Raw genomic sequence first — 58,578 nt, forward strand, 5'->3', positions numbered from 1 at the left:
TTTTTATCCTCGTGTCAACAGAACACTGACAATATAACTTTATAAATACATCCTGATACTTGGTAGTTGTAAGCACTCCAGCTTTATTCTTCTTCAAAATTTCCTTGGCTATTCTCAGCCTTTGCATTTCCATATAGATTTTAGAAACTTCTTATCAATTTCCACTAAAAAAATTGGGACATTTTTATATTCATTTTTCACTGAATAGAAAGATCAATTTTGTGAGAAATGACATCTTAACAATCCATGAACATGGTATATTATCCTGAATTTATTAGAACTTATTTTAATTTCTGTCAGTAGTTTTTTGTAGTCAAAAATGTTTTGTATCACATCTTTTGATAGATTTCTTATAAGGTATTTGATGACTGTTGGTGCTACTATAATTAGTTATTTAAGTGTCACATTCTATTTATTTTCTGGAATAAAGGTATACAACTGAATTTTTTAGACATTGTGTTCAGTGACCTTATTAAATATACTTTTCAATTCTTTTAGATTTTCAATGTACATGATCATGTTATTTGTGAATAATGACTGTTATTTCTTCCCTTCCAATCCATATGCCTTTTCTTTTTCCCTTTTGCATTGCTTAGAACACCCAAAACAATGTTTAAAATAAGTGGTAAGAGCAAATATGTCCTTATTTCATTCCTGATGTCAGGGGGAAACATGAAATAATTTACCTTAAGTATAATGTAAGCAGCAGTTATTTGGTAGATGCCTTTTATCTGATCAAGAATGTTCCCTTCATTCCAATTTTGCTGAGAATAAATGAATGAATGTGGAATTTTATCAAATGATTTTACCGCAGCTACCAAGATGATCATTATTTTGCTCCCTTTTTCCTGTTATTCTGGTGAATTACATTTATTTTTTCCCCCCAGTTAACACCCACCCTTCTATTTCTGGAATGAGTCCCACTTAGTCATGATTATCCTTTTTATATACCACCTGATTCAATTCACTAATTTTGTGTATAGGATTTTTGCATCTATGTTCATAACAGAGCCTTTCATAAACCAGCCTTTTAAAGTGACATCTTTTTTCCTTCTCATTTCAGAATGCTTTTGAAAACCAAAAATTATGTGATCAGAAGTGTACTCTAGGGTGTTTACTTTGTAGTGTGTAGACTGTAGAATGGATTAGTGCAGGAGGTGGGTGGTGAAGGATTAGGAAGCTACTATAGCATTGAGAAGAGCTTGCACCAGCTCGGTACAAGTAGAAATGGAAAGGACGGATAAACACCCCAGTACTTAGCTACTGATTAGATGAAAGTGCAACATTATGAAACAGAGAAATTAGGAGAACTTTATTTGAGCTTGGAGAAGAGTAAAAATAATTGGAGTGAAATACTTATCTTCACCATAATTATCACAATCATTAGGATCCATACGAAGGAATGACCGCAATTTAAGCAATTGCAAATGCATGGAGGTATGTAACTGGTCACTACGTTAATATCTTTAATTAGAAAGTTTCCTTACGTTGCTTTGAAGCTGATTTTTAAAATCGTTTCCATTCACAATCAGAAAAAAATCGATAATCTTGTATTCGTTGAACACCTTAAAATGGGATCCTTTTAAGACAGCACATTTCAATACACATTGCGCTATTCCTTTCCTAACCACAGGGTGGCGACCAGGCACCAACGCCGCACTTCTGTCTATCCCTCCGCTTCTTAGGCAGGTGTGGCTTCCGGGAGCGCGCACGTCCCGGAGTCCGCGCCAATCGCTGGCGCTGCGGCCGCGCACGTCGGTCAGCCGCGGTTACGCTGCCGCACATCGGCCAGACCCTAGTGTTCCAGACCATGTGGAAGTTGCTGCCAGCTGCGGGCCCTGCCCGAGGTAAGGGCGATAGGGAGATGTCCGGGGACCGATTTCCCGGGAGCGGATGCGGTGGGCACAGGGTTTGCGGATCGTTACTTCCGGTCCCTTCTCGCCCTGGGAGGCTGCGAAAGCTGGTGCGGAAGCCGCGCATTTGTTGTGTGGGGACCGCGTGGTCTTTCTCGGCGGGTGCGCAGTGCTTGCGAACCAGGCTTTGGTCTGACGGGGGGAGGAGGCATGCGACACTGGGCCGTTCAGTGACCGCCGGGTCCTTTCCGCCCGGTCTACCGCCAGGTTCTCCGTGGTTGGGACCAACTCCTCTGGCGGGACTAGCTCCGACCCGGACTTAAATGGTCTTCCGGATTGAGTCTTGACCGGGTATATGTTACAACACCTAGCGTTTTAAGCTTTTGAGGAAACACCCAGAATAAGTTAACAGTCTGGAAGACTCGATGACTCTGTCTTGAGCGCATTGTTTATTATTGTGAGGAGCCACGGAGATGACTTGTGTAAATGGCAACTACAGGAAAGCATAATTTGGGTTTTGTTTCGGAGCCTTTTTCCGTTTTGTCATCACAACTGAAAAAGTTTTTTTCTGCATTTCTAGCAAAGGAAAATGGTAATTGCATGTAAATTGGTTGCCTAATATATGTAAGCACTTATTAGTTGATTAGATAAGCAGTTGTAGCCTATGATTGGCCTTGCCCTCCGGAAGTTTACGTTATGATTGAAAAAAAGATCTACGTAGAGGCTAAATGGATTGACAGTGTAAGGAAGTATGGAGAGGGCCAAACTAATGGTAAGGAAAATAAATACTGTAAAAATACTGTAGATACTAAAAAATATTATAGAGACTCAAAGATCAAGTTTCACTGTGGACTTGGAGGATTGCAAGGTGGAACACAGTAGGAACAGTTTCCAGAAACAGTTGTAGCCTGTGGCTGGCTCTTTGAGTTCCTTTAAGGAGGTAGCAGAAGAAAAATGCCCCTAGCGCCAGTGGGTGGCATTCTTAACTTTTGGGGGATCTTGAACTCTTTTCGGAATCTGATGGAAGCTATGGGGTGCCATCCTTCTAGGAAAAATGGAGGGAAACCAACACAAAAGTTTTTCGTTGAAAGAGTCCACTCTAGGTTAAGAATCTGATTAATAAAATATAATCCAGGTCTGGTCAAGGTTTACCTGGACTCCTTTCTATTTGTCTAGTTTATTTGCCCTAATCACTCTACCACTCCAGTGGTACCAGACTAAACTCTACAAGTCTTCAACGTACATGCTGTTCCTCCAACAATTTGTGATTTCCAAAATTTTTTTAAACTAATAACCTTTTCACGTTGTTCTAAAAGCTACCTTTAACATAAAAAAAAAAAAAAAATCCCCAAATTATGCACTTGAATCTGGTCTGGACTTTTCTTGCATTGATCTATATTTTTTACTCTTGATCCAATACCATACTTTTTAACTGCTTTCGCTTTGTGGCATATTTTACCACCTGGTAGAGGAAGTTCCCATAATATTCACATTTTTCTGGACAGTTTTTCACATTATATTTTCCTGATGGAATTTTGAATTCGTTTATCAAGCTCCAAACATAGTGTTGTGATTTTATTTGGTAATGCATTAAATTATAAGTTAATTTGGGCAAGCATTGACAAAATTGTTTTCCTGTTAGAAAAATGGTAGAGCTTTCTATCTGTTTAGTTTTGCCTCCTTCAGTGAGGCTTTACTGGAAAACACACGTTTGATTTACGTAAAGTTGATTATTAGCATTTAAATAGCAAAATAAAAATGTTTAAATATTTGCCATATCTATATCGTAAATACATGTTTATGTATGTGCGTACCTGTTAATTTACTTTTTAAAATAATTCTCCTAGAACCATACAGACTTTTGGCTGGTGTTGAGTACATTGTTGGAAGGAAAAACTGTGGCATTCTAATTGAAGATGATCAATCAATCAGCCGAAATCATGCTGTATTAACTGCTAACTTTTCTGTAACTAACCTGGTAAGTTACTAATTTTATTTCAGTAGCTGACAGTAAGAGGATTGAAATTACAAAAGTTTACCTTGGTGTATATGTAAGAGAGAATTTGGGAGACTTTTTATAAAGCTGTTAGTTTTCTTTAAATGTTAACAAAATTAAGGACGTTTGGGCAGTGGTACTGGTGATATTTGTTTATTTAAGATTTAAAGTTTCTGTTTTCAGTATTTTACTATTTGTTTTAGTGATTTAGAAACTCAGGGGAAGTAGAACATATTTATATTTATTTACTTGAACATTTATTGAGTGCTTACTGTGTGTCAATCACTGTGCCAAAGCCTGGGAATAGAGCAGTGAATGGACCATCATGACTCCTGCTTTAATGAGTTAATGCAGCCATATGAACACTGGTGTTTCCCGTATATCTTAGGTTTTCACAAGGGAAATCGATTTGCTTTACTAGGGAAAACAGCTGTTGTATATGCCCCACAGCTCGTTTGAATGGCTTTGAGTTTGTTTTGGTGTGTTGGTTGTTTTAATAATAAAGGTAGGTTGTAAAAGCACAAATAGCTGTGCTAATGGTAATGCTGGTGGTAATTAAGAAAGAAAAGCCATTATTTTGAGCAAAGACTGCATGTTGGCAAATGCTGGATCTGTTCAGTAATATTTAGGTTTTGTGTCTGTATTCTTTTAGGTATAGAAAAACATTGTTGAAAATCCTAAAGAAAAAAATAAAATTGTTAGTGCAAGTCAGACACTCTAGCCTTTTTGCATTAGACTGATTTTTACTATGTGATTTTGATAATTTAAAAAAAAAAGAAACCTTAGGAATGAAGCTGTCATTTTATACATGAACAGACTGTACAAAAGCAAACAGTTCTCAAATTTTTAGGGGTCAGGAAAATCTCCACTGACTTACAAAAATAAAGAAAATGTATGTTCTAAGAGGAGTGATTCTGGAATTGACATTTTTCTCTTAATTGCTAGTTGAGTGATCATTCTTTGCATGCAACCAAAACAATAACTGTATTGCCTACTGTGTTGGGAGGTTAGCCACGTATCACCTATTCCAGAAGTTATCAACCTTTTGTTTTGAAACCTTTCCCCTTAGGAATAGTATTTACTGAGTGGTAAGAGACTTTGAATTATTTATTGATTTTTTTTTTTTTTCAGAGTCAAACAGATGAAATCCCTGTATTGACAATAAAAGATAATTCTAAGTATGGTACCTTTGTTAATGAGGAAAAAATGCAGAATGGCCTTTCCCGAATTCTGAAGACAGGGGATAGAGTTACCTTTGGAGTGTTTGAAAGTAAATTCAAGTAAGAATTTTTAAATTGATGTTAAAATGGACAGCTTTATTTTGCACCAATCAGATTCTAAAGGAAAAGGATATTTATGGATAATGAATTGGAACCAGTCTATTTAGTTCCTACTTAGGACAGTAGTGAACTTTGCACCACACGTGGTTAGTGCCTTTTATTAATCATAGATAGTGAAAAGAGTGAATGAGAGTTTGAGTGGGCCCTAAGAACCTTGATGGGAACTACTTTTGTTTGATTCTGCATAGGTCAAAGTATAATGTTAAACTTTGATCATTGTTTTTTTCTTAATTGTGACTGAAGACTTAGGAAGTGATAATTTCATAAGTTAGAAAGTTTAGTAATACGTAAAAATCAAAATAACAGCATATGATGTGAGCTTAAAGTTTAAAGTACCATAAGTTGCCATCTCTATAACTATGATAACTTTATGTAACTTATTCTCATTTACAGAGTAGAGTATGAACCTTTGGTTGCGTGCTCTTCTTGTTTAGATGTCTCTGGGAAAACTGCTTTAAGTCAAGCTGTATTGCAACTTGGAGGACTTACTGTAAACAATTGGACAGAGGAATGTACTCACCTTGTCATGGTATCAGTTAAAGTTACCATTAAAGTAAGTTGAATGCCTTGTTATTATGTTAAAGTAAGTTCTCTGAATTTAAGTTTATTCCTTTACCCACTGTACACGGATGTTTTAAAAGTCACTTGCTTTAAAACTATCAGAACTGTTAGTTGTAGGTGTATATATGCCAACCAACCCCATATCTACCGTATAGGCTAGAATGGTTTTTCAGAAACACTGTTTATTATCTGGGGCAAGCAAAAGCACATGAAATTATATTTCAGATATTGATTTAGCATTTAAATGATTTATATTATCCTTTCACCAAGAAGTTATTACAGCGTGTAGTTTGTGTTTTCAGTCTAAAAGCAAAGCAATTACAGATCAACTGCCAATCTTCAAAGTTAGCAGCTCATGTCTTTCCTTCCTCCAGTCTCTGATACCATCTCATGGTTTCATGCTCTTTTATTTAGTTCTTATTTGGCTTTAGACCCTAATCACAAAGACTTTAGGTTCTTACAATATTACCTTAATGTATTGTCACAATCTAGAGATATGTAGATATATGTTATTTGTCAAAGCAGTGATATATTTTGGTATGTTTTCAGACTTTGCATCTTCTTCAGATTTGGTTAATCCAAAACTAATTGAAGAATGATATTGGGAGGTGATTCGTCTCCTTCAGCAAGTTGACTATAGATATGTGAGATTGTTTTAGGTTAATATCTATAGTGAAAAGCAACAGATATTTAGATTCCTTTATTCGATGATACAAAAATCCTTTAATATATAATTAATTAAATTAGAATATGTGTCTTATACCTAAATAGGTGTCATAGAGAAAGGCTTGCTGTTCAGGTTGAACCTCATGTTAAACTTGGATCAAAGATTGTTTCATCTTTGTTAGTTTATGAAATTGATTTATAAATTCAACAGAGTGATTAGCCTCCTGAATAGTAATTTATGCTAATAAACCCAGATAATAGATTCATAATTCAAAATGTCCATTTATCAGTTTATAGTAGGGATGTATCTTTATAGTGACCAGAATATTTACATGTAGACTCCAACATGGTCCCCTTGAAGATACCAAGGTACCTGAGAAATGGAATAGGTAATCATGCCATTGCTTGGTGGGTTTGAAATAAGAGCAAAGGCAGTTAGATGGTCTTGAAAGATATTTTACTGAGTCTGTGACAGACCTGGAAACTAGCATCCATTTACCATAGTACACTGTATTCCAGTGACTAGGATGCTAATGGCCACCCAGTCCCTGGATATTAGAGAGTACTGTATATATACCAACAAAGGCTTGCAGAGCAATACTCCTTTTTCAATATTTCTGATCAATCGTGTGCAAAAAATATTTTGTCATTATATTATTTTTTTAGTAAATTTTCCAAAAATACAGGTTAGTTTATGTTTTTGAAATCGTTGAATGTTAGAACCAAAAGGTAACCTAAAGAGCATTCAGTTCAGTTTTTATTTTCTGAAGAGGAAACTGAGGCATGGAGCAATTGAATCCTTTGCCCAGGATCACATGTATTGGAGTTTACTCAGTCCAGTGTTGAATTGCACATTACTGCTTCATGCAAGGAGTCAATTATTTCATTCATATTTGAGGTTCATAACTTTCAGATTCCACTCTTGAGAGATACCCTAAATTGCTTGCTCACATTTAGGTAATTTCCCTTGTTTATTAGAAGCATTCTTACCAATTCTTTAGTTGGATTATTTCCTAGAATTATGCTGAATCTTATTTTCATTGTCAGTGATGGTATTTTTTAACCTGTCTCAAATTTTATGGATACATTGTATTTGAGGCTTATAGTTTAATTCACTTGCTAGTTGAAGTTTCTTCCCCCACTCCATCTGTATATACTTATTTTCAGCTTTTGTCCAACACTAAAGAGTTATTCCTTTATTTACTTTCTTAAAAACACTTTATTCCATAATTAAAATCAGTTTGAAAGGCAATTAAGCTGAAAGAACTCTCTCATGTTTATCTCTTGTTATTGTCTTCTCTAGGGCAGATGTTACATTTCCTTAATTCTAAGATGTACATTTTAATGTTTTTAAAATGGTATACATTTTTAAATTGACTTGTGTTTTATGTTATGTTGTTCTGCCCTCCCCAAGCAGTTTTTAAATTAATATTGTAATTGGTAGCTTCTTTTTTTTTCACCTTTAATAATGATTGTTTATTGTTTATTGATACTTGCCTGTATGTTACATTTATTTGTTATTTCAACAATCTTATTGCTATTTTAGCATATAGGCCTTTGCTTTGCAAGGTCTGACTTACATGAATTGTAGTTACCACAGTTTGTTTATTTTTAATTTTTATTTTATATTGGAGTATAGTTGATTAGCAACCTTGTTAGTTTCAGGTGTACAGCAAAGTGATTGATTCAGTTATACAGACACATGTATCTATTCTTTTTCAAATTCTTTTCCCATTTAGGTTATTACAGAATGTCAAGCAGAGTCCCCTGTGCTATACAGTAGGTCCTCGTTGGTTATCTACTTTAAATATAGCATTGTGTATATGTCAATCCCAAACTCCCAATCTGTCCCCCACCCCGTATTGTAATTGGTAGCTTCTAATAATCAAGTGATAATACAGGGATTTTTATACTAAAACTAGGCAGTGACCAATACTGACTTCTATTTTATAGATTGTGTCTCCTTTATAAATATATAGAGAGAGGAGGAAAAACAGAATAGAACAGCCTCTTTGTAGTCTATAACTTACATCTTTAAAACAGCTAGGGTATGAGTATATGTATTCACATGTTTTCTTCTTTTTAGACAATATGTGCACTCATTTGTGGGCGTCCGATTGTAAAACCAGAATATTTTACTGAATTTCTTAAAACAGTTCAGTCCAAGAAACAGCCTCCAGAAATTGAAAGGTATATTGCGTATTTTAAATATAATAAAATATGACATACAAAATATGATAGCACTGGTTTTATTTAGGTTAATTCCCTCTTTATTGACTGTTTCAGGATGTAATGTTACAGTTCAGTATTATTAATGAAGTTGTCTTGTCAGTATGTGAAGAAAGTTTCCCAGTTCTTTGTGATTGTTCCTTATCTCCGTGAAACAAATGTTACATATGTGCCAATATTTAAAGGAAAATGTTGAAGGACAGTAATAACATAGAGGTGAAATCAGTAGAGCACACATGACAATGCTGGGCATCATGCATGCAGGACACCAGGAATTGTGTGGTGCAGCATCCCTGTTGTGGAGCCTCAGAGTCCTGGGCCAGAATATTAACAGCACTGTGGCCTTGGGAATTGAGCTGATTTCTTCTAAGTGTCAGTTACCTCCTTTGAAAAATGAGACTAATACCTGTCCTGCTGAGTGTTTAAGTATTTAGTATTATTAGTATTAGTATAATTATTATTCATCTTAACTAGTGGTATACATAAAGTCTGAGCATATTGCCTGGCATCATAATAGGTGCTTATTAAAAGAAATGTAGCTAATTGCAATATCTGGGAAGATTCATAGTAGCTTGATTATTTATTTAATTTTTTGGATGCTCTGCTAAATTTGTGAACCACCAGACTAAAGGATCTATCCACTGTATGTATTGTATTAGTAATGTTTGCAGTAATATATAAGCTGTGGTTGAGGAGGAAGATATTTGTGATTTTTCTTTTCAGATTGCATGGTTAAAGTACTGGTGACTATAAAACGGTGGGTGTTTTTAGTCAGCATAAGAACATGCTTGCTTAAAATGTATGTCAGTAGCTTATAGTCTATATGGCATAATAGATTTGAGGAGGTTTTAAAAATCTAAAATTCTATGCAAATTAAGTATTTTATTACCCAATTTAGGTTAAGTATTACCTATTCAAGCTAAGTATTTTATTACCAATTTAAAAATATTACTAGCTATTATAAGCTAATTTGCCCAGTGCATATATTTTTAGGAACTATTTATACCTGATAATATGTATCTGCTTTTAAAAGTAACTGAATATCAGATTTTTCTCTTTGTTTTTAATTTTCATTTGGGAGGTTTCTTGTATTTTATAATCTGGTTAACAGAAAATATGCTTTCTTCTGGAAAGAGATCTTCAGATTTTATTTTATTTATTTTTTGGCCACACCAAGCGGCTTGAGGGATCTGAGTTCCCTGACCAGGGATTGAACCTGGGCCCTTGGCAGTGAAAACGCAGAGTCCTAACCATTGGACCACCAGGGAATTCCTGAGATTTTAAAATAGATGATTCTTAAACTTTTTTGAGTCCTAGACCCCTGTGAGAAAATGAAAGCACTGGTCTCTCCTCTAGAAACTTCACTTACTACCAACTTACACAGTATTTCAACAGAATTACATTTTTCCCTGAAGCCTATTTATGACCCTCCCTAGAAAAGTTGATAAATCCTATAAATAATGACTCTTGTTACAGATAATAAACCATTGTTAATTCTAGATTACTTAAGAGTGGAGGGGTCTGATTAAGTTTTTACTACTGGTGATATGTTTTATGGTCTTGGAGTTTTTAGAATTAGTCATTGATTCTTACTTATTTGTTCAGATTCTCAGGTGTATTTAACCTTGGTTTTTTGTTTTTTGTTTTTTTTACTTTAGGTTAGGCATAGTTTTTTTCTGGCTTCAATTTGTGACTGTATTAACTTAGATGGTTATAATAAAACATCCCTACTCTAAGATTGTTCAATAACTCCTAATTCAGTGTTAACCAGGAAAGACTATTACATTAGTTAATGTTTGATGATAGCAACTGATAATCAAGTTTTAATACTATTTTAAAATACGTAGTTTTTTGCCTTAATAGATTGCTATACCTATTGGGATCCATTTTGATATGTTTGTTGAAGACTAATTTGACTACATACTCAATTAAATAGAAAAATGATTAAATTTAAGATATTAAATAGTAGTAGGATGGGTTATAAAAGGGATATGAGATAAATTGTGGTGGCTCTTCTATTACATAACTACCTGTTCTTTTAGTTCTGTAAAAGCATTATCACTAGTCCTGAATTTAAATTAGGAGGCATACTATAATATTTTTACCTAACAAAATGTGTAGTACTTTTTGGTACAGTTATGTCTGCATCTTTGCACTGTTACCACAAAACAGAGTAAGTGAAGGGTTAAGATAGAGTACCTGATATGGTTTGTGATACTAATTTTCCTATACTGTTATCAAAGTACCAATGTAGGTGAAGTCATTTTTAGATTACATTTAAAAGAAGTATTTAATTTTGATACTCTATGCTCTAATAAAGGAAGTTCATTAAAATATTATATATGTCTGAATGTAAAAAAAATGATCCTCAAGAGAAAAAAGGAGTTTCCCTTTCTCAATTTATTTCAGACAACAAGCAGCATTGTTTTCAGAAAACACTGTTGGGAGAGAGTCCTTACATCATACAAAACTTGCTGGATATGCCAAGAATGAAAGGCCCTGACTGCCCTATACCCAGGCCATTTCTCAGGGTTATGTTTGCAGTGAGAAACCTGCAGGGATGAGGTAGTATCTCCTTCCCAGGACAGAGAGCAGGCCTGCTTATAGCTTGTTATAAAATGGGTGGATTCCCAAGTTCAGTGTAACACTACCCATGGTATATACCTCTCCTGTAACATAACCCACAGTATGTACCTTCTGTGTCATCCTCAGGGGACTTGGCATGGAAGGAGACCTGCTGCAAACACACTGAGGCTTGCTGCTTGCTTTGTCTCTGACCCAGGAGTCTTGTGTCTTCTGCCAGCATCCATGAAAGAGGAATAGGTTAACTTATTAGCTTGTAATAAAATCTCAGACCCAAGAGACACATTAGCATGAAACAATCTTGGTAAATGAAAGTTTAGGAAGCTTGTAGAGTTGACCTTAAATAATCAATTAAAATTTAAAGCAAAGAAATTTAACACACACTAGAAATTTTCTTCCTGGAGATACAAGCTCAGATTTACAAGTTGTGGATGCCAATGTAATTCAAACCTTTTAGAGATCACCAAAAAAAAAAGCAGTATAGTAAGTATGTGGTTCTAGAAATCATGAACATGTACCTTTGGTACTAATGAAATAAACAGCTATCCAGATGTTGGGCAAAGAAATATTGTGGCTTAGAATAGTTTCCACAGCCAGAATTATACATGAATTCAGAAAAATTCTGTATTTGGAAAATCTTGGGACAGAAGTGAAGATGATGTGCTCTGAGTTAGATAAAATTTATTGAACATCACGTGAAGAATTTATATAAAGTTATAAAATGTATATAGGAAAAAGTCAATATTTCTAGATTAATATTTTATAGAATTTGTGAATAATATGTACCAGTTACTACATAATAAAGCATAATTATTTTATTTGTAGCTCTTGAAGTTTCTGTGTAAGTATGCCAAAAAATGTTTTAATGTTTTCATTATAGAAGTTAGAGGTCACTTTATATTTGTGGTATCCTTGTATTCAGGCAGTGTGCCTCTAACCTAGGTCTCTGCCAAGTTAATTTACTGTTTTCCAATTTTATTACTAGCTGTCAAATCACTATAGCCTCAGTGATGCTTTAAAACTTCTAGAATGTAATTTTTCGGAAATACTGATTTTTTAATGATGTTTTCTTCACATTTATGACTAGTCTCTCCTTTCTTGTTTTCATCCTTAATACTACTAAAGAGAGAAAGATTTTTCTATGTATATGAAGTTCCAGAACATGGTCTATTATTTATCACTGTATTATATATATGATATATATACATATCATATATATGTATATGTATGTATGACTCCAACATTTGATTCGATTCTTGATAATACGGTGTTTTTTTTCCTTTCAAGATCAGTCTTATTGAGTATTGGGGCTCAAATTTATCAATGTTTTTAAAAGAAAACCAAAATACATTTTTCTAGTCCCAGAATTTTAATACTCACATTTGTATTGAGGGATGTTTTTACTTTCTGTCTACTTCTAATTTATTAGGTAAAATTTTTATTTCTGTTTTATACTATCAGTTTATTTATTATCAAATATTTATTGAACCAGGCAAGATAGACCTGAGGATATAATGATGAGCCAAAAAGCATTACAGTTTCTACCATCTTGGCACTTAGTAGAGGAACCAAACATCAAAGAATCACACAAATAAAAGAACTCTGGAAAGCTAATTGCATATCATTCTCATGGAATGTGACTTGGTATAACAAATGTTCACTCTTCATTGAACTAAACTGTAGTTAACTGTTAGCTATTATCTGTGGCAAAATTAAGAATGACAGTGTGAAAAACACAAAGCTGTAGATAATTTTAAAATGCTATTTTTCTCATTAGAAAGCAGTAGTTGTTCCGTGGCATGTGAGATCTTCCCGGACCAGGGCTCGAACCCATGTCCCCTGCATTGGCAGGTGGATTCTTTTTTTTTTAATCTTTTCTTTTTTTAAAATTTATTTATTTTAATTTATTTATTTTTGGCTGCATTGGATCTTCGTTGCTGTGCGCGGGCTTTCTCTAGTTGCAGCGAGCAGGGGCTACTCTTCGTTGCCGTGCGCGGGCTTCTCATCGTGGTGGCTTCTCTTGTTGCGGAACACGGGCTCTAGGCGCGCGGGCCTCAGTAGTTGTGGCACATGGGCTTAGTTGCTCTGTGGCTTGTGGGATCTTCCCGGACCAGGGCTCGAACCCGTGTCCCCTGCAATGGCAGGGAGATTCTTAACCACTGCACCACCAGGGAAGTCCCACACTCTCTTGATTACTGCCGCTTTACATTAAGTCTTGAATTCTGTAGTGTTAGTACTCCAACCTTGTTCTTCTTCCCTAATATTGTGTTGGCTGTTCTGGGTCTTTTGCCTCTCCATGTAAACTTTAGAATCTGTTTGTTAACATTCACAAAATAACTTGCTGGGAGTTACTGGGATTGTGTTTATTCTATAGATCAAGTTGGGAAGAACTGACATGTTGACAATATCGAGTCTTTCTATCCATGAACATTAATAATTTTTACTAGACGATAGAGAAACTAAAAGTCTGGTCAGTTATGAATAGCTGTAACAAAAGATCTAGTTATATAGAAAGTTGAAACTATGGACTGAATTATCTGTTGATTTTACTTCTCTATTTTCTTCTTTTCCCTAATCTCTATGGATTATTAAGATGTGTTTATAGTGTTACATTAAAGAGCTAAAAGACTGTGTTTTTAAATCTGTGGGAATTTTATTTAAACTGACAAAATGTAGGTTTTAGAATTCCCTGAGCTTCTCCAAAGAGATTTGTAACAAAACACTTATAGCAGTAGTTCATAGAATTACAATATGAACATTATTACTAATACTTACTGGTTCCTAAGCAAGCACAACATGCTAATAGAATTTGATCTTTAATGGTTGATGTTTCAACCATTCGGATTTTTTTTTTTTTTTTGGTTTTGGTTTTGTTTTTACTTTTTTAAAAACTTTTTAATTACTTTTTCTCTCTCAACCATTTGTAATTTACATAAGTTGTTTGATTCATATATATTTAATTGTATCTTGTTATGATTGTCTACTTTTGCATTATATAGTTTTAGAAAATAAAGAAGAATTCTGCTGTTCTGTGTGGCATCTGTCACCATATTTCTAGAAAAAGTGTTTAGGCACTTTTGGTCCTTACGTCCCAGATAAAACTCTTAATTTTTTAATAATATAACGGTATTATAGAAATTAAGCCTTTCTAGTGTCTAGATTGCCATTCCATTTACAAATTTAATGTTACACATACAGTGTAGTGTATATTTAGAATGTACTTTATTTTATTTTTTATAGTTTTTACCCACCTATTGATGAACCAGTTATTGGAAGTAAAAATATTGATCTGTCAGGACGACAGGAAAGAAAACAGATCTTCAAAGGGAAAACATTTGTCTTTCTAAATGCCAAACAGGTAATGTTGTAAGCTAAATTTTTGTAAAGAAAATGTTATAAACTAGGATAAATTATTACTGTTGTCAATAGTTGTTAATGCACTTCCTTTTGAGATTTTGTGTAGAAGTGTGAAGTGAAATAAAAAACTACCCAGGCAGCAGAACTTGCCCAGCGTTCATGTATATGACTATGGCATTTCTTAATATCTCTTAATTGGCTTATTAATTAAGTTTATATAAATACATACAAGGAGGAGACCAAAAACTTTGGTTTAAGTGCTAACTTGTTCAGTTAGTAAGCAGCTGTTGAATGTCTTCTGTGTGCTGAAATGAGAGTTCCAGGAGTTAATGTTACAAGTGGAAAAATCATGCAAGTAAACCCACAGTTACAGTACTGTGTGAAGAGGAGCTGTAGATGATGTAAGGATTCCAGGGCTGCAGTGGTACCTGGTGAACTAGGGATTTTCTCAAGAGTGGAAGCTCAGATTGTCCTCTCAGGAAGTATTATAAAATCAATTCTTCTTCAATTCTGCTTATATTTTACTTCCCAAATCAAATTCTTATAATTTTAAGAATGTATTCAAGACATTAATTATGGCTATTTCATTACTTTTTTTCTTTTTCTTTCCATTTTTAGCATAAAAAATTAAGTGCAGCAGTTGTATTTGGAGGAGGAGACACTAGGTTGATAACGGAAGACAATGAAGAAGAAGATAGTTTCTTTTCAGCTCCTGGAACTTGTGTTGTTGATGTAGGAATAACAGATTCACAGACCTTAATTCCTGACTCTCAGAAAAAATGGATTCATTCCATTATGGATATACTGCAGAGGTACAGAATTATTCTTTATTAGTTAAAAAAAAACAGGGCAGGTAGGTGATTTTATATGTAACTTTTTTTGCACTCCACATAATAATGTAAAGGTATATACAAGAATTATTGTAAAGATTTTATTGTGTATGGTACTTGGAAATTTATTGTGACTTAGTATGCTAGAAATAGAATATATTTATCCATGACAGTTTTATCTCAATATTTATTTTCTGCCGCTTTTTTGTTACTTTAATAGAATTTGCAGAATATACCTCTCTTAATAAAGCAGTATTTGTTTTTCTCTAGAATATGTAGTTGAGTAAGTTAAAACTCAAATGTAAAATTGTTCTGAAATAGCCTCAAGCTGGAATGTATTTTTCCCTTGATTATTACCCATTGAAAATTTGTATAAAAATTAGGCTATTATGGCTATATAGGCTGTTATGGGAAAGCAGGAAAGAAAGTATCAAGTATCCTAGAATAGTGTTTGTAGTGTGGAGGGGCGGCAGTTTGAAAGCACTAAAGCAAGGATTTTTTTCCTGGACTCTTTACTGGTGTTAATAATCTTAGCATTTTTGAAGCACAAAGTAAAAAAGTCAGCATTGGCAGTCCGTTGACTGAATTTCTATTCACCTAGTGAAAAATAGTTAGGGCCGGGACTTCGCCGGTGGTCCAGTGGCTAAGACTCCGCACTCCCAGTTCAGGGGGCCTGGGTTCGATCCCTGTTGAGGGAACTAGATCCCACATGTCACAACTAAAAGACCCCGCATGCTGCAACTAAAGATCCTGCATGCTGCGACTAGAAGATCCTGCACGCCACAACTAAGACCCAGCGTGGCGAAATAAATAAATAAATATTTTAAAAAATAGTTAGGGCCTAGGGTATTTATATGTCTAAAAAGTCCATACAAATAAGCTCTCCACAGTATTCATTTTTCCTGACCCAGGAGTTCTTTCTGACCATGAAGATTGCTTTTTTTTTAAATGGGTTTGCCAAAGTAAAAAGTAAAATTTCAGTCATGTGTCCCATAAATATTTTGCTTAAAGGAGATGTGTTAACTACTGTGAAAAAGAAAATATTTGTTTAACAAAAATACCATCTTACTACTACAACCAAAATATACTGTGATTCTATTGTGTTTTAGGCACTGGGAATATAATGGTTAACAAGATAGCTATGGACCCTGCCACCACTGGAGCTTACTGTCTAGGGGAAAAGACAGATAAAGACAAGTAAACAGATAACTACAAATGTGTATAAGAAAACAGAATAACAGGGCAGAGGGGAGAAGTTTATTTTAAATAGAGAAGGCTTCTTTCAGGCAGTATTTTACTTATGACCAGTTTACCAGTCTTTAAAAGCCATGCTGAACAATAGCAATAATAGCTTACTTACATAATACTGTATACTGTAGCAGGTCCTGTTCTAAGAGTTCTACATATATTAAGACATTTAATCCTCATACAATCATGTGTATTTTTACTGTTATGGTCCCCATTGTGCAGAGAGGGCAAAAGGGGATTTGAGTAGAACACAGGGAGCGAGCAGAGGAGCCAGGATGTGAACGCATGCAGTCTGGTTCCAGAGTCCATGCTCTTTACCATTACATCTTGCTGCCTTGCTGGAGTGAGAGGTTGCTCAGAGGCTGGTAACTTGATCATGAGATGACATTTTGTTCTGTAGTCTCTGGCTCCTGTTTCAATTTGTTCTTGGAGAGAGGACAATTTTACAGTTTGAGAAAGACTATCACTTAAAATAACACCTGTCCATTTAGTCCAAGCCATTGATAGCAATTGAAGGTACAGTTATATCAAACCAGTAAAGTCAGCTATTGACTGAATTTCAGACAATAGGGCAACATTGGGATTGGTTAGTGCCATGGCGCTACTGATTAGTTGTCAGAAGTGGGTATAGGATATCAGTGATTAAAATTAAATATCTCTGAAAAAGATTAGATGTCTAGGGGAACAATATAACCCTGATTTTTGTTCTTGCTGAGATATTTTCCCAATGTCTTAGCCCATATTTGGGACCTCTTCCTGTTACTAATTTAATTATTTTCTCTTTATCCTCTCCTCCTGTGCCTTATCCTCTTCTCACCTGTTCCACAGTTTTGCATAAAATTGAATGAATCATAATCTTTGGATCATGATACACTGTCATCACTGAACTATAAATAATACACATTCATTTTGTTCACTAATTATTTAATTAGTTATTTTAAATAAATTTTTATTATTGTAAACTGCTACTGAGATTATCTTTGTATGTTTCCTATTGGTACTTGTGCAGGATTTTCTTTGGGATATATTACCGCATTACTAGGGTTAGAACACTCAACAGTATCAAACTGTTTTCCACTTTATACTCCCACCCACGGTATATAAGAGATTAAGTTAGATGCACATCATTTTCAACAGTCGGTATTTTCAGACTATCATTTTTGCCAATTTAATGGATATATAATCATATCTTGTGATTTTGATTTGTATTTCCCTGATCACCAGTGATGGTTAACATTTCTTCAAAAGTTTATTAGATGTTAATTTTTCCATCTTTGTGAAATACATGTCTCTTGCCCAGTTTTCTATTGGGATAATTGTATTCTTTTTTTGTTTTAAATACAGATTTCCCCTGTTTTATGTGTTCTTGTGTGTGTAGTGTACATGTGTGTATTTAGTTCTATATAATTTTATTACATGTGTAGGTTCGTGTATTCACCATAGTTAAGATACAGAACAGTTCCATCACCACAAGAATCCCTCATGTTGTTCTTTTATAACCACACACCCCTCCCTACCTCCCCCTCCCTGTCCCTAAACTTTGGCAACCACTAATTTCTTCTTCATTTCTAAAATTTATTATTAAAAAAGTGATATATAAATGAAATCATACAGCATGTAACCTTTTAGAATTTTTTTTTTCACTCACCATAATTCCTCAGAGATTCATCTAGGTTTTCTGTATGAGTAGTTCATCCTTTTTTATTACTGAGTAGTGTTTCATGGTATGGATAACCATGGTATGGATATTGTCTCTTTAATTACATTTTCTAGTTTACTGTTGATATATAGAAATTCAGCTGACATTGATATTAATCTCATATCCCACCACCTTGTTGGACTCCCCTTTTATTTCTAATACTTTATAGTCTTTTTTTGTATAAACCATATCATCTGTAAATAATATTTCTCTCCTCCTTTTTAATCCTTTATGCCTCTGGTACTGCTCTCTCTCTTTTATTCTCTCTCTTGGTTTTGGACCAACTGGGACATCCAAAGCTACTGGATAGAAGTGGTGATAGCAGCCACATTTATCTCACCATTGACTTTAAAAGTAATGCTTCCAGTATTTCCCCATTTAAGATGATGTATGTCTGTATAACATGATTATTAAATGTGTATTTTGTTTTATATAGCCAATCTTTGTAACTAATTTTCATGATATAATGTATGTATAGTTTCAAAAGTATTAGTAGGGTAGTAAAATATCAATTTTGAATTGCCTGAAATACAAGTAGGTGTGTGTGATCACTTGATGATAACACTTTTTAAAATCTTTTTTTGTGTGTTATTATAAATTCACTTAGAGTTCAAGACTAAGTTAAACTAATACATACAAAACAATGAATGTTAAGCATTTGAAAAATACCTTTTAAACTACTACAGCCACTTAAAATACATATACATATGTATATTTTACATATTCTGTAGTATGGATATACTATGGTTTGTTGAGTCATCCATCCATTGAAGGACGTCTGCATTTTTCCAGCTTTTGTTACAAATAAAGCTGATATGAACATTCATGTACAGGTTTCTTTGTGAACATAAGTGTTCATTTCTCTGGAATAAATGCCCAAGAGTGCAGTTTCTGGATTGTATGGTTATTGCATATTTGTGTGCCTTTTTTTTTAATTTGTAGGAGTTTTTTATATATTCTTGACATTAATCCTTTTTTCACTTTTATGTGATTACATAAAAGATTGCAGAATCTGTTACCACTTTGTAAATTATCTTTTTATTGTGTTGATGAATGAAAGCCCTTAATTTTAATATCCTAAAATTTAAAAATCTTTCATAGTCAGTGCTTTTTGTATTTTGTTTAAGAAATCTTTTTCTACTCATAGATCAAGAAGATATTCACCTATATTTTTTACTAATTTTTACTAGTATTTTGATATTTTGTTTTTGAAATTTATTTTTGATCTATCTGGAATTGATTCTGTTTTATACCAAGGGACCTTACATGCATGGGAATGTTTTTGGCCTTTTCCATTGAGCAATATGTCTCTTCTTATACTAATACCACGTTTACTACATTGTCTTAATTACTATAACAGTTTAAGTCCTCATATCTAGTAGGACAAATATTTTCTTTCTGCTCTTCTTCAGAAGCATCCTGGCTATTCTTGGCTTTTTATTTTTCCATATACATTTTAGAATCATCTTTTTAAAAACTTAACAGAAAAACAAATGTTAAGCATTTGAAAATGACCTGTTAAGGTACTACAACCACTTAAAATATCTCTACAATAAGTATTAAAAGGAGTTTTAAAGCTCTTAAAATTTGAGGTGTAGTTTCTATATAGCATTATTAAGTTATATTAAATTATGTTTGTTTGATAAAATCAGTCATTATTCACATTACAGAGTAACAGAAGATAGGTTCACCATAAGATTCCTTTAATAAGATTCATTAATACATGTAAATTTGGTAAAATGATTTGATTTACTAACATACGTATAGATGTAGCTTATTTCTAGTTCTTTGTACTTTTCTCCCTCCTTATCCTTCTCCCCTCTTTTTCTCTCTTTTAAGTTTTATCTTAGGATTCTAGTAATCATAGATTTGCTTTAAAAAATCTATTTTATTGCTTCATCTGGGTATTACTATTATTCTGAAAATTATAGAGTTTTAGAACTGGAAGGATCTGTATCCTTTACTCTAGACCTTTATTTTACAGATGAAATAACTGAATTACTAAAAGGTGGTGAACTTGCCCAATGTAACATTGCTCCAGTGAATAAGCTAGTACTATAGGTATTTGCAATTCTCTCTGTACCATAAAATTGTGATATCACTTTGGGGGGGCGGAAAAAGATAGATTCAGTTTGACATCATCTTAATAAAAGTTGTTAGTTTTAATATATCATCATACTTAAACTATTTTATTCTAACAGGCAGGGTCTTAGACCTATTCCTGAAGCAGAAATTGGATTGGCAGTTATTTTCATTACTACAGAGAATTACTGTGATCCTCAGGGCCAGCCCAGTACAGGTAATTAAAATACTATTTTATTGATTCTTTAGCAACTTTATTGTGTAAATTGATGATTGGCTGTATGTACATTATTTTTTAAAATATTTATTTATTTATTTGGCTGCATCGGGTCTTAGTTGTGGCATGCGGGATCTTTGTTGCAGCATGCGGGCTCCTCTCTAGTTGTAACATATGGGCTCTAGAGCGCACGGGCTTTGTTGCCCCGCAGCATGTGGGATCTTAGTTCCCCAACCAGGTATCGAACCCACGTCCCCTGCATTGGAAGGCAGATTCTTAACTACTGGACCACCAGGGAAGTTCCTGTATGTACATTATACTTGCCAGGGGTGACCATCTTCACCGTCTTTTAAAAGTCATATGTTTATCTGTTCATTTATTCATTTGATAAATATTTGTGGCTGCCAAGTACTAGGCACAGTTGTAAGTACTGAAGATACAGTGGTGAATAAAGTAAACAAGATACCTGTTATTGTGAACTTTATATTCTAAAAGTCAGGATTCAGACAGTTAACAAGCAAACAAACACATCTGATAAGTTCTGTTAAGGCCAAGTACAAAGAGAAAGCTAAAACAAGATGATGTGATAGTGACTGGGAGCAGGCTATTTTAGATTGGTAGTCAGGGACAGTCTCACTTAAGATGTCATATTTGAGCCTCACATGTCCTGAATGATGAGAAAAGGCAGCCATGGGAGGATATGGATAGCAGAATTCCAGGTAGAAGGAACAGATCAAAATCGTGTCTGTGTGGAGAATGGATTCCAGGGGTCCAAAATGGAAGTGGGGATATGAGTAGAAGCTGTTGTGGAGGTCCAGGTGAGAGAGAGCCTAGTGCCTTGGACCATGGTGGTAGTAGTAGAGATGCAGAAAAGCAAATAAATTCAGGCCAAATTTTGGAACTAGACCCAGCACATCTTGCCCGTGGAGGATTTAGAAACAACTCCTAATCTTTTGGCATGAGTAGCTGGTTGGGTGGTGATGCCATTTACAGAGATGAAGAATACCTATTATAATCATCTCAGTGTTGACTATCACAAAAGCCAGTTTACTCAGGGCAGCTATTACCCCTTGGTTTTTTAAAACTCATTCCCCTACTTTTCTTGATAAGCTGATGTTGCCATCAAGAAGATGGTTCATTTATTCTTTCCTTCTCGCTTCTTTACCTTAGATATTTTTACGTTTATTCTTCCTTGTAACTTTTCTTTGTCTAGCTATGTGTGCATCCATTTGGTATTTCTTTATACATTTATTTGCCTCCTAAGTTCTTTTTATAGCTATTTGTCAGCAGTTATTGGACTTTGGCTAAAAGACGAGTTAGGACAGCACTACCTAATTATACACTCCAGGGGGTATCATTTACATTGTAGCCCACTGAATGGCACCTATAGAATTGGACAGCGTACCTCCTGATTAGTAATTATAGCTGCTGTCTCTTGAGTTTGTGGAGACTGAAGTATGTGCTTTACACAAGGCATTACAATTTAATCTGCAAAACAATCCTTTTAAGATAGATGACATTGTTTGCATTTTACAGATGAGGGAACTGATGTACAGAGAGGTTAAGAAATTAGCCAGAGGTCACATAGCAAATAATTTGATTCAAACTGACTCTTTAAGTCAAAGCTTTTATGATATTATTATACTGCTATTATGATTGATGGTGTGGGGGTTACTGGGAGCAGATGTAAAAGGATAAACAGACTAGTACTTGGATTTTATGATCTGGTTAAGAATGTTTATTCACCTGATATCTGTACACTTTTCCATGAGTATACTACATATGTTTCTGTCTATACATGGGTAACCTTCAAATACAGTTTTAAGAGCTTGTGAAGTTTCCATAATAATTGTGATATGGTGAATGTTTCCTCAAAATTCATGACTAACATTCTCAGAATTTATCCTTAGAGTCAGAAGTTAAAGACCAACTCTTCAACCTCTCTTAGAGAGAAAACTACTTTGATGTGGATACCAAAAGTGAGCCATATTCTTATAGAAGCTGTCCATTAGAAAGCTCCACAACCCTTTAGAAATAGCATGTACTGTAGATACTATTTTGTTGATTGTGTATTTCTGTTCTGTTACAGAAAAAAATAAAACGCTATGTGTAATTTCAGACTTTAACAACACAACAAAAAATATGTAAAAATAAACAATCATTGGGTCTATGTGAGTATCTCCCCTTGTCCCAGGTCCCTGTTTGGAACAGCTGTCCTCTGTTCTCTTTTAGAAAACTAGTCTCAATTAGATATGTGCTTCAGAAACATTTTTTTAAAATTCAAATTCACATTCTCTGTATTCCAGGATATTCTGGGATGCAGCCAAGGCATCAGATTTTTTTGGTTTCTTTTGCTTGATTTTAACCTGTTTGTCATAGAAACTAGGGAAGGACTGAACTAGAGAGGAGCTTTCTTTTATATAAATGGGGGAGGCACTCAGACTATAAATTTAAGTCATTTTTTACTCATACAAGACTTGAAATTCTTCCTCTGCAGCTTCTGCTCAAGAGGTCTGCTACCATCCCTTCTCACAGCCACTGCCCTATTTAACCCTCCATGTCTTTATTTCCTGAGGGCTGTTCTAACTGCCCTCATTAAGGTCCTGCCTCCATATTCATCTCTACAGTTAATATTTCACTTTGCCACTAGAATCACCTTCCCTTCTCCTAAAAACTTTTACTAGTTCTCATTATCTATAGAATAAATCCCTAAGCCCTTTGTCTAGACTTTCGAGCCTTCAATAGTTTAGCTGTAGCCTATCTCTTCCCATCCTCATCTTTTTTTAATATACTTCCCTACAGAATACATATGCCATATTCTTTTATGTGCCATACTTCTTGACCTTGCTCATCATGGTCCTTGTTCCTAGAATGCTAGCACTGCTTTTCAAAATCTGACTCCTTCCACAAATGCTCACCTCTTTCGTGAAGTTTTTCTAGGTTTTTTCCTCTTCCATAACTCTTCTCCAAGTCAGGTTAATCTGTTTTTTTATACCCCAGTAACTTTTTTTTTTTGCCTTCCAGTTAGAATTTTTTCCTACTTTGAAACATAACCAGTTGTTTCCATGCCTCTTTCAGCCACTAGACTGATTATAAACTCTTACTAATTTTGGATTCTCTGACATCACCAAGCCCAATACTTGTTTGTAGTTGGTATGAATATTTGCTTAATTGAACTAAGTTATTGGTACACAAGATTATCTTTGCTAGGGTGGAGCAACAAAGTTTTATCATCCACTGTTAGAAATGTATTTATGGCCAGAAGGTCCTTAAAGATCATCTAATCTTTCTATTAAAAGGTGAGAGACCTCAAGGCTGAGAAAAGTTAAGGTCCCATACATAAAACAGCCAAGACAATCCTAAAATTGGGGTTTTGTGACGGCTAGACCAGCACCTTTTCTATTGTGTTATTTCATATGGAAACAAGGTCATAAGGAATTGATTAAAAATCTACATTATAATTAGTAGTATTATTTCTTGCACATATTCATAGGTAGGTCTGTGTGGGTTCCAAGTCATAGGCATCAGACTTAACAAATAGTTTTAGAACACGGCTAGTTTTGGGGGGAACAGTGAATGCATGTCTTCTTTCCTCCCTTTTTCTCCTTTGTTTCCTGCTTTCCTTCCATATTCATTCATTTATCTTTCAACAAGTATTTATTGAACATTGTTATATGCCTTTAATTACTCTAAACACTTGGAATAAAGAGGTGAGCAGAGTAGAGCAAATCCCTACCCTCCTGGTATTTTAGCAAGGAGAATATTATAAATAATCTTATTGACAGACATTAGTTATTCTGCATCATTAGATTCAGCTTATAAGTATTTCTTTTAATGGTTATATACACATTTGTAATTATTATTTTTTGCAAACTGTGCAAGCTAAGATGAATTTTAGGGATATGTATGTATAAGGAAATGCCAGTGAGCTAAGGTGGTCATATAAGGAGAGTGGCAGAAGTAAGTTAAATACCTGAATTTAGAATCAGTAATAAACATTTATTAAACACATCCTGTGTCATGAGGAGCTAACAGAGTGGTAATTTAGCTTTGATACTTAGTAAATGTCAACTTAAAATTTTTTTTCAGTTAATTTAATTCTGTTAACTTATTTATATCCATTATATACCAAACATTGCTCAGAGATTAGAGATACAGAAATGAGCAAGACTCAGTCCCTGTTCTCAAGGAGGTTCCAAGTCTAATAAGAGAAAGTAACAAGTAAACAAGTACGGTATAAAGTGATGATAACAGCTAACACTTGCGTAGTCCTTATTATGTTCCAAGCATTTTTCTAAGTGCTATCCATATATCAGTTCACTTTGCCCTTAAAACAATATGTGAGGAAGAAACAACATGTAATTATCCTCATTTCATAGATGAGGAAACTAAGGCATAGAGAGGTTAAGTAATACAGGTCACACAGGTAGTGTTAAAAAGTTAGTAAGAGTGTGTTAACAGTTAGTAGACTGATGTAAAGGGTGGTATGGGATCCAAAATGAGGGGCATCTAATTCAATGTGGGAGGTTCAAGAGAAGTATTCCAGAAGAGTGGCACTTGAATTAAATTGCTATTCTGGTATATAAAATGATGAAGTAATCATTATGGTTTTCTGGAGTAGCCAAAAAATTTATGTCTAAAACTGTTCATCTCTTCTTTTCAAATAGTGTATTCCTTCTAAAAATTAAATTCACATTGATTTTGATTTGTGTAGACAGTAGAGTAGATATACTTTCTGTGGGGGAGAAATTTTAATTTTTTGGTCTCCTGACTAAAGCATAATTTGAATTAGAATTTAAGTTGAGTTTATTTTTATTTAAGTTGATAATAGTTTAATATGAAGGATTTGATGTAGCTTTAAAATTATTTGGTTCAGATAAGCCCATCACAGATGCCAACAGGCTGCTGCTTATAGGCTGTTTTGTTAAGTATTTGACTGGAGACAACTGTATGCTATAGTTAATTCTCTCAACATGGCACAGTCCTAACAATTCTAAGTGACCAAATGTCCATCTTGTGTCTAGCAGTTGTGATTCTTTCTTTCACTTCTGTGATTTACAGGATTGAAGACAACAACTCCAGGTCCAGGCCTTTCCCAAGTCTTACCAGCCAATGAAAACTTAATGCCAGGTGCCCCAGTGAATACTACAACATATGTAGCTGACACACAATCAGAGCAAGGAGATACATGGTAAAGCTTCATTGTTAACGAACTATTGTTATTATTCTATCAATAAATTAATAGTATATTCAAGAAGTAGAGTCAATGCCTGTATCAAGTCATCTCTTGGGAGATAAAGAATTGGGAGTGTGGGATGCCAGGCAAAATAATATTTTGGACAGGGTTTAGCAGACTTTTTATAAAGCACTAGAGGGACTTCCCTGGTGGCGCAGTGGTTAAGAATCTGCCTGCCAATGCAGGGGACATGGGTTCGAGCCCTGGTCCGGGAAGATCCCACATGCCGCAGAGCAACTAAACCCGGGTGCCACAACTACTGGGCCTGCGCTCTAGAGCCCACAAGCCACAACTACTGAGCCCATGTGCTGCAACTACTGAAGCCTGCACACCTAGCGCCCATACTCCAAAACAAGAGAAGCCACCACAGTGAGAAGCCTGCACACCGCAAGAAGAGTAGCCCCTGCTCGCTGCAACTAAAGAAAGCCCATGCGCAGCAACAAAGACCCAACACAGCCAAAAATAAATAAATAAAAATGAAGCTCTACAGAGGAAATATTTTTGGGTCTGTGAGCCACTGATCTCTGTCACAGCTACTCAACTCTGCCATTGTAGGATTAAAGCAGCCATAGACAACCTGTAAATGAATGAGTGTGGCTGTGCTCCAATAAAACTTAATTTACAAAAACAAGTAACAGGCCAGATGTGTCCTGCAAGCTGTAGTTTGCCAAGTCCTGAATATGATAAAGTTTTTTTTTTTTATTCCTTGCACATGTACATGGTAGACTACAAAGAATTATACTGTTTTATTTGTGACTGGTGAAATAAGTTTGAGATAAATTTGTTTCTATTATATGATGTTGCCTGTATGTGAACATTACTTATAGTTTTGGAGATACTTTATATGTGTGTACCTGGCTATCTAAATAATCAATATTTGTTCATAAAGGTAGTTTTTTTAGTGGTTCTCTATTTGAAGAGGGTTTTTTGGATTTTTTTTTTTTTTTTTGGAGAGCAAGGGTAGCTCATATGTATCCTATGGCATTTTTTCACTTGAGACAGTGTATTTTAAATAATCCATAATGAATTATTCATATTGGAAGATACTTATGAAAGCACTATATTAGACCATATTTAAATTTTCACTATACCTATGTTTTGTATTGAGATAATAACTTTTAAAAGACAAACTACAAATTTTTTTAAAAGAGAACTTTTAATATAACTTTTAAAAGAGAAACTTAATTTTTTAAAAGTCAGTTGAATGACAACTTTGGGGTTTTTGGTGAAATAAGAAGAGCAAAAGTAGTATATATTCAACCATACATTGTAGAACTGTGTGTTTGTGTGTGTGTGTGTTTAAAATATTTTTCTGATGATCTAGAGTTCTACTCTAGAGTTCTATTCTAGAGACTGCCATCTGGTTGGAATATAACCGTATCAGTTCATCAAAAGTGATCTGAATACCCCATTATATTTGAAATTGGAATGATAGCTTATTCTTTTCATAAATTTCCAGTTTTTATTAATTTTTTTACATGGAAATAATTTTAAAATTTTAAACAAAGCAAAAATCACTTCGGTATATGACCTGGTTTAATTTATAATAGGATACTAGGTTGTTATTCCATGTGTGTTTGGCAGTTTTTTATAGAGCATTCCTGACAGTATGTGCTATAGGGGACGAAGAAGAGAAAGATATCATGTTTTCAGGGAGGTTTGATGACAAAGGAGCTACCTTCTTGGGATAGTAAAATATATTCACTAAACTACTGTCTCAAGATAACTATATTACGTTCGTACTACTTAAAGGACTTTGTTTCTGGATAAAAATTGCTATAAACGTGATTGTTTACCTTGCATTCTTTTCTTTTGCTGCAGTATGAATTTGAGTGAAAGGCCAAAAGAAATCAAAATCTTCGGAATGGAACAAAAATTCAGAATACCTTCACAAGAATCATCCACTGTGAAAGAACCCCACAAAGTAAACTCTAATAATAATAATATAGTATCAAATACTCTTGTTAGTATGAAAATCCCAAACTATCAGCTTTCACCAACTAAATTCCCAGGTGTAAATAAAAGTGGAGATCGGGCTTCTCAGAATCAGCAAACCAACTCCATCAAAAACTACTTTCAGCCATCTACCAAAAAAAGGTATAATTTTTAATAATACTGCTCTGTGTGTCTAAAAATACTAATATTTGTTATACGATTGTAGAATGGTACTAAGTCCATGTTCTGCTTAAGTATGCTTCTGTGGAAAGCTGTGGCCCTTTGAGCTTATTCCCTCTCAGAAATGTCCAAGTCTCTTTCTTCACTAAGGTCATTAGATACATTTTCCCTCAACTTTTTCCTTCTGTTGTTTAATTTGCTGTACTTTTCTTGAAGAAGAGGTTTCCCACACCTCAGTTTTTTTGACCTACCTGTTTCCCTTGGTCATGTCTCTCATTTCCTCTAGGACCATGCTTCATCAATTATTCTTAATTTCTAGCATCTTTTTTTTTTTAATTTTATTTATTAATTTTATTTATGGCTGTGTTGGGTCTTCGTTTCTGTGCGAGGGCTTTCTCTAGTTGCAGCAAGCGGGGGCCACTCCAGGGTAATTTTTCCATGTCCACAGGTTCCCTTCATTATAAAGTAAGCTGTTGTTTTCTGGCAAGTCTTTTGTATTTTATATTTTTCTACCTTTTCCTCCACACTGATTCATCAACTACTGTAACTTCCAGCAAAGAAGATAGACATTTCCCTATTGTTTAAGTCATGGAATTGACCAGTCCTATCAAAACAGTAGAGTGTGTATGAATTATGTACTGTTTTCAGATGTCTGTTTTTTTTATTTCTGGTGAGATTGTTAATCAGTAAAACCAAGAATATTGTCAATTAAATGAAGAAGGGGGTGTATACTGCCAAACTAAAAAATTACTTAGCTGTGTTCATTTTCTGTTTTTGTTTTCTTCTCTCCTTTTTTGAACCTAAGGGAAAGGGATGAAGAAAATCAAGAAATGTCTTTATCTAAATCAGCAAGAATAGAAATGTCTTGTTCTCTTTTAGAACAAACACAACCTACTACATCCTCAGTATGGAACAATAAGGAGCAGCAGAATGAGCCTGTGGAAAAAAAACCAGATAACTCGTATGCAGATATAGATTTAAAATCCACTGTGAAAAATTCTGCCAATAAATCTCTCTCTACAGAAAAACTAAGATCAGAAAAAAGAAAAGAAATTGATGATTTAGCCATAGAAGATGAAGTATTGGAACAGTTATTCAAGAACGCAAACCCAGAGTTAGAAATTGAAGTGAAAGTTCAAAAACAAGAGGAAGATGTCAATATTAGAAAAAGGCCGAGATTGGATATAGAAAGAAATGGCACTTGTAATGATGAAGCAATACCAGAAAGTAACAAAATCTCTGTAAGTAACATTTTTTTTTAAAATTTTTATTTATTTATTTTTGCCTGTGTTGAGTCTTCGTTTCTGTGCGAGGGCTTTCTCTAGTTGCGGCGAGCGGGGGCCACTCTTCATCGCGGTGCACGGGCCTCTCACTGTCGCGGCCTCTCTTGTTGCGGAGCACAAGCTCCAGACGCGCAGGCTCAGTAGTTGTGGCTCACGGGCCTAGTTGCTCTGCGGCATGTGGTATCTTCCCAGACCAGGGCTTGAACCCGTGTCCCCTGCATTGGCAGGCAGACTCTCAACCACTGCGCCACCAGGGAAGCCCAACATTTTTTAATAAGAAGTATTGCAAATAGGAACTTAGAATGTTAAAAAGTACTTGAGGTATTTGTATTGACAGTATGAGCAGTCATGATGTTTATTTGGGGGAAAAAATTAGTATCTTCTACACCCAGTATTAAGTATAAGAATTTGTTGGTTGATAGGGTAAATGTTAAAAATACAGTGATTCTTTGACTATATATAATAAATGACAACAAATAAAACTTATTCATGATTTGTTTTTATTAAATAATCAATTTTATTTATTTATTTATTTATTTTTGGTTGCATTGTGTCTTCATTGCTGCACGTGAGCTTTCTCTAGTTGCAGCGAGCAGGGGCTACTCTTTGTTGTGGTTGTGGTGTGCGAGGGCTACTCTTCATTGCAGTGCACGGGCTTCTCACTGCGGCGGCTTCTCTTGTTGCAGAGCACGGGCTCTAGGCAGGCGGACTTAGGTAGTTGTGGCGCGCAGGCTCAGTAGTTGTGGCTCTTGGGCTCTAGAGCGCAGGCTCAGTAGTTGTGGTGCATGGGCTTAGTTGCTCCACGGCATGTGAGATCTTCCCGGAGCAGGGCTTGAATCCGTGTCCCCTGCATTGGCAGATGGATTCTTAACTACTGCGCCACCAGGGAAGGCCCCATGATTGTTTTAATAGATTTCCAGGCTGTACCATTTTATCAGACATTTGGCCATGATGATAAGTATAGGAGGAGCTTTAATAGAGTAAACAGGCACAGAGAGATGAAGAAAGTTAGTAAAAACAAAGTATTTACTAAATAAATTTTTAGGATAGAACATGTATAACATCACTAGGGATTTTTAATTTTCATTTTTATCTTTAATGTTCTGTCCTCTTTTCCTGAATGTTGGTAATTTGTCTTACCCTCTTTGGTCTAAGAGAACTCTTTAGATTATTTTGTATTTTATGCATCATTAAGTTGCCTACTGTTGGTAGACTGGTTACCTCATTAGGTGAGGGCACAGGTACAATGATTTGATAAGCATTTGTTGAGAACCTAGTGTGTATCAAGCACTATATAAATCTATAACTACTATTGAAAAATCAAAATATATGTCCTGTTTAGCCTATATACTGGCATCTTCATATAAGATAGAAAATCCTCATTGTTTGTTATTCCTTATAAGTGAATACTTAATGCCGTTTTGTGGACCAGCTGCATCAGAATCACCTGGTGAGCTTTTTCAAAATAGGGATTCCCGGTCCGAAGCCCCAGAGATCCTGATTCAGCATATCCAGTTTTCTTCCCAGAATAAGTTCCCTCAATGTATTGGTTAAGAATTACTTTTGCTGTCTTTAAAAATTCTAAAATCAGTGGCTTAAATAAGATAGGGCCAAGATTTACATGCTGTATAATGATATCAGGGAATATAATTATTTTATTTTGCTCTACGATTCTGCAGCATAATTTCCTTTGTTCTTATTTTACTATTTTAGAATTCATGACATTCTGAATAAAAATATGGTACAACATAAATATGTTGTAGCAGACGTTTGGAGAGTGAATAGCAACTCAATTGTGACACACTTCTGGATATACTAAAGTTAAATCACTGTATTTTAGCACTGTACTTTTTTAGTAAGAACCTTGTTAACAAAAGTAATTTTGCTTTCAATATAAGATAATTTTTTAAAACTTTTTATTTTGAAATAATTGCTGATTCACATGCAGTTGTAAGAAATTATATAGAAAGATTCCATATACCTTTCACCCTGTTTCCCCTAATTGTAACATCTTGCAGAACTTAAGTATAATATCAAAACCAGGAAATTGACATTGATATAATTCATCAACCTTACTCAGACAGTGTGAAATTATTTTTAATTCTTTCATTTTTACTGTTTTAAGAATTTGTTGTCTGAAGGTCCTTGTGGATACTCGTGGATTGAAAGAATTACACTTAATTTTTCTAGCTACAGAAGTGATTATCAGAAAAAATATTTCTTAATCCTTTCATTTAAAAAACTTTTTGCAGTTTTAAGAAGGCAAAAATGTCATACTTCTCTCTGGCATTGGATTCCTTAGCTGTATATCAGAAGGGCATTTTCTAAAATATATTGATGATAAAACTACCATTTTTCTATTTTGGGATTAAATGTGGATTCTAGCATGTCTGTAAGATTTACTATAAGCTGAAATAGAAAGCTATTGGCTAGATACCCCTGCTAGGCATTTATCCTTGTGTAAATGACAACTGTGTCGGGGTCTTGGCCTTACTTTCAATTTCCCAGTCTCCATAAAATGCAAACATGTCTCCATATCCTTGTTAACATTCCTCCTCTTAACAGCACCCCCTGTCTACAGAATATCTCTTCTTCACCTCTTTCCACCCTTCTATTCTAAATTAAGGTTTCCTCTTCTCTTACCGTATAACATCTTTGAAAGCCTGACAATTATACCTACCACTTACTGGATACCGTCATGCTATTTATAGCAACCTGCAGTGAAGTAGTACTATACACATTGAACAGATGTGGAAACTGCAGTGGGAGTTAAGTAACTTGCCAAAGTGACTTAGCTAGGTTTTGACAGCTGAGACGAAAATGCAAGGTCCACCCTGTTCTTTTGGCTGTTTCTTTTGTCAGGTTCCTCAGAATGTCATTCATTCACTTATTTATTCTAGGCATTGGGTATGCTAACCTGAAAGGCAGTCTGAGAGAATAAGTTTGATAGGCCTTTAGGAGGTAGAATCTCTAAGACTTGGTGATTGACTCAATATGAGAAATGAGGAGAGAGGAAAGAGTGTAGAAGTCCCAAGCTTGCAGTCGAAGGGTCTGGGTAGGCTGTAGTATGATTCTCTGAGATAGGAAATAAAAACTTGCTCAAGAGGTTAAGCAAGTTTGAGGGAGTAGGACAGGATTGGGAAAATGTATGGGGGAGTAAAATGTTCTGATTGTAGTAACAACTTCCAGTGGGTAATGTATGTGAAAATACTCAGTAAAAGGGTGCATGGTAGGCTTGGAATCGAAATTTTTAATCTTACTACTGATAAATAGCATTAATTTTCTTTAGTCTCTAAGCAAGTACAGAGTACATCTTGCTTTTTCTTTCTAACTTTCTTCTTATTAAAATTTTTCTGAATTTTTATTACTGAATCATTGAAAATTTGATGTAAAATGATATGCCCCCCTATTGTATCCAAAGGAATTGTAGTCTTTATTGGAAGTATTAGAAAGCTATCTGTGTAATATACTTTTGTCTAGTACGTGGTCTGGATATATGAATATGAAGGATAGTATGATTTTATACAAGGCAGTCTCCATAAATATCTTGAACAATTAAAATAACTCTTTCATCTTGGATTAAGGATGACTTAACATTCAATTCTAAATAAATTTAGATAGACTTCTTTAAAAATGTGTTTTTATTTTTGACTGTAAAAGTAATACACGATCATGTAGAAATATGAAAACTAAAGAAAAACATTACAGTTTGTTGATAATCCTGCCATCTGCAGATAACCATAGTCAATATTTTGGCACTTTCTCTTTTAAATCTTATTTTTCAAATTGGACTCAAATGTTAATGCAATTTTATAACCATTTTAAATTCATTTGTATTATGATCATTTCTCATATTACATTCTTTAAGTGTATAACCTGTATGAACTTAAATTGCTTCTTGTTCTTTACTCTTATAACTCATATGACAGTCTTTTTCTATGTATATTTCTAGTCTCATTTCATAGTTTCTCTAGGAAAGATGCTTGAAAGTGAAATAACTGGGTCAAGAGCATGAGTATCTCTGAGGTTTTCAGAAAGATACCATCTTATAACTCTTATGAACAATATTTTTTATTTCTTTAGCAAGAATATGAAATTGGGAAGAAGTGTGAGCTCAAGAATCACTTTGGTCAACTAAAGAACTATCTGTGAGGGATTTGTATTTCATTTTTATAAAGATTTGACTTGTATGGACCATCATTGCATCAATTTCTGTCAGTCTACATTCTTAGGATTAATTGATTCTCTTTCTATAATTTTGGTCTATTTCATAATTATGCCTCCTCTGGAAATGGATAGATCATATTATAACCATGGTATAGCAAAAAGAGTATGGACAAAGCCTGAGTGTAATTCCCTGCCCTCTACTCCATAGATAGTGACCTTGAAAACGTGATTTTCACATTTATGAACCTCAAGTCTTTTGTTTATAAAATCAGGTTAACACTTTTACAACAGGGTTGTTGTTTATATCCAAAAGAGTAATGAAATATTTGTAAACTCTAAAACAAAATACAAAAGTATTAGGCCATTGTTATTTTGAGTTCCTGATTACATTCTGTCACTGTTGCATGAACCTTTTCTTTTTACTTTTCCCTTTTTTCTTTTCTCTCCCTAAGAAGAAAAGGACTAAGACTGTTTTTATCTTAGTCCTATTAGCAACTTCCAAATGGATATATTGTAAAGCAGTTTAAAAAACTAAGATAGCCTTGAGCAGCTGTAAGAATGTGGATATGTAACTAGCTAGTTAGTTAATAGTAAGTGACATAAAGAATCTCTTCCAGCAACAGGAAGGAATCTTCAGGCTGATTTAATAATTATTAATCTGGAATAAAAAAGTGGCTTTCAGTTAATGAGGTGGTGTGCCCAGAATTAATGATTGATTTTTTTGAGGTGTCCAAAATAATAAAAAATATAAATTATTGAAAATCCAAGAAACCTTAAACATAGTATAGAGAACTTCTAGAATGGATTGTATAATAATCTCGGTGTATGGTTTTAATGAAAAGAAGCAGACTATTTCTTGCCAAGAAAATGTATACAAGAGGATAAATTGTTTATTGGGATGATTTTTATTAGAATATGCTACTAAATTTCAAACACTTCATGGTTTTTTAGCCTTCTCTCATAGATGAGTGTGTTATAAATGTCTCTAAAGTTGTAGAGTACTTGAGTAATTTTCTGGTTTTGAAATAGATATGATTTGATTTCAAGTACAAAGTTCAGGTGCCAGAAATAAACCTTTTTTTTTTTTTTTACTATTTTTGCGGGTATTTGAACTTTTTTCTGTAAACTCCTAAATGACAAGTAATTTTCCTTTTCCTTCTAATTTCTTCTCTCTATCTTAACACCATTTAAGAACAATGATGAACTTCAGGATGATGGTGAGATGCTTCCAAAGAAGGTGTTACTGACTGAATTTAGGTCACTGGTGGTTCGTAACTCTACCTCCAGAAATGCATCCAGTGTAAATAATGATTATGGTGAACTAAAGAATTTCAAGAAATTCAAAAAGGTATGTATTCCTTTAAGTAAAATATCACAAGAGGCCAGTGTTTGAAATGTTTTTAGAAATATGCTAACTAGTAATAAAAGCAGTTTATGTTGAAAAGTGATGCTATTTCTTCTGCTTAAAACAGTTAAAAACTACTAAGGACATAAACTGACACTTAAATGAATATATAAAACAAACTTTATTCAGGTTGAATTCTTTAAAGGATGCTGTTTACCTGGTTTTTTCTACCTTAAGCAGCAGGCTTTTGGCTGTATCGACAGTGTCCTCCTAGTTCTTTTTTTTTATGTCTCTTGGCCATTCAGCATGGCTTGCGGGATCTTAGTTCCCCGACCTGGAATCAGACCTGTGTCCTCGGTGGTGAACGCATGGGGTGCTAACCACTGAACCTCCAGGGAATTCCCAGGTCTTCCTATTTTCTAATATTGATCTGTGACTACCTGAAGAGGTTCTTTAACTTAGGACTTTGTGACGATAACAGATTTGTTCAAAATAACTGAGCATATTTAATAATGAAAACTAGGCATTTTATTATTACATGTGTCTATTAAACAAAATATAAATATGTATACTGAATATCAGATCTGAGTTCCTCCTCCTTTAGGAACTGACAAGATATTTAAGAGAATATTTTTTTTCCTTTTTTTTTTGAATTTTTGAATTTTATTTATTTTTTATACAGCAGGTTCTTATTAGTTATCCATTTTATACATATTAGTGTATATATGTCAATCAGAATCTCCCAATTCATCCCACCACTACCACCACCCCCCGCCACTTTCCCCGCTTGGTGAACATACGTTTGTTCTCTACATCTGTGTCTCTATTTCTGCCCTGCAATCTGGTTCATCTGTACCATTTTTCTAGGTTCCACATATATGCATTAATATACGATATTTGTTGTTCTAAGAGAATATTTCTGATCCAGTCTGTATTAATGCATGCTTACTTCATGTTCAGTATCGTGTTACAAAATCTCATTGTTAAATCAAAATTCAAAAGACATACTAATTTTTTTAATTAAGTTACCAAACAAAAATCAATAATACTCAATAAAAAGAAGCTTAACTGGATTGCCTGTAGTGAAAGAATTTGTTTGACTTTTTCTGTATATACTCAAATCAGTGAAACAGCTCTATTTCCTCTCACACTCATTTTCATTTATAATATATAAACATCTTTAGTACTTATATGTGATTTACAATCATTGTTTTTTTTAAGCTTTTTTTAAAAAAAAAAAGATTGTCAATTTTTTAGTGCATTTACCAAGGTTTACTATTTAACAGGTCAAATTTCCTGGAGCAGGAAAACTTCCACACATCATTGGAGGATCAGACCTAATGGCTCATCATGCTCGAAAGAATACAGAATTAGAGGAGTGGTTGAGGCAGGAAATGGAGGTTAGTAGGAAGTAAGACCCCGTAACTTGTTTGATTTGTATTTTGATCCCTTGTGATTTCCTTAGAGCAAATTCTTCTTAAAACCAAACTTAAGATGAGTGACCTAAGGTTATTCTTTCAGAAAAATTCCTGAGTTACAGAGCATTAAGATTAATTTGTACCTTTCTATAACACTTCATTAAAGGACTTCTAGATTTATTGATCATATAATATCCAATATGCCGCCTAAGCCTCAGGAAACCAAACCTCAGTTATAATGCTCTTTTGGGAAAATATGAACTGCTTTACAGCTCTCCATGTTAGAATGTGGTTTCCAAAAACTCACTGTTTTACAGCTATTGGCTACAAGTAAATATTTATAAACTACTATAATGAGAACTCACAGGGAAGAATACAAAAATATGCTTCTTTTACTTTCTCCCTGGGTGTTTTGAGTACTAGTGTATGTTATATAACAAGACTGTCCATGTGATCCATAATTCTTTCAACCCCTTACTTTTTTTAAACTGGTGAATTTGATAAAAATTCATTAAAGTTGGGAGCTTTTTAATATAGAAGTACTATGTGGAAGTTAAGAATTCAGAAACACATGACCATTGAATTGAGAGATAATGAGAGTCCGTATCCAAAGGTAGAAAGTCTTCTTCTTAGTCTTTGTATTGCGTGATTATCCAGTGCTACTGGAACCCAAAGGTGGGCTCCATTGGTCATCTCAACAGGCTGTTTGAAGTAGGGCTGTTTGGTAATTAGGGGGTAGGGACAATATCTCTTTCTTGCACTCTGATGTGACATAAGTTAAATCCCACTTTCTTCTCAATGTACCTTAGCTCCTTTCTGTATATTTCACTGCTTTGTTTCTTTGGATTGTACTTTCGTAATTTCTTCAGATTGTCTTCCAGTTTAGTACTTCTCTCTTCAGCTCTGTCTGGTTGGTATTTCATTCATCCATTGAGTTTTCATTCAACCTATTGGATTTTTTCATTTCTGGAAGTCTTTGTCATTTATTTCTAAATCTTGTTCCCTGCTGACATTTTAAAGTTCCTCTCTTGTATTCTTTTCCTAATGATACCAATACCTAAAGTGTTGATCTATTTAATCTAGTTCTCTCTTATGGTGCCTTGTTTCCAAGTATGTATTTTGTGATCTTTGAATGTGAACTGCTCATTTTCCTTGGAACTTGATCTATGGGAATTCCTTAAGTCCTAATTTCAGGTTTATTTCCTCCAGAAAAGATATGTTTGTGTCTGCCAATCTTGTTCTACCAATATGAGACTACTTTAATCTCTGCTTGTGATGTTTTTGGATCATTCAGGTAGTTAATGTATTTGGACCAGAAGCTTGGGTGAAGGCTGCCTTGTCATTATAAACTTAGTGAGATTTTTTATTTCTTTCTTTCACCCTGTCAGGGTCAAGATAGGCAGGTTTCTTTGCTGTCTCCTTTTGTGTTGTAGAGTTTGTTCCTCTTTTACCCTTTAGTGCTGGAGTCTTTTATTCTATTTATTATGATTTTCTTTGATAATGCTCATTTCCCGTACAGACATCAAAGGAGAGCCTGGGTTTTTTTTGTGTTTTGTAGATCCCCCCAGGGCAGGGCAAAAGCTGGCTTTGGTACTTGGTAACATCTCAAGATTTATATTTTGCTTTATTATGGGTTTAATGTAGTATTCAGAAATTTGTTTTTAAGCATGCTTTTTTTAATCAAAAAATTGTTAGGTCACTCAAAAATAGGGTTGTCAGGATTTTTAATGTCAGAAAATGGAAGAATGAAGGTACCATCCTTCTCTTCTTTCTTTTTTGAAAGGATAACTGGCTTTATTATTTTATAAATGTGCATTCCAAATAATTATGGTAGTACCAAAAGAATGAAGTGAAAATCCTAAGTACCCATTTAGACATTAAATACATAATGTTCCAGACATCTCTTTATTGAGGAGGAGTGGAGGCAGGGAGGGATAATGTAGGAAGGGAAGAAGAGATGGATAGAAGGAAGTAAAACTGAAAGCATTGATGAATTTGTATAAATGTTTCTTCCTTCCAGATATTTCCTGAGATCCCTAAATAAGAAAAACACTATCAGGTTAGAATCAGTATTTGTTTCAAACTACGTATTTTGATTTTAGACACTGTTTGTTGGTTCCTGCTGTGAAGAGTGAGGAAATTATTTGTGCTTCCTCTACTTCCCCGCCCGCACCTCATGCCAGTGCCCCTTTTCCCCCTTTTTAGGTGACTTGCATGCCTACAGTATTCCTTCTTAGGCTTGAAAGTCAGTAACAGTCAGAATATATCTCAGTGTTGATCATTCTCCCTTCATTTTTCCCAGAGTAAAGTATGCTATTTTGATTTGTAGGTGCAGTTCTTTTTTATTTCAAGGAACTTTTCTATTACATCTTTAAAAACATTTTTGTATTTGCTGGGTTCTCTGCATTTAAGACATAACTCTCCTTTTATTAAATCACCTTTGCCCTTCACATCCTTTTCTTCTACATTCATTGTGGTTTTCTTAAGCTCTTTCAGTATATCAGAAATTCAGATTTCAGTTGTGTCTCTTCTGTTCCTCACCAGCTATGTTATGTGACCTTGAGGAAATTACTTCTTTATCCTTCTGTTTCCTCCTGTGCAGAATGGGAATAATAATAGTACCTCCATTTCACAGGCTTTTTGTGAGAATAACATACATACTACTTAATAAAGCATTTATAACAGTGGAAACAGTGTTAGCTATTTCTCATTTATTTAATTCTGAAATGGTGTTATTAGAGTTCTCAGTTTGTTTACTTAGCATTCATTCCCATTTCATTTCATTGTGTTTTTTCTATATTTAACTTTCTTGTTCTTATTTTATTGCTTTCATGTTCTTATTAATTTTATTTATTTTTTATTTATGGGTTATTATTTCTTTCAGACTAGGTTCTTTAACTGTCTTTTGCAGGTTCTATTCCAGTCTCTCTTTTTTTCCATCTGGATGTGGAGTGGCTTTCCTGTTTTCTTTTGCCTTGCAGCTATTTAAAGTAAAATACCCTGTCCAGATATTGTTTGCTGTGTGAAACATCATATGACATCTTATTGCAGGGATTACATTCTGAAACCAGTTTGTGAGGCAAAAATTGAATGTTGTTGAAATCACTCCTACCCATCTTAGCTTGCTCATAAAGAACAGAATTATCCTGATGCCTCCATACTGTTGGTATGGCAACATGTTCAGTCAAAGGCACATTGCATGTCCCATCTAGTTTCTATTGCCTGAAAACATTGAATTGAGGAAAGGGGAGGGTCAGGTAAAGCTGTGTGCAGCTCTTTCTTGGGACTGGAATTAAAAATGTACCAGGGAGTATATCTTATCCCAGAAGAGAATAACCTACATTTTTGGTTATTTGCCTAATTTGTCAGGGATGCCTGGAGCCTATGCCTTTGGTCAGTGTCAGTCCCACTTACCTCTCCATGCCATTAGTCCCCTCCCAGCAGTCCACCAGCAGTTGTCTTCTCTTTCCTGCTCAGGCTACTTTTTCCCAAATTTGTATTATTAGTAGGAATTCTCAGGTCTGGACAGTTCTGTAGCACTTTTTAATGAGTTGGGGGAGGATTAGGAATCAGTTGCATTAATCTTTTGGTTCTTTGCACAGCCACCTTTTTGAAGTCTGTGGTGTGGGGTTATGCTCTTCTTGATTAATTATAGCTGTGGAGTTTTATTTGTTCTTGGATGGGGAGGAGTTGACAGAATGATGGTGCAGCTGCTGGCTTTTTCCTATCTTTCATTTATTTCGTTAGCATTAGTAGAGAAGCTGTGTCCTAGATTTATTCTACCAAATCTCTCCTTTTTTTGCTAGAACAATTTTAGGTGCTCTAGGTAGGATTTGCTCTCTAAGATAATAGAGTTGACCTTGTTCTTCTACATGGCTGCAGCTTCTACATATAAATGTGCTACTGTCTTGATGTTTCCCTAGTCTTGCTCTAGCTGCTCTTCTATATTCCCTGCCTTTGTTCTTTTTCAGCCCTCCTTTTCTTCTTTTGCTGCAGACCAGTCTTAGTTTTCATAATCACTTAGTTCCCAAACTTCCTTTGAATATAGGATATTTTTATTCTGTGCATTAAACATAATAACTCTTTGACCTCTACCGAACCTGATTTGACTTTTGAAAGACTGTGATTTGTAGTTCTCCCAAGCCACTGAAAAATGCCAGTAATAGGAGGATTTCTGTTTTTTAGTACTTTTTTACTTAATGATTTTACTAAGATATATAAGATAAAGCTGATTTTTCTTTACTATATTAAACTTTAAAATTAGCATCCCTTACTAGGAAGCCTTTAAGAATATTTAGGAGAATGATACCAGCAGCTTTTTTGACAACTGCTTTATGAAAATCATGTGCCTTCCCATATGTGTTCTGCTATACTTATTAGAAAATGTAAAAGATGTAATTTCAGTTTGACATTTCACTGTATGAATAGAAAATCATTCTATAAGTTTGAATCCCTGCAAGTCTTCTTCTAGGCCCTTTCCAAAGACTCAGAAGCAGTGTAACAGCCTGGTTAATAGCTGGTGCTTTTATTCAAGGAGACCTGGTCAATCCCAGTTCTTCCATATGACAGTTTTTTGATTTTCTACAACGTACTTAACCTAAGTCTCTGTTTCCTTATTGGTTAAAATTGGAATAATAGTGTAAAAGTAGTAATGAGATTATATGAAGATTAAATGAGTTCTTTTTAGAAACAGTTTTAAGATAGTATCTGGAAATACACAAATGTAAACTACAGTAAATGGTATCTGCATTCAGAGAACTTACAGTTTTTTAGTGGAGATGTGATATAAATAATTATAACAGAAGATAGAAATTGATGAACATCTAGGAGTCACATAGGTAAAGTTCTGTGGGAGTTCTTCATAGCAGGCTTACTTTTTTTTTTTTTTTAAGGGAACGCTATTTATTTATTTATTTATTTTGGCTGTGTTAGGTCTTCGTTTCTGTGCGAGGGCTTTCTCTAGTTGCGGCGAGCGGGGGCCAGTCTTCATCGTGGTGCGCGGGCCTCTCACTGTTGCGGCCTCTCTTGTTGCGGAGCACAAGCTCCAGATGCGCAGGCTCAGTAGTTGTGGTTCACGGGCCTAGTTGCTCCGTGGCATGTGGGATCTTCCCAGACCAGGGCTCGAACCCATGTCCCCTGCATTGGCAGGCAGATTCTCAACCACTGCGCCACCAGGGAAGCCCCAGACTTACTTTTAAATGAAGAGAATTAGAAAGCCATTGTTAAAGAGGGGAAGAACATGTTCCTTGATGCATAGTAGACACTAAACAATTATTGAGTGAATGCACCTTGAAAGATGGCCAGATGTGGAAAGAGGAGGATACTGTATAAAATTTTTTTCATGAACAAAAGCAGAGAGGGTCCCAGTATATTTGTTAGGAGGTGAGCCTGGTTTTTTGTTTGTTTTGTCTTTTTGTGTGATTCAGTTTAACTGGCATACAGGGTTCATGAAGAGGAGAGTGAGAAGTGATTGAGGAAGTATAATGGAGCCAAGTTATGAAGAGCCTTTCCCACTTAAGAGTCAGACTCAAGAGTTTGTGTTTTCTTTGGTAGGTGGGAGAAGTCATTGAAGGGTTTTGAATGGCACATGATAGGATCATAGCTGGACTTTAGGAATATGCACCCAGCACAGGGTATTTCCAGTCCTAACTGTCAAAGGTGCTTTAAGAGTTTGGTGAGTTTGTGTTTTAAATTATTTTGTGGGTGAGGTGATTCAGCAGCAACTTCTGAGTCCTGATTTGGGGCTGTGAGGAAGAGAGCCACTTTACCTGCAGAGCTGCTCTGGTTGAAGATGGGGTAAATATTGCCCTCTCAGCCGCTCCATCAGTGGTATGATCTCAAAACACTGAAATTTCATTTAGTAAAAGCGTTCTCCTGGAAAAAAATGTTTAAAAACTCAACAAGCTAGCAATGTATGTGTTGGTTGCCTTTGAGAGGAGATTGGCTGGAGAAAGTTGTTTAATTAGAGGACTTTTGCAGTAATCTTGGCATGAAGTGAATACGGAACAGACCTGTTGAATGGGCAAGAAGTCATAGAGGCAAAAACTTACAGATCTGGTGACCTCTGGGATGTGATCACCCAGCATGGCAATTTCATTAACTATATTTTCATCACTTAGAAAGTTTTTGAAACTCTGTTAATTTTGACAGGTGCAAAATCAACATGCAAAAGAAGAATCTCTTGCCGATGAACTCTTTAGGTAAAGTTTAATTTCAGCTTTCTCCTGAATCTTTGTATATAAAATTCAGTTCTATTGATAGAGTTTAAATATTTGTTTCTTCTATCCTTAGAAATAGACACTTTAGTACCTTCACCGAAAGAATATTTTGTCTTGTTTTTAATATAGGTATTTCTTTTTACTACTTGAGCACCTCTTAATTGGGTTTACTGGATATATCTTCAAGGTTTGAGCTTAATTCACTTATACTGTATCACAAGATATTTAAAATTTATTTGGGGCATTTAGGCAAAAGAAGGTTCCTGAGCTGGGTGAGTTTGGCTGATAAATTTGTGAGATTTTCAGCTCTGAGTAGAATTATGAATGAATGGGGTTTTGAAATAAGACAAGTAAAATACCAGACCATTTGTTAGTTTTATTTGGCACATACATAAAAATAAGAAGCTGGATTAGAGTTTCAAAGCAGGTTTTTGTGGGAGGGTTAGAGGAGTTATAATGGATGATTATAATTTAATTCTGATTTAACATTTTCAGCATTCCTGCAGACCCAACAAACATTATAATAATTAGCTCGCAAATATTCATAAACAATATTGTAGGTAGATACTGGCTAGAGGAGAATAACGTTTTCCCAAGAAATACTGTATTTTTGAGTCTGTTTTGTAACCAATTTGATTCTTTAATTTCATTATTGACAGTGTGAATCATTGATGAAAATGTTGACAAATAGTGCTGATTTTTCATAAGTACAGTCAGAGGGGAATAGTTGCCCAACTACATTGTTTGTTATAGGAGAAGACTTTATAACATAATTATATTTTAGGTTCATTATGCTCTTGGTGAAAATGGTATAATTTAATTTGAGAGTGGAGAGGTCTGTTTGCAGCCATCCTGGAGGAAGTATAAAAACATGCATTAATTTTTAAACTGTTGTTTTCATTAATTATTTTAGTGCTTTTACAGTATTTTTTGATAGTTTTACTTTTACCAAATATTCATCAAAGCAACATCAAAAGGATAAATGACAGTAAAAATGTCAGTGCTTAGTATCTGATCCCAAGGATAAAATTAGCATTCTCATTTCTGTTTGCAAAAGTGTGTCTCTATTTTGAAAGCCCTTTAACTTGAAAAGTAAAAAGGAATGCGGTCATTTATCTAGATATCATTTAACTGTTTCTTTCTTTGCAGATACAATCCTAATGTAAAAAGGAGAAGATAACAGGGTTTTATGAAGAAGCCATGGAAAAACATTTCCTATCAAGTATATACGTCGAGTTTCCTCGGGGATACATGCATATAGTGTATAGAAGATTTAAGTTTATGGCCTAAATTTGTTAAATAAAATGAACAAAACTCCATTTCTTTTGTGTGTGACAATTAGTATTGTTTATTCTGTTTTCAGTCTTTGTTATCTAATCTTTTATAATAATTTTTTTTCATTTTTAAATGTTACTTTAACTTATTGAATAGTTACTGTGGTCACAGTTCAAAATTCTAAAAGTATAAAAGGGTAAAAGAATAAAAGGTCTCCCTTCCACCACTATCCTAGCTATTCGTTTCCCCTCCTCTGAAAAAATCCATGACACTCATTTCTTATGAGTCTTTACAGAGATTTTTAATGTCTTCAAATTTCTCTGCATATCATTTTTCAGTAATTTCCTATAAAATTGATAGCATAATATATACAGTGTTTTGTACCTTATTCTTTTTCATTGACTAGATTGGAAGGTTATAGTCATATCAAAACATAATTTTTTTCTGTTTATTATTTTTTTCTTTTCCATTTTGCCATAGTCTTCCCTGAGCTGAAGTAACCCAAGTGAAATGGATTTCAGTGTTGAAGATGTCACCCACATATTATTCTAGTACTGGAAATGATAGTGGAAGACTTCATCAAGCTTGTGGATAGATCTCACTAGAATGAGATAAGACCTATTTGGTGCTCTTACTGAGCTGGGTGTTTTGAGCCTTTTAGAATCCTATTTTTTGTATCTATAAAGTAGAAATGGTAAGGTCGTCTTCTTTCTACCTTAAAGGGAGATGGTAAGAAAAAGAATGTCTGTTTCCAAATTTTGTCATATAGACAGCTTTGGCTGTACATTATAATATAGGGTACAGTCTTTTTATCTCCTCTAAGGACTGATGCATTTTGTCTTAGGAGGTAGAACATGCTTTTTATACTGACTGAAAACTTCCTAGTTTCACGTAGGTTCTGCCACCCCTTTTTAGGTTGTGAGAGATAGCCTAGCGTGAAAAGTTATATCATAAATTAATTTGTAGTGTTGCTAAGCCTTCATGGAAGATTTAGTGTTCCTCCATATTCAGTCAAGGGAAGTCACCACATTTAAGTATCTGGCTAATATATTTTGCACCCTTGACCAGCCTTCAGAACATGTTATTTCCTTTCAGGAGATAGTTTTTAAATGTCCTAGCTTTTTTCTTGTTCCTTTGTTTAGGAAACATTATTAAATGTGTATTTTATATAAAACATTGCCCTCCACAACACTGAAAGAATTCAAAGGTAAATGAATAATGGTCTCTCTAACTTTCTAGGAGTAGTCTAAAAGCTCAAACGCTCCAGAACTGACTGAGTTTTTAAAATTCCCTTTAAGTTCTCTTTAGCTTAGAAAGTATTGTTAAATAGATGAAAGATGTTTGCCATTGCTTTGCATAGATCCTTCAGTGCTGCACAATTTTTATAAAGCTCTCTTAGCTCTGAACAACTTTAGTCATACCCATGCTTGAGTAAGGTGTGTACCTTTTCCCTTGGATTTTTGGGGGACTCTTTTCTAAGCCTTTGCATGTTTTAGGAGAAAGAGGGGAGGTGAAACTTGCCACCTCCCTTTCTTAGTCAGATGAATGGGAACTCTGCCTCCATTTTTGACCTGGGCCTTTAGGTGGTGGCAGGGAAGAGGTAGCCTGGCCTTTGGCCATAATCTCACAATTGTCCATTGCCTAGCAGCACTTTTTTTTTTTAACATCTTTATAGGAGTATAATTGCTTTACAGTGTTGTGTTAGTTTCTGCTGTGTAACAAAGTGAATCAGCTATATGCATATGTATATCCCCATATCCCCTCCCTCTTGTGTCTCCCTCTCACCCTCCTTATCCCACCCCTCTAGATGGTCACAAAGCACCAAGCTGATCTCCCTGTGCTATGCAGCTGCTTCCCACTAGCTATCTATTTTACATTTGGGAGTGTATATATGTCAATGCTACTCTCTTACTTCGTCCCAGCTTACCCTTCCCCCTCCCTGTGTCCTCAGGTCCATTCTCTACGTCTGTGTCTTTATTCCTGTCCTGCCCCGAGGTTCATGAGAACCGTTTTTTGTTTTTTGTTTTAGATTCCATATATATGTGTTAGCATACGGTATTTTTCTGTCTCTCTGACTTCACTCTGTATGACAGACTCTAGGTCCATCCACCTCACTGCAAATAAGTCAGTTTCGTTTCTTTTTATGGCTGAGTAGTATTCCATTGTATATATGTGCCACATCTTCTTTATCCATTCATCTATCGATGGGCACTTAAGTTGCTAACATATCCTGGCTATTGTAAATAGTGCTGCAGTGAACATTGTGGTACATGACTTTTTGAATTATGGGTTTCTCAGAGTATATGCCCAATAGTGGGATTGCTGGGTCATATGGTAGTTCTATTTTTAGTTTTTTAAGGAACCTCCATACTGTTCTCCATAGTGGCTGTACCAGTTTACATTCCCACCAACAGCGTAAGAGGGTTCCCTTTCTCCACACCCTCTCCAGTATTTATTGTTTGTAGATTTTTGATGATGCCCATTCTGACCGGTGTGAGGTGATACCTCATTGTAGTTTTGATTTGCATGTCTCAAATGATTAGTGATGTTGAGTATCTTTTCATGTGTTTGTTGGCAATCTGTATATCTTCTTTGGAGAAATGTCTATTTACGTCTTCTGCCAATTTTTGGATTGGGTTGTTTGTTTTTTTGATATTGACCTGCATGAGCTGCTTGTATATTTTGGAGATTAATCCTTTGTCAATTGCTTCGTTTGCAAATATTTTCTCCCATTCTAAGCGTTGTCTTTTTTATGGTTTCCTTTGCTGTTCAAAAGCTTTTAACTTTAATTAGGTCCCATTTGTTTATTTTTGTTTTTATTTCCATTTCTCTGAGAGGTGGATCAAAAAGGATCTCCAGCAGCACTTTTGAAGTTGCATACCCCCTTCCCTTTCTCTAGGTATAATGCTCTTTCTACCCGGAAGTATCTTCCTTACAGATTTCTTCCTAATTCAATAACTGAAACCTTGTGGTTGGTCACACTAGTGGGAGTCTATATTTGCTTATTTGAATGATCATGATCCATATTCCTTCCTAAGAGATCAAAGCACATTGAGACTTAGGTAAAGTTTTCTCCTCCTTCAAGTTTAACAAATTTACTGGTGTAGAGTTCATAATATTCCTGTATTAAGCTTTTAATGTCTGTATAATATATAGTGATGTCTCTTTTGTTCTTTTCAGAGATTTGTGTTCTTTTTTTTTTGCTTGATCAATCTAGTTAGAGGTTTCTCAATTCTGTTCTAAAAATTTTTTTTAATGTTTAGTTTCATTGATTTTCTCTATTTTTTGTCTTTTTTCTATTTCATTGATTTTCACTCTTTATTTCCTACCTTCTACTTACTTTGTGTTTAATTTGCTCTTATTTTTCTAACACCTGTAGATGGAAACTTAGATCATTGATTTTAAACCTGTCTTCTTTTCTAATATTAGAATTTAAAACTATATGTTTCCCTCTGTGCACTGCATTAGCTGCATGTGACAACTTTGGATATTTGTGTTATTATTCAATACAAAATATGTTTTAATCTCCTTGTGCTTTCTTCATTTACATGTGGATTAGCTATTTAATTTCCCAATAGAAGTTCTCTATCCAAAGATATAATAGCTAGTTAGTTACCAGTTCTTTGTTACTGCTTTCTAAATTAATTGCACTATGGTGAGAGATGTATTTAGTAAGAATTTCAGTCTTTTGAAATTTTTTGCAACTTGTTTTATCACAAGCATATGGTTGGTCTGTTTGTGTTATATATGCACTTAAAAATAAAGTGTATTATGCAGTTTGTGGGTATAGGTGTTCTATAAATGTCAGTTAGGTCAGTGGTTAATAATACTATTGAAATCTTTAATATACTAATTTTTTTTCTCTTTGACCAGTTACTGAAAGATGCATATTAAAATCTCCAGCTGTAGTTGTGGATTTGTCTGTTTCTCCCTTTAGTTCTGTCCATTTTTACTTCATATATCTTTAAGTTTTATTGAGATATAAATTAGTTTAAGGTATACAACATAATGATTTGATATATGTACATATTGTGAAATGATTACCACAAGTTTCGTTAACCTCGATCACCTCACATAGTTACAAATTTTTATTCTCTCTTGTGATGAGAACTTTTAAGATCACATCTTAAAGATTACCAGCTTTTAAATATACAATACAGTATTGTTAAAGGTAGTCAAGATGCTGTGCATTCAATACCCAGAACCTGTTTATCTTATAACTGGAAGTTTGTTGTACCTTTTGACCACCCTGATCCATTTTCCCTACCCCCCTGCCTCAGGCAACCACCAATGTATTCTCTGTTTCCATAAGTTGGGTTTTTTTAGATTCCACATGAGTGAGGTCATACAGTATTTGCCTTTCTCTGCCATTTTAGTATAATGGCCTCAAAGTTCATCCATGTTGTAACAGATAACAGGATTTCCTTCTTTTTTATGGCTGGGTAATATCCCATTGTGTATATATACCACATTTTCTTTATTTGCCCATTGATGGGCACCTAAGTTATTTCCATGTCTTGGCTATTGTAAATAATGCTTCAGTGAAACAGGTGCATATATTTCTCTGAGATAGTGATTTTCTTTCCTTCAGACATATAGCCAGAAGTGGAATTGCTGGGTCATATGATGTATTTTTTAAAAACTTTTTGAGGAACTTTCATACTGTTTTCCATAGTAGCTATACCAATTTACATCCCCACCAACAGTTTACAAGTGTTCCCTTTTCCCCACATCCTAGCCAACACTTGTTATCTCTTATCTTTTTGATGACAGCCATTCTAATAGCTGTGAGATACTTTTGATTTGATTTCCCTGATGGTTAGTGATGTTGACCACTTTTTCATGTACTTGTTGGCTACCTGTATGTCATTGGATAAATGTCTATTCAGTTTCTCTGTCCGTTTGTTAATTGGATTGTTTGATTTTTGCTATTGAGTTCTTTATATATTTTAGATATTAATCCCTTATCAGATATATGGTTTGCATATATTGCATATATTTTCTCCCATTCCATAGGTTGCCATTTCATTTTGTTGATGATTTCCTTTGACATGCAAAAGCTTTTTAGTTTGATGTAGTCCCACTTGTTTATTTTTCTTTTATTGGCTTTGCCTTTGTTGTCAAATCCAAAAAAAAAAAAAAATCATTGCCAAGACCTATGTCAAGGAATTTACCTCCTATGGTTTCTTCTAGGAATTTTATGCTTTCAGGTCTCACAGTCCAGTTTTTAATATATTTTGCCTTGATTTTTGTATATGGTATAAGATAATGGTCCAGTTTCAGTTTTTTACATTTGGCTGTCCAGTTTTCCTAGCAACATTTATTAAAGAAACTGTCCTTTCCCCATTTTATATTCATGGATCCTTTGTCAAAAATTAATTGACTGTAAATGCATGGCTTTAAATCTGGGCTCTCTATTATGTTCGGTCTATGTGTTTTTGTTTTTTTGTTTTTTTTTTGGTCTATGTGTATTTTTATGCCAATACTGTACTGTTTTGATTGATATAGCTTTGTAATATACTTTGATATCAGGAAGTGTGATGCCTCTAGCTTTGCTCTTCTTTCTAAAGACTCCTTTGGCTTTTTAAGTTTTTTGTGGTTCCATACAAATTTTACAATTATTTGTTCTATTTTTGTGAAAAATGCCACTGGAATTTTGATAAGGATTGCACTGAATCTGTACACTGCTTTGGGTAGGATGGATATTTTAACAATATCAACTATTTCAGTCCCTGAGCTGGCTTAATTAATGCTGGCTTCATAAAACAAGGTTGGAAGTGTTCTCTTGTCTTCAGATTTTTGGACTCACTTGAGAAGGATGGGTATTAATTATTCCTTAAATGTTTTGTAGAATTCACCAGTTAAGACATTTAGTCCTGGACTTTTCTTTGTTGGGAGATTTTTGATTATTGATTCAATCTCCTTAGTACTAATTGTAATTGTGTATCACAGCAGGGTATTGAAATCCCCTACTGTTATTGTATTGCTGTCTCTTTCTTCCTTCAAGTCTGTTAATATTTGCTTATGTGTTTAGGTGCTACTGTGTTGGGTGCGTAAATATATATGTTTGCTATATCCTCTTGTTGGATTGACCCTTAGTATTGTATAATGACCTTCTTTGCCTTGTATTATACTCTGGATAGAAGTCTATTTTGTCTGATAAAAGCATAGCTACTTCTGCTTTCTTTTCATTTTCATTTACATGGAGTGTCTTTTGCCATCTCTTCACTTTCAGTCTGTGTGTATCCTTAAAGCTAAAGTGAGTCTCTTGTAGGCAGCATATAGTTTGGTTTGTTTGTTTGTTTATCCATTCAGGCATTTTACGTCTTCTGATTGGAGAATTTGGTCCATTTACATTTAAAGTAGCTATTGATAGTGTGAACTTACTATTGCCATTTTGTTGTTTTCTGACTAATTTCTGTAAATTGTTTTCTAATTCATTTGTTCCTTCTTGTTCTCTTCCTTTGTGATTTGATGATTTTTTGTAGTGGTATGTTTAGATTCCTTTATCTTTTGTGTATGTACTGTAGGTTTTTGCTTTGTGGTTTCCATGAGGCTTACATAAAACATCTTATAGTTATAACAGTCTATTTTAAACTGATAACAACTTTGAATGCATACTAAGCTCTGCATTTTTACTCTTCCCACCCCCATGTTTTATGTTTTTGATGTCACAATTTACATCTTTTTACCTTATGTAACCATTAATAAATTATTGTAGCTATAATAATTTTTTTCTACTTTTGTCTTTTAACCTTTATACTAGATTTTTAAGTGATTTACTCATCACCATTACATTATTCTAAATTTAACTATATTTACCTTTGCCAGGGATTATATTTTCATATGTTTTTCTGTTACTAATTAGCATCTTTCTTTTCAGCTTGAAGTCCCTTTAACATTTCTTGTAAGGCCAGTTGAGTGGTGATGAACTCCTTTAGCTATTGCTGTCTGGAAAATCTCTCCTTTGATTCAGAAGGACAGAACAATTCAGAACGTTGCTAGGTGGAGTATTCTTGGTTGGCAAGTTTTGTTTTTTGGTTTTTTTTTTTTTTTTTCCTCAGCAATTTGATTATATCTTTACATTCCCTTTTGGCCTGCCATGTTTATGTTGACTATTCACTTTGTTCATGCATTGTTCTGACCTCAGCAGTCATCTTTATGGCTATGAATCGGATCTCTTTATTAGCTAACTAAATCACTTATCTCCATCACTCCTCTGCTTCTGGGTTTTTATCTTTTTCTTCTGTTTGGAACATATTCCTATGTTTCTTCATTTGCCTTGACTCTCTGTGTTGGTTTCTGTGTATTAGATAACATAGCCATCTCTACCAGTATTGACAGAGTGGTCTCATGTAGGAGATAAAGCTTATCATTCAGTCAGGCCCTAGCTCTTAGTTGTCTCTCAAATCTTTGTGATCATCAAAGCCACCAAATTTGTTCTTAGTGGCTTCCAGTAGTTGAGGATGTGCCAAGTTCTGTAAATGTCCTAAAGGGGAAGAACTCAGCACTTAGATGAAGGCTGATTAAAAGCTGGACCCTCAGCAGCTTTTTAAAGCATTCAAGTAGATCTCTTTCATAGAACTGTGGCTGGGAGTTTCTGTCTCCCTTCTGCACTGGGCCCAGGTGGGGATAGCCAGTTAAGAACTATTTCCTTTTTGCTACAATGCTATGTGATCCATAAATACAAACTCCTTCCAGTGAGATATTGGTGATTTGGATTTGGCTACAGGGATAATGCAGATACAGTGCCTGCTGGCTTCCCTGATCCTTGGGTAGGATTGAAAATGAGTGGGGCCTGGACACAGAGGCATCCTTTGGTCCACCATTTCTTATAGGCAAGACTCCAGCCTCCATGACCTTCCCTGAGTTCCAAAGGGTGGATTTGAACAGTTGCTAATCAAGGGAGGAGCAGCCAAGAAACCACCTGAGGCAAGATTAAAGGGACCAGAAAAGCTTATCAAGATTAAGAGACCACCTGAGACAATATTAAGGGAGTGCAAGCCCTGCTCACATCCTTATCTTGTCAGAGAACCCACCTTTGAACCACTGTTATAAAACCTCCACGAAATCCTCTGGGGTTAAGACACATAGTTTTTCGAGGCAGATGCCCGGTGTGTCTCCCTTTGCCTGGCAAAGGAATAAAGCCATCCTCTTCTACTTCACCCAAAACTCTGTCTCCAGGATTTGGTTCGGCACTGCTGTACAGAGAGGCCGAGCTTTTGGTAACAGGATGTCAGTCTCTACCTAGATGTAAGCTAAATTAGAAGTCTGACCTTAAGGCTGCAGGTTTTAAGATACGTGAATAGGCTTCTTTCATGGAAAGACTAGGAAAAGGGAATTTCTGTCTGCTGCCTCTGCATTGATCCCTGTGGGATAACTGGTCAAGAACTGTTTATTTGCTACATCCCTGTTGAACTTGTGAACCCAAGCTCTGCTGACCACCAGAGCCAGAGTATCAAGGAGTATATCCTCTGAGTGGCAGCCACAAAACCTAGGGCACCAGACATGTGCACAAGTTTCTTTCGGGGTGACATCAGAGTAACCTGGAGTGGGGCAGAGGGGTAATGCAAAACATGACAGCTGCTGGTTTCTGGAGAGGGTAGCAGTCTGTCCCTACATGTGTGCCAAATTAGAAAACTGACCCTCAGGCTGCAGCTTTTAAGTTATGCAAATAAGCCTCTTTTCGGGGAAGACTAGGAGATAGGCTTTTTTAGGCGTTTTTGTCTGCTGCCTCTGTGCTGAGCCCTGATGGGATAGTCACAGCAAGTCCAAGCCAGTTAAGAACTGTTTCCTTTTTGCTATAGTCTTGTGCGTCTTGTGTACACAAGTCTCACTGGCTTTCAGAGATAGATGTTTGGGGGGCGTATCCCTCAGATGGAAGTCTTAAAGTTGGGGTGCTTGATGTTGGGTCCAAACCCTTCACTTCTCAGGGAGGAGTTGGGAGTTCTTTCCTAATTGTCACTGCCAGAGGTGGGTTTTCTGGCAAGAGAGTTTCGCACCCTCTCCTACTGCTTTTTGATTTTTTTTTTCTAATTCACTGGATATATAGGTATAATTTAGCTAATTTCTGGATTTCTTTCGGAGGGAAGTGTTCTGTGTGTAGCTGCAGATTCAATGTGTCCACTGGAGGAGGTGAATTCAGGAGCCTCCTCTGTTGCCATCTTGGACCAGAACTTTGCTTTATATATCTTGAAACTCAGAAATTAGATGCATATATTTTAAATTTTGGTATGTCTTCTGGATTTACTAAATCTTTTTTTTAATGAAATCCTTCTTTATCTCTAGTAATAGTTTATCTTGAAGTCTTTCTCTTCAGCGTTTGTATGCTATGTCGTTTTACTTATAATCTATCAGTATCTATATTTTCATGAGTCTCTTGTAAACACCACATTACTGAAGTTCTTTTTATCCAGTATGATGATAATTGCATTTAAACTGGTGGTACTTAATCCACTTATGATTTTTTATATGGTTGGGTTGAAGTCTGTCATCATGATTTTTTCTCCTTGCCACATCTATTCTTTCCTTTTTTCTCCATTTCTGTCTTCCTTTTTAATCAAATATTTTGTGGGGGGGGGGGGGGGGGGAGTGACCAAGATGGTGGAGTAGGAAGGCCCTGAGCTCACCTTCCATTGGGATACCAAAATTACATCTATTTCCAGAGCAACTATTGAGAATGACCTGAAGGCTAGCAGAAAAGATACTCCACAACTGAACATATAAAGAAGGAACTACAATGAAACAGGTAGGATGGGCAGAGATGTGGTATAGTCAAGACCCACATTCTTGAGTAGGTGACCCACAAACAGGAGGATAATCACAACTGCAAAGGTTCCCCTTGCACACTGAGGGGTCCAAGACCCACATTGGGGCTCCACAGCCCAGGGGTCCTGCACCAGGAAGATGAGCCTCCAGAACATCTGACTATGCAGGCCAGCAGGGCTTGTCTATGGAGGGCTGGAGGACTGTAGGAAACAGAGACTTCTCTCTTAAAGGGCACATGCAAAATATCACACACTCTGACCACTAGCACAGAGGCAGTAATTTGAAAGGAGCCTGGGTCAGACTCACTTGCTGATATTGGAGAGACTCCTAGAGAAGTAGGAAGAAACAACTTCCCCGGAGGACTTAGACACTAGCAGCAGCCATTTTGGGGAGTTCATTGTACCACAAGGACACTGGTGCTGCCAAGTGCCATTTTGGAGTCCTCTCTAGCTTATTAGCACTGGAGGCTTACCTGCGCACCAGCCAGTTTGTGCCAGTGCCAGGATCCTCCAGGACAAGCAGCCAGCTGTGTGGGGACCCAGACTTGCCTGCTAGCAGGATGGCATCAGCCCTGGGACGTTCCTGGCCTTAGCCAACCAAGCAAGGGGCCAGCTCCACCTACCTGCATGCCCACAGTAGTTGGCCTTGCCACAACAGAAGAGCCCACATGGGTGGCACCCCTAGAGGATATAGCTCTAGTGACCAGAGGGGAATGTGTTGCTGTGCCCCATAGGACATCTCCTTCATAAGGCCACTTCTCCAAGATCAGGAAATGTAACCAACCTAAAACAGAAATGAAAACAGACAAACTGTGGTGACAGAGGAATATGTTTCAAATGAAGAAATAAGATAAAACCCCAGAAGAAGAACTAAGCAAAATGGAGATAAGCAATCTACCCAGTAAAGAGTTCAGGGCAACAATCATAAAGATGCTCAATGAACTCAGGAGAAGAATGGATGAACACAATGAGAAGTTTAACAGAAAAAAGAAGAACCAAACAGTTGGAGAATACAATAACCGAAAAAAAAAAAAATGCACTAGAAGGAATCAACAGAATAGATGATATGGAGGCACGAATCAGGGAACTGGAAGAGTAGAGCACATCATGCAAGCTGAGGAGAAAAATGAAAAAAGAATTTTTAAAAATAAGGACAGTTTAAGACACCTCTGAGACAAAATTAAGCCTACTAACATTCATATTATAGGAGTCTGAGAAGGAGAAGAGTAAGAGAAAGGAGCAGAGAACATATTTGAAGATGTCATAACTGAAAACTTCCCTAACCTGGGAAAAGAAACAGACAACCAGGTCCAGGAAGAACAGAGAGTCCCAAGCAAAATCAACCCAAAGAGGTTAACACCAAGACACATTATAATTAAAATGGTAAAAATTAAAGAGAGGGAGAGAGAGAATCTCAAAACAACAAGGGAAAAGCAACTAGTTACTTACAAGGAAATGCCCATAAGATAAGCAATCATCAGCTGACTTTCATCAGAAACTTTGCAGGCCACAAGGGAGTGTCACAATATGTTTAAAGTGATGAAAAAATCTACAATCAAGAATACTCTGCAGCAAGGCTATCATTCAGATACATATGACAGAGAAATAGTTTTACAGACAAGCAAAAGCTAAAAGAGTTTAGCGCCACTAAACTGGCTTTACAAGAAATGTTAAAGGAACTCTAAATGGAAAAGAAAAGACCGTAATTAGAAATAGGAAAATTTCTGAAAGTACTAAAATCATCTATATCCATAATAAGTTGTTAAGGGATACATAAAAATATATATAGATGTATAGATATAGATATATACACACCTCACAGTAAGCACAAACAAAAAAACCTATAATAGATACCCAAAAAAGAGAAAGGAATCCAAACATAACACTCAAAATTGTCATCAAATCACAAGGAAAGAGTGCAAAAGAAGAAAGGAACAAAAAGGAGCTACAAAAACAACCCCAAAATAATTAACAAAATTGTAATAACTACGTACCTATCAATAATGACTTTAAATGTAAATGGACTAAAAGCGCCAGTGAAAAGACATAGAGTGGCTGAATGGCTAAACAAACAAGACCTATATATCCTGCCTACAAGAGACTCACTTCGGCTCTAAAGACATACACAGAATGAAAGTGAGGGGATGGAAAAGGTTATTCCATGCAAATGGGAATGAAAAGAAAAACTGGGGTGGCAATACTAATTTCAAACAAAATAGATTTTAAAATAAAGACTGTAACAAGAGACAAAGTAGAATATTACATAATAATAAAGGGATCACTACAAAAAGGAGATATAACAATTATAAATATATGTGAACACAACGTAGGAGCACCTAAATACATAAAGCAAATATTAATAAAGATAAATGGATACTGAAGCCCCTGTGCCTAGGGCCCATGCTCCGCAACAAGAAAAGCCACCGCAATGAGAAGCCCGCTTGCCACAACTAGAGAAAGCCTGTGTGCAGCAACAAAGACCCAACACAGCCAAAAAAAAAGAAAAAAAAAATTCTAAAAAAGTACTTCCCTGGTGGTGTGGTGGTTACGAATCCACCTACCAATGCAGGGGACACGGGTTCGAGCCCTGGTCCGAGATGATCCCACACGCTGCAGAGCAACTAAGTCCATGTGCCACAACTACTGAGCCTGCACTCTAGAGCCCACGAGCCACAACTACTGAGCCCATGTGCCACAACTACTGAAGCCCATGCGCCTAGAGCCTGTGCTCCACAACAAAGACAAGCCACCACAATGAGAAGCCCACACAGTGCAATGAAGAGTAGCCCCCACTTGCCGCAACTAGAGAAAGCCCGCACACAGCAATGAAGACCCAATGCAGCCATAAATAAATAAATAAATAAATAAATAAATAAATAAATTTATATATTAAAAAAAGATAAATGGAGAACACAATAATAGTAGGGTACTTTAACATCTCACTTACATCAAGGGACATCATCCAAAGAGAAAGTCAATTATGAAACACTGACCTTAAATTACACATTAGTCAGATAGCCTTAATGGATATATTTAGAACATTCCACCCAAAAGCAACAGAGTACATATTCTTTTCCAAGTGCATATGGAACAATCTCTAGGGTAGAACACATGCGAGAACAGAAAACAAGTCTTAATAAAATCATAATTAAGGTTTTCTAACCTTAACGGTATGAGACTAGAAATCAACTATAAGAAAAACAAACCAACCCTGCAAAACACACAAACACGTGGAGACTGAAAAAGCAATGGGTAAAAAAAAAAAGAAAAAAGCAAAGAGGAAATTTAAAAATACCTAGAGACAAATCAAAATGGAAACACAATGATTCAAAATGTATGGGAAAGCAGTTCTATAGCAATACTCACCTTCCTCAAGAAACAAGAAAAATCTCAAATAACCTAATCTTACACCTAAAGAAGTAGAAAAAAAGCAATCCTCTTCCCCAAGTTTCATAGAAGGAAAGAAGTAGTAAAGATCAGAGCAGGAATAAATGAAATAGAGACTAAAAAAACCAAAATAAATATCAATGAAATTAAGAGCTGGTTCTTTAAAAAGATAAACAAAATTGATAAACCTCTGGCCATATTTATCAAGAAAGAAAAAAGAGAGGGCTCAAATAAAATAAAAAATGAAAGAGAAGGAGTTAAAACTGGCACTACAGAAATACAAAGGATCATAAGAGATTACTATAAACATTTATGTGCCAATAAAATGGACAACCTAGCAGAAATGGATAAATTCCTAGAAATGTACAATCACCCAAGATTGTATCAGGAAGAAATAGAAAATATGAACAGACCAATTACCAGTAATTAAATTGAATCAGCAATAATAATAATAATAAAGTTCTAACAAAAGTCCAGGACCAGGAGGCTTCACAGGTGAATTCTACAAAATATTTAAAGAATATTTAAACTATTCCAAAAAATTGAAGATGGGGACTTCCCTGGTGGTCCAGTGGTTAAGACTCCACACTCCCAATGCAGGGCACATGGGTTTGATCCTTGGTCAGGGAACTAAGATCCCACATGCCACACAGTGCAGCCAAAAATAAATAAAACAAAAAGTTGAAGATGAAGGAACACTTCTGCATTCATTCTAAGAGGCCAACATCACTATGATACTCAAACCAGAGGCTCCACAGGAAAAAAAAAAAAAATTGAGGACAATATCAATGACAAACATAAATGCAAAAATCATCAACCAAATATTAGCAAACCAAATTCAACAATACATTGAAAGGATTATACCCCATGATTAAGTGGAATTTATCCCAAGGATGCAAGAATGGTTTGGTATCAGTCAATGTGATATACCAGGTTAACAAACTGAAGGATAAAAACCATATGATTATCTCAATAAATGCAGAAAAAGTTTTGACAAAATTTAACATCCATTTGTGACAGAAACTCTCCATAAAGCAAGTATAGAAGAAACATACCTCAACATAATAAAGGCCATATATGACAAGCCAACAGCTAACATCATACTCAAAGGTGAAAAGCTGAAAGCATTCCCTCTAAGTTCAGGAACATGACAAAGATGCTCATTCTCACCACTTTTATTCAACATATTATTGGAAGTCTTAGCCACAGCAATCAGACAAGAAAAAGAAAAGGAATCCAAGTTGGAAAGGAATAAGTACAACTGTCACTGTAGATGACATGATAGTATATTTAGAAAATCCTAAAGATACCACCAAAAAAAAAACTATTAGAACTACTTAATGAATTCAATAATATTGCAGGATACAAAATTAATATATAGAAATCTGTTGCATAGATTTCTTTTTTTAATTAATTACTGATGAAAGAAATTGAAGATGATACAAGCAAATGGATTTATATACCATGCTCGTAGATTGGAAAAGTTAATATTGTCAAAATAACCATACCACCCAGAGCAATCTACAGATTCAATGCAATCCCTATCAAATACCAATGGCATTTTTCACAGAATTAGACCAATAATTTAAAAATCTGTATGGAAACACAAAAGACCTCACATAGCCAAAATAATCTTGAGAAAGTACAAGGCTGGAGGAAGTATTATGCTCCCTGATTTCAAACTATACTATGAAGCTACAGTGATC

The 58,578-nt window shown here is 35.2% G+C and overlaps 1 protein-coding gene across 2 annotated transcripts; it reads left to right on the top strand.

Moving 5' to 3' along the window:
• The first annotated feature begins 1,747 nt into the window (after positions 1-1,747).
• NBN (nibrin) lies at positions 1,748-43,762 on the top strand. Of its 2 annotated transcripts, none has more exons than XM_059901253.1 (15): positions 1,748-1,847; positions 3,701-3,831; positions 4,981-5,129; positions 5,583-5,742; positions 8,503-8,606; positions 14,469-14,586; positions 15,204-15,397; positions 20,564-20,661; positions 25,723-25,852; positions 27,719-27,994; positions 28,818-29,253; positions 34,655-34,810; positions 36,094-36,207; positions 42,376-42,425; positions 43,593-43,762. In XM_059901253.1, exons 1-15 carry the CDS (start codon positions 1,811-1,813, stop codon positions 43,621-43,623), a joined length of 2,184 nt encoding a protein of 727 aa, XP_059757236.1. In that variant the 5' UTR covers positions 1,748-1,810; the 3' UTR covers positions 43,624-43,762. The 2 variants fall into 2 exon arrangements, with proteins under 2 accessions (XP_059757236.1, XP_059757235.1); XM_059901252.1 differs by lacking the exon at positions 1,748-1,847 and adding an exon at positions 1,996-2,445.
• The last annotated feature ends 14,816 nt before the right edge of the window (positions 43,763-58,578 follow it).

Source organism: Balaenoptera ricei, chromosome 17 (assembly GCF_028023285.1).
Source record: "Balaenoptera ricei isolate mBalRic1 chromosome 17, mBalRic1.hap2, whole genome shotgun sequence".
Taxonomy (NCBI): domain Eukaryota; kingdom Metazoa; phylum Chordata; class Mammalia; order Artiodactyla; family Balaenopteridae; genus Balaenoptera; species Balaenoptera ricei.

What these genes read in the sequence shown, in the direction of transcription:
- NBN (XM_059901252.1), top strand. Translation starts at nt 2,340, where the DNA reads ATGGCAACTACAGGAAAGCATAATTTGGGTTTTGTTTCGGAGCCTTTT. An exon ending in CAGTTAAAGTTACCATTAAA is followed by an intron (nt 5,743 to 8,502) that starts GTAAGTTGAATG and finishes TCTTCTTTTTAG; the next exon opens with ACAATATGTGCACTCATTTG. An exon ending in TCTTTCTAAATGCCAAACAG is followed by an intron (nt 14,587 to 15,203) that starts GTAATGTTGTAA and finishes TTCCATTTTTAG; the next exon opens with CATAAAAAATTAAGTGCAGC.